Consider the following 72,089-nt stretch of genomic DNA (forward strand, 5'->3'; position numbering starts at 1 on the left):
CTGGGACCAACCTTGTATGAAAGCAGGTGACTCCCACGGGTCAGAAGGCAGGGACTGACCGGTACAGCAGATGAGCACAGCAAGTAGGCTAACGGGAGATCCAGGCAGTCGGACTGGCAGACACGGCAGGTAACAAGCAGTAGCCTCCAGGTAGGCTGGATGGTAGGCACGGCAGGTAACAGGCAGGTGCTTCTAGGTAAGCAGGCTGGCAGGCACGGCAGGTAACAGGCAGGAGCCTCCAGGTAGGCTGGCTGGTAGGCACGGCAGGTAACAGGCAGGAGCCTCCAGGTAGGCTGGCTGGTAGGCACGGCAGGTAACAGGCAGGAGCCTCCAGGTAGGCTGGCTGGTAGGCACGGCAGGTAACAGGCAGGAGACTCCAGGTAGGCTACCTGGTAGGCACGGCAGGCAACAGACAGGAGCCTCCAGGTAGGCTGGCTGGTAGGCACGGCAGGTAACGGACAGGTGCTTCCAGGTAAGCAGGCGGGCAGAGCCCATAGACAGACTGGCGGACTGACTGTAGACAGACTGTTGGTCTGGATAGTAGAGGAGTTGGCGGACCGGACATGTAGTAAGGCTGGCGGACTGGACTTGTAGTCAAGCTGGCGGGCTGGAATTATAGTCAGGCTGGCGGGCTGGACTTGTAGTTAGGCTGGCGGGCTGGACTTGTAGTCAGGCTGGCGGGCTGGACTTGTAGTCAGGCTGGTGGGCTGGACTTGTAGGCAGGCTAGCAGCAGGACCTGAGGGCTGTAGCAGAGTATTACACGCAAAGCTACAACCTTGCATGGGTACCTCCATTTTGCAGGAGGTGACTTTTAAATGAGAGGTCCTCCGGCCATTGGTCGGGGACTCCTTAGGACGGCGTGCGTGGCCCCTTTAAGAGGGAGGGAGCACGCGCGCGCCCTAAGCACAGTGCCCGGGGAGCTGCGCGTGCTGGCAGCAACAGAGGCAGGAGCGCCGGAGGACGCCGGGCAGGGACGCGCGGCGGTAAGTGGGACAGCATCTCTGCCTGTCAGGGGGCAGAGACGTCGATACTACAGTACCCCCCCTTTACGCCCCCTCATTTTTAGGCCTGAAAGAAATTTTTTAAGGAGAAGCGGGGCGTGGATGTTCTCCCTGGGTTCCCAAGTTCTCTCCTCTGGGCCAAACCCCTTCCAATCCACCAGAAAAAAGGTGGCCAAACCCCTTCCAATCCACCCTATTGGTGGCCAGAATGTTCTCTACCTCATAGACATCCTCAGCGGAGACCAGAGCTGGGGAGGTACCTGGATTGTCGGAAAAAGGATTAAGCACAACTGGTTTGAGGAGAGATACGTGGAAGGAGTTGGGAATCCGTAAGGTGGCCGGGAGTTTTAACTTGTAGGCTACTGGGTTGATTTGCTTGAGGACTTCAAATGGACCGATGAACCGTGGAGGCGTGGACCCAACTTATAGGAGGGTATTTTGAGACGAACATGTTTGGAGGAGAGCCAAACCTTGTCTCCTGGATGGATTTGAGGTGGATCCAGACGTCTCTTATCAGCATGTTTCTTCATACGCTCGGAGGATTGAAGAAGTGCGGATCTAGTGTTCTCCCAAATGGTAGAAAATTCGCTGACCAGAGACTCCGAAGCAGGGTTGTCCACAGCAGCGGAAATGGGAAATGGAATCCGGGGATGTTGACCGTAGACCACAAAGAACGGGGACTTGGAAGACGATTCGCTCTCATGGTTATTGTAGGAGAACTCGGCCCATGGTAGGAGCTCCACCCAATCGGTATGGTGAGCGTTGACAAAGTGCCGGAGGTAGCTGGTAAGGATCTGATTGATACGTTCCACTTGGCCATTGGACTGCGGATGGTAAGCAGAGGAGAAATCCAGGGTGACACCCAGCAGTTTACACGTAGCTTTCCAGAAGCGCGAAGTGAACTGGACCCCTCGATCAGACACTTTGTGGAGGGGTAGGCCATGGAGACGAAAGATGTGATGGATGAAATCCTTAGCCAGCACAGATGCAGATGGGAGACCAGGCAGAGGGATGAAGTGTGCCATTTTGGAAAAGCGGTCTGCGACCACCCAAATGACCGTACAACCGGCAGAAACAGGGAGATCAGTAATAAAGTCCATAGCAATGTGTTGCCACGGGGCAGCAGGTACGGGGAGAGGCAGGAGATGGCTGGCTGGAAGATGTCTGGGAACTTTATTGCGAGCACAGGACGAACAAGCTGTGACGAAGTCTACCACATCCAGGCGCAGGGTAGGCCACAAGTAATGCCGGGTAATGAGCAGGAAGGTCTTCTTCTGGCCAGCATGGCCGGCTAGTTTGGATGAATGACCCCAGTGAAGAGCCTTCTTACGATCCGGAACCGCTACAAACGTCTTACCGGGTGGGAGACGAGAAAGGTCCAAGGGAGCCACATTCATCACTTTGGAGGGATCGATGATATGCATAGGCTCCTCCTCTTGATCGGATGACAGGATAGATCGGGACAAGGCGTCGGCTTTAATGTTCTTATCCACCAGGTGGTAATGTAGGGTTAAGTTGAAGCGGGCAAAGAACAAAGACCACCGGGCCTGACGGGGATTGAGTCTTTGGGCATTCTGTAGATAAAACAGGTTTTTGTGGTCAGTATAGATGACCACCGGGTGCAGAGTCCCCTCGAGCAGGTAACGCCACTCCTCCAGCACCAATTTGATGGCTAGCAGTTCTTGGTCGATTATGGAGTAGTTGCACTCAGATGAGGAGTAGAGCTTGGGGAAGAAGCCGCAGGTTACCATTCTCCCGGATGGAGATTTCTGGGTGAGCACCGCTCCGGCTCCGGAAGAGAAAGCATCAACCTCCAGAAAGTACTGTTTGTTGCTACCTGGACGGTGCAGCACAGGGGCGGAAGAGAAGGCTTGTTTTAAGGAAAGGAAGGCCTCCTCCACTTCGGACGGCCATTCCTTAGGATTTGCTCCCTTTCGGGTGAGCGCAGAGATGGGAGCAGTCCGGGAAGAGAAATGTGGCATGAAGAGACGGTAATAGTTGGCGAAGCCCAGGAATTGCAGAATCGCCTTCAACCCCTCCGGACGAGGCCACTTTAAGACGGCAGAGACCTTCTCGAGGTCCATCCGTAGACCAGTCTTAGAGATAATATAGCCCAGGAACGGAAGAGAGGTCGGCTCGAAGAGGCACTTCTCAAATTTCGCATAAAGGTGATTCTGTCTGAGCCTAAGCAGGACCTGATGAACAACCCTCTGGTGTGTGGGAAGATCCGGAGAGAAGACCAAGATGTCGTCCAGGTACACCACCACGCAAGAATATAAGAGGTCACGGAAGATGTCGTTAACTAATTCTTGGAAGACGGCGGGGGCATTACAGAGGCTGAAGGGCATCACACGGTATTCATAGTGACCGTCCCGGGTATTGAATGCCATCTCTTACTCGTCTCCTTGGCGGATTCGGACCAAGTTATACACCCCACGAAGATCGAGCTTGGTGAAGATCTTCGCACCTTTAAGGCGGTCGAACAGCTCATAGATGAGCGGCAGGAGGTATTTGTTTTTGATAGTGATTTGGTTGAGACCTCTATAATCGATACATGGGCGTAGTGAACCGTCTTTCTTTTTTACAAAGAAAAATCCGGCTCCAGCAGGGGAGGAAGATTTCCGGATGAATCCCCTAGCCAGATTTTCTTCGATGTACTCCGACATGGCCCGGGTCTCGGCCAACGACAATGGGTAAATATGCCCACGGGCTGGAGTGGCACAGGGTATCAGGTCGATAGGGCAGTCATATGGGCTATGAGGTGGCAGTGTCTCTGCCTCCATCTTGTCGAAGACATCAGCATAGGACCAGTATGGTGCCGATAGACCGGGTAAATTAGTCGGAGTAGATGGAGGTCGAGCCGGGTGAACCGGAACCAGGCAGGTCTTATAGCAATCCTGCCCCCAATGGAGCACCTCACTGGATTGCCAGTTCAGAACGGGTTCATGTCTCTGATGCCAGGGTAGACCTAGCAAAGAGGGTGATAGAGTCCGGAAAGCACATGGAAGGAGATCCTTTCTGAGTGCAGCATACCCACCTGCAGGTTTACGGGCTCTGTGACAAGCAAGATGGTCACCAGAAGGAGTCTTCCATCCATGGAAGTGACTGCCAATAGTTCAGCCAGAGATTTGGTAGGAATCTGAAATTTCTGTACAAGGGACTGGGAAATGAGATTCCCAGCGGCTTCGGAGTCCAGATGGGCGGTCTCAAAGAAGCGGTTCTGTCCACAGAAGATAGAGATGGACAAACTCAAGAATGGAGAGGATTTACTCTTCCCCAGGACTACCTCTCCGAGTGGTCCTAGACACTGGAGTTTCCTGGTTCACCGGGCAGGAACGGATCAGGTGCTCCTTACTACCACAGTAAAAGCAGCTCCCCTCGGCTCGGCATGTTTCTTGGCGAGACTTGACCATCTTGGTCTGGTTGATCTGCATAGGTTCAGGCAAGCATGCCCGGGGAGTTGCTGATTGGGAAGCCAGTTTCTGGAAAACAGGAGCAAGATGAGGAAATTTTCTCTCCAGGGTAGTCTCCTTAGCACGTTCTAGGAATCGGATGTCAATCCGAGTTGCTAGTGACACCAGGTCATCCAGGGTGGTAGGAATGTCCCGGCCGGCTAACTCGTCCTTAATCCGACTGGAAAGGCCCTCCCAGAAGGTGGACACCTGGGCCTCGTTGTCCCAGGCAAGCTCAGAAGCGAAGGTACGGAACCGTATGGCATACTGGGCCACGGTGAGACTCCCTTGGCGGAGTAATGAGGAGACAGTAGAAATCCTTCGTCCGGGTTCATCAAAGACCTTCCGGAAGGCAGTGAGGAAAGCTGGAAGATCGGATACCAGTGAATCCCCTCTCTCCTGTAGATGGTTAAGCCATGCCAATGCTTCCCCGGTGAGGTGAGACATGACGAACGCCACTTTGGTCCGGTCGGAGGGAAACTGATGTGGTAGAAGTTCAAAGTGCAGCGTGCACTGGTTCAGAAAGCCCCGACATAGGACGGGGTCACCTCCAAAACGAGGAGGCGCAGAAAGCCGTGGTCCTAGGCTGGATGCCATGGTATTGATAGGCAGCGGCGCTGCCGGAGCAGGTGTCGTTCGACTTGAGGCAGAATCAGGTGGAGCAGACAGCGTGTCCAGGCGAGAGTTGACAGACCGCAGGTAAGTCAGGATGGTTTACTGTTGGGATCTCTGATGAGAAACCTCCTGGTACAGGTCAGCAAGCGAAGGGGCCTGGGGGCCACCGGGTTCCATGGCCCGTGCAAACTGTTACGGATCCGGGTGGTGGAACCTCTGTGCTGCGGTGCAAGGAGGGACCAGAGGGGCGTAACTAGTTATCAACTCAGACCGACCAAGGTCGTACGGTGGCTCAATCGACTCTGTGACCAGGGAAGGACCGAGCAGAGGGACCAGGTGCTACTCTGGGACCGACCTTGTATGAGAACAGGAGACTCCCACGGGTCAGAAGGCAGGGACTGACCGGTACAGCAGATGAGCACGGCAAGTAGGCTGACGGGAGATCCGGGCAGTCGGACTGCCAGACACGGCAGGTAACAAGCTGGAGCCTCCAGGTAGGCTGACTGGTAGGCACGGCAGGTAACAGGCAGGTGCTTCTAGGTAAGCTGGCTGGCAGGCATGGCAGGTAACGGGCAGGAGCCTCCAGGTAGGCTGGCTGGTAGGCACGGCAGGTAACAGGCAGGAGCCTCCAGGTAGGCTGGCTGGTAGGCACGGCAGGTAACAGGCAGGAGCCTCCAGATAGGCTGGCTGGTAGGCACGGCAGGTAACAGGCAGGAGCCTCCAGGTAGGCTGGCTGATAGGCACGGCAGGTAACGGACAGGTGCTTCCAGGTAAGCAGGCGGGCAGAGCCCATAGACAGACTGGCGGACTGACTGTAGACAGACTGTTGGGCTGGATAGTAGACGAGCTGGCAGACCGGACTTGTAGTAAGGCTGTCGGACTGGACTTGTAGTAAGGCTGGCAGGCTGGACTTACAGTCAGGCTGGCGGGCTGGACTTGTAGTTCGGCTGGCGGGCTGGACTTGTAGTCAGACTGGCAGGCTGGACTTGTAGTCAGGCTGGTGGGCTGGACTTGTAGTCAGGCTAGCAGCGGGACCTGAGGGCTGTAGCAGAGTATAACACACAAAGCTACAACCTTGCACGGGTACCTCCATTTTGGAGGAGGTGCCTTTTATATGAGAGGTTCTCCGGCCATTGGCCGGGGACTCCTTAGAACAGCGCACGGGGCCCCTTTAAGAGGGAGGGAGCACGCGTGCGCCCTAAGCACAGTGCCCGGGGAGCTGCGCATGCTGGCAGCAACAGAGGCAGGAGCGCTGGAGGAAACCGGGCAGGGAGAGCGGCGGTAAGTGGGACGGCATCTCTGCCTGTCAGGGGGCAGAGACGAAGATACTACAGTACCCCCCCTTTACGCCCCCTCTTTTTTAGGCCTGAAAGAATTTTTTTAAGGAGAAGCGGGGCGTGGATGTTCTCACTGGGTTCCCAAGTTCTCTCCTCTGGGCGAAACCCCTTCCAATCCACCAGAAAAAAGGTTTTCCCTCTTACCCTATTGGTGGCCAGAATGTTCTCTACCTCATAGATGTCCTCAGCGGAGACCAGAGCTGGGGAGGTACCTGGATTGTCGGAAAAAGGATTAAGCACAACTGGTTTGAGGAGAGATACGTGGAAGGAGTTGAGAATCCGTAAGGTGGCCGAGAGTTTTAACTTGTAGGATACTGGGTTGATTTGCTTGAGGACTTCAAATGGACCGATGAACCGTGGACCCAACTTATAGGAAGGTATTTTGAGATGAACATGTTTGGAGGAGAGCCAAACCTTGTCTCCCGGACGGAATTGAGGCGGATCCAGACGTCTCTTATCAGCATGTTTCTTCATGCGCTCGGAAGATTGAAGAAGTGCAGATCTAGTGTCCTCCCAAATGGTAGAAAATTCGCTGACCAGAGACTCCGCGGCAGGGCTGTCCACAGCGGTGGAAATGGGAATCGGAATCCGGGGATGTTGACCGTAGACTACAAAGAACGGGGACTTGGAAGACGATTCGCTCTCATGGTTGCTGTAGGAGAACTCGGCCCATGGTAGGAGCTCCACCCAATCGGTATGGTGAGCGTTGACGAAGTGCCGGAGGTAGCTGGTAAGGATCTGATTGATACGTTCCACTTGGCCATTGGACTGCGGATGGTAAGCAGAGGAGAAATGCAGGGTGACACCCAGCAGTTTACACGTAGCTTTCCAGAAGCGCGAAGTGAACTGGACCCCTCGATCAGACACTTTGTGGAGGGGTAGGCCATGGAGACGAAAGATGTGATGAATGAAATCCTTAGCCAGCACAGATGCAGACGGGAGACCAGGCAGAGGGATGAAGTGTGCCATTTTGGAAAAGCGGTCTGCGACCACCCAAATAACCGTACAACCGGCAGAAACAGGGAGATCAGTAATAAAGTCCATAGCAATGTGTTGCCACGGGGCAGCAGGTACGGGGAGAGGCAGGAGATGGCTGGCTGGATGATGTCTGGGAACTTTATTGCGAGCACAGGACGAACAAGCTGTGACGAAGTCTACCACATCCAGGCGCAGGGTAGGCCACAAGTAATGCCGGGTAATGAGCAGGAAGGTCTTCTTCTGGCTAGCATGGCCGGCTAGTTTGGATGAATGACCCCAGTGAAGAACCTTCTTACGATCCGGAACCGCTACAAACGTCTTACCGGGTGGGAGACGAGAAAGGTCCAAGGGAGCCACATTCATCACTTTGGAGGGATCGATGATATGCATAGGCTCCTCCTCTTGATCGGACGACAGGAAGGATCGGGACAAGGCGTCGGCTTTAACGTTCTTATCCGCCGGGCGGTAATGTACGGTTAAGTTGAAGCGGGCAAAGAACAAAGACCACCGGGCCTGACGGGGATTGAGTCTTTGGGCATTCTGTAGATAAGACAGGTTTTTGTGGTCAGTATAGATGACCACCGGGTGCAGAGTCCCCTCGAGCAGGTAACGCCACTCCTCCAGCACCAATTTGATGGCTAGCAGTTCTCGGTCTCCTATGGAGTAGTTGCACTCAGACGAGGAGTAGAGCTTGGGGAAGAAGCCGCAGGTTACCATTCTCCCAGATGGAGATTTCTGGGTGAGCACCGCTCCGGCTCCGGAAGAGAAAGCATCAACCTCCAGAAAGTACTGTTTGCTGCTACCTGGACGGTGCAGCACAGGGGCGGAAGAGAAGGCTTGTTTTAAGGTTAGGAAGGCCTCCTCCACTTCGGACGGCCATTCCTTAGGATTTGCTCCCTTTCGGGTGAGCGCAGAGATGGGAGCAGTCCGGGAAGAGAAATGTGGAATGAAGAGACGGTAATAGTTGGCGAAGCCCAGGAATCGCTGAATTGCTTTCAACCCCTCCGGACGGGGCCACTTTAAGATGGCAGAGACCTTCTCGGGGTCCATCCGTAGACCAGTCTTAGAGATAATATAGCCCAGGATCGGAAGAGAGGTCTGCTCTTAATGGCACTTCTCAAATTTCGCATAAAGGTGATTCTGTCTGAGCCTAAGCAGGACCTGATGAACATCCCTCTGGTGTGTGGGAAGATCTGGAGAGAAGACCAAGATGTCGTCCAGTTACACCACCACGCAAGAATATAAGAGGTCACGGAAGATGTTGTTAACTAATTCTTGGAAGATGGCGGGGGCATTACAGAGGCCGAATGGCATCACACGGTATTCATAGTGACCGTCCCGGGTATTGAATGCCATCTACCACTCGACTCCTTGGCGGATTCGGACCAAGTTATACGCCCCACGAACATCAAGCTTGGTGAAGATCTTCGCTCCTTTAAGGTGGTCGAACAGCTCAGAGATAAGCAGCAGGGGGTATTTGCTTTTGATAGTGATTTGTTTGAGACCTGTATGATCGATACATGGGCGTAGTGAACCGTCTTTCTTTTTTACAAAGAAAAATCCGGCTCCAGCAGGGGAGGAAGATTTCCGGATGAATCCCCTAGCCAGATTTTCTTCGATGTACTCCGACATGGCCCGGTTCTCGGCCAACGACAATGGGTAAATGCGCCCACGCGGTGGACTGGCACCGGGTATCAGGTCGATAGGGCAGTCATATGGGCTATGAGGTGGCAGTGTCTCTGCCTCCATCTTGTCGAAGACATCAGCATAGGACCAGTATGGTGCCGATAGACCGGGTAAATTAGTCGGAGTAGATGGAGGTCGAGCCGGGCGAACCGGAACCAGGCAGGTCTTATAGCAATCCTGCCCCCAACGGAGCACCTCACCGGATTGCCAGTTCAGAACGGGTTCATGTCTCTGCAGCCAGGGTAGACCTAGCAAAGAGGGTGATAGAGTCCGGAAAGCACATGGAAGGATATCCTTTCTGAGTGCAGCATACCCACCTGCAGGGTTACGGGCTCTGTGACGAGCAAGATGGTCACCAGAAGGAGTCTTCCATCCATGGAAGCGACTGCCAATAGTTCAGCCAGAGATTTGGTAGGAATCTGATATTTCTGTACAAGGGACTGGGAAATGAGATTCCCAGCGGCTCCAGATGGGCGGTCTCAAAGAAGCAGTTCTGTCCACAGAAGATAGAGATGGACAAAGTCAAGAACGGAGAGGATTTACTCTTGCCCAGGATGACCTTTCCGAGTGGTCCTAGACACTGGAGTTTCCCGGCTTCACCGAGCAGGAACGGATCAGGTGCTCCTTACTACCACAGTAGAAGCAGCTCCCCTCGGCTCGGCGTGTTTCTTGGCGAGACTTGACCATCTTGGTCTGGTTGATCTGCATAGGTTCGGGCAAGCATGCCCGGGGTGTTGCTGATTGGGAAGCCGGTTTCTGGAAAACAGGAGCAAGACGAGGAAATCTTCTCTTCCGGGTAGTCTCCTTAGCACGTTCTAGGAAACGGATGTCAATTCGGGTTGCTCGTGACACCAGGTCATCCAGGGTGGTAGAAATGTCCCGGCCGGCTAACTCGTCCTTAATCCGACTGGAAAGGCCCTCCCAGAAGGTTGACATCAGGGCCTCGTTGTCCCAGGCAAGCTCAGAAGCGAGGGTACGGAACCATATGGCATACTGGGCCACGGTGAGACTCCCTTGGCGGAAACGGAGCAATGAGGAGGCAGTAGAAATCCTTCGTCCGGGTTCATCGAAGACCTTCCGGAAGGCAGTGAGAAAAGCCAGAAGATCGGATACCAGTGAATCCCCTCTCTCCCGTAGAGGGTTAAGCCATGCCAATGCTTCCCCGGTGAGGTGAGACATGACGAACGCCACCTTGGCCCGGTCGGAGGTAAACTGATGTGGCAGAAGTTCTAAGTGCAGCGTGCTCTGGTTCAGAAAGCCCCGATATAGGACGGGGTCACCTCAAAAACGAGGAGGCGCAGAAAGCCGGGGTCCTAGGTTGGATGCTGTGGTATTGATAGGCAGCGGCGCTGCCGGAGCGGGTGTCGTTCGACTTGAGGCAGAATCAGGTGGAGCAGACAGCGTGTCCAGGCGAGAGTTGACAGACCACAGGTAAGTCAGGATGGTTTTCTATTGGGATCTCTGACAAGAAACCTCCTGGTACAGGTCAGCAAGCGAAGGGGCCTGGGGGCCACCGGGTTCCATGGCCCGTGCAAACTGTTACGGATCCGGGTGGTGGAACCTCTGTGCTGCGGTGCAAGGAGGGACCAGAGGGGCATAACTAGGTATCAACATGGACCGACCAAGTTAGCATGGCGGCTCAATCGACTCTGTGACCAGGGAAGGACCGAGCAGAGGGACCAGGTGCTACTCTGGGACCGACCTTGTATGAGAGCAGGTGACTCCCATGGGTCAGAAGGCAGGGACTGACCGGTACAGCAGATGAGCACGGCAAGCAGGCTTATGGGAGATCCGGGCAAACGGTCTGGCAGAAATGGCAGGTAACAAGCAGGAGCCTCCAGGTAGGCTGGCTGGTAGGCACGGCAGGTAACAGGCAGGTGCTTCTATGTAAGCGGGCTGGCAGGCATGGCAGTTAACGGACAGGAGCCTCCAGGTTAGCTGGCTGGTAGGCACGGCAGGTAACGGACAGGTGCTTCCTGGTAAGCAGGCGGGCAGAGCCCATAGACAGACTGGCGGGCTGGATAGTAGACAAGCTGGTGGACCGGACTTGTATTAAGGCTGGCGGGCTGGACTTGTAGTCAGGCTAGCAGCGGGACCTGAGGGCTGAAGCAGAGTATAACACACAAAGCTACAACCTTGCACGGGCACCTCCATTTTGGAGAAGGTTCCTTTTATATGAGAGGTCCTCCAGCCATTGGCTGGGGACTCCTTAGGTCGGCGCGCGCGGCCCCTTTAAGAGGGAGGGAGCGCGCGCACGCCCTAAGCACAGTGCCCGGGGAGCTGCGCATGCCGGCAGCAACAGAGGCAGGAGCGCCGGAGGACACTGGGCAGGGAGCGCGGCGGTAAGTGGGACGGCATCTCTGCCTGTCTGGGGGCAGAGACGCCGATGCTACAGGTTCAATAGTGGTGTGCTAGCAATTGGCACAGGAAGGTCAGACGACAAGATGTGGGTGTTTGTTGTGGCACAATTTCAGCTTGCCTCAGCCTTTGCATGCATCATCACCATCACGTCCACTTCCCCGTCCCTTGCCACGTGCCTTGCCCATTTTAAATGGAGGACAATATTTTCCACGTTCACTACAAATGCCTGGATTTGAACCGCAGTTATATGTGATACATCTGACGGACACCCACGGTTATAAATAGCAGCCCTGCAGTTTACTATTGTTCACAGCGATCATGTGTGAATAGCTTCACTGACACATTGATGCAAAACTCTAAATGCAGGACAATATTTTCCACGTTCACTACAAATGCCTGGATTTGAACCGCCGTTATAAGTGATACGTCTGACGGACACCCATGGTTTTAAATAGCGGCCCTGTAGTTTACTATTCTTCACAGTGATCACATGTGAATTGCTTCACTGACACACTGATGCAAAACTCTAAATGGAGGACAATATTTTCCATGTTCAGGTCCCGATCCAAGGTAAGAGGGGTGCTCTTATCGCTGCCTGCCCCGGAAATGCTGTGATCGACTTTGATCACAGCATTTCAGGGGTTAATATGCCGGGAGTGGTGCGGGACCGCTTTTGGCACATAGTACCGGGTGTCATCTGTGAGAATCAGCTGACACCCTGCAGCGATCGCCCCACACAGCTTCTGTGCGGGCACAATAGCATTGTGCGTAATAGTACGCCCATGCATGAAATGATCTCGATGGTCCAGATGGATGGAGTGGAGGATGGCTGATTGATGGACACCCCATGCAAACACGGCTACGGCGCTAACAAGGAGGAGGTGGAGTAATGTTTTGGGCTGGAATCATGGAGAGAGAGATTGTTGGCCCTTTTAGGATCCCTGAAGGGGTAAAGATGAACTCCATAATGTATGTTGAGTTTCTCAAACAGCACTTCCTTCCATGGTTCAAGAAGAAGAACCGTGCATTCCGCAGCAAGATCATTTTCATGCATGATAATGCCCCATCTCATGCTGCACATAACACATCTGCATCTCTGGCTGCTATGGGCATAAAAGGGGACAAACTTATGGGGTGGCCCCCATGCTCCCCTGACCTCAACCCCATTGAGAACCTCTGGAGCATCATCAAAAGGAGAGTCTATGATGGCGGGAGGCAGTTCACATCTAAGCAACAGCTCTAGGAGGGTATTCTGTCCTCATGCAAAACAATTCAAGCAGAAACCATCCAAAACCTGACAAATTCAATGGACGAGAGAGTTCAGAAGCTCCTTTCGAACAAGCGGTCCTATGTGCAAATGTAAGATCACCTAGAATAAAGTTTTGAGTTGAAAACTGTTTGATTTCAGTTTGTAATAACCTGCTAATGCTTATAATTTCAAAAATGACCATTTTTTTGTTCTTTATTAAAATGAAAAGGTTGAAAACTCTGCTGTGCATAATAATTTGGAACATGCATTTTGAGTGCAGTTTGAGTTTTTATTTTTTTAAAAATATACTGTTATCATAGGCAGTTTGTACAAAAACCTTTCAGTTGTACTCTAATAGTTATTTGACTGGAAAATTACAATGACTGCAATTCATATAGGTAATTTGGGAAAATCTGAGAAAATATTATTTGCATAATAATTTGGAGCACAGTGTATTAGGTGTGGCCTAAACATCAATTTGGTACATGCTGCAAAAAAAAGAGCGCACTGATGACCTTGGGAACTCAAAAAGGCCTGGCTGTCCACTGAAGACAACTGTGCTGGATGATCGCAAAATCTTTCCATGGTGAAGAAAAACTCCTTCACAACATCTACCCCAGTGCAGAACATTCTTTATGAAGTAGATGTTTCATTATCTAAGTCTACCATTAAAAGAAGAATTTGTGAGAGCAAAAACAGAGGGTTCACCACAAGATGCAAACTATTATTCAGCCATGAAAATAGAGAGGCCAGATTAGATGAAACTAAGATCAACCTGTACCAGAATGATGGGAAGAGAAAAGTATGGAGAAGGCTTTACTATAAAACAAAATAGAATAGGGGCGCGGACATTTAGACACCTTTCTTCTTCTACATCGGTTTGTTGATACATTATGGAGAAGGCTTGGAACAGTTCATGATCCAAAGCACTCCATATCCTCTGTAAAACTTGGTGGAGGCAGTGCAATGACAAGGGCTTGCATGGCTTCCAATGGCACTGGGTCACTAGTGTTTATTGATGATGTGATTGAAGATAGAAGCAACTGGACCTTACAAAAGGACAATGATCTCAAGTATACCTCAAATTCCACCAGGGCTTGGTTTCATAAAAAGTCCTAAAAGGTTTTAGGTGGCTGTAACAGTTGCCTGACTTGAATATCAAAGAAAATCATAGATGGGATTTGAACAAAGGTGTTGCAGCACACAAACTCAAAAATATTAGTGAACATGAGGCCATTGCCCATGAAGTATGGGCTAAGATTCCTCAGGAATGCTGTCAGAAGCTGTTGTTCAGCTATGCATCACATTTTCAGCAGTTCATAATTGCCAAAGGGTGATCTACTAAGTAGAGATGAGCGGTGTTCGACTAGAACTGTTCGCCAATCTCAAATTCAAGCTCTTTTGGGCGGTGTTCGAGTTGTTCGACGAACCCGAACGATTTGCAAAAAATTCGGCTGTTCGAGGTTATGTTCGATAACTGTTCGTGCATCAAAAGCGTGTCCTGCATGTCTGGCGCTATTTAGAGCACCAATCATGCAGGGATTGTCTGCCACTCACTGTAATGCCACAGCCATGGTGGTTGTGGCATTAGAGTGATTGCCCAAATCGATGGGAACTGTGATCACAGTGAAACATGAAAAGCCGGCAATTCATCAGCGCATACACCGGTACCCGACAATTTAGAACCGAAAGAATAGAGCTTCACACATAGATTAGATAGATAGAAACATGTCAGTCACATATATATGAAGTACAGTGACAGTGTTGCTTACTGTACTTGTCATTTAGTGTAAAGGATTTATTTAAAAAAATAATAGTGTTTTCATGCACTGTCTCTTTAAAAAAGCCGGCCGGCAATTCAGCAGCGGTACCCGACAATTTAGAATGGAAGGAATAGAGCATCACACATAGATTAGATAGATAGAAACATGTCAGTCACATATATAATAAGTACAGTGATAGTGTTGATTACTGTACTTGTCATTTAGTGTTAAAATAAAGGATTTATTAAAAAAAAAATTGGCGTGGGGTTCCCCTTAATTTTAGGCTCTAGCGGAGGTTAAGCAGACGGCTGGGGCAGATGTTTGAAGCCTGGGAAGGGGGTAATACCCACGGAGCTTCCCAGGCTACTAATATCAGCCCCCAGCTGAATACCTAGCCTTTACTAGCTATTAAAATGGGGGACCCCCCAAAACAATGACGTGTTGTCCCCCCTATTTTATTAGCTAGCAAAGGCTAGGCAGACAGCTGGGGGCTGATATTAATAGCCCAGGAAGGGTGCCATGAATATTGGCCCCCTCCCAGGCTAGAAACACCAGCCGTCAGCCGCCCCAGAAATGGCGCATCCATAGGATGCGCCAATTCTGTCACTTAGCCTCGCTCTTCCCACTGCCCTGTAGCGGTGGCAGTGGGGTAATAGGGCTGGGGTTGATGTCAGCTTATAATGCCAGCTGACATCAAGCCCAGGTTAGTAATGGAGAGGCGTCTATAAGACACCCCCATTACTAACCCCGTAGTCAAAGTTAAAAAAAAACACAAACACCCAGAATAAAGTCCTTTAATTGAAATAAAGACACAATTCTTTATTGTTCTAAATTAAACCATACTTACAATCACGCCCATTCCAGCTGAAGCCAACGATCCCCTGCAATAAAAGAAAAATAATAAAGCAACATAATCCTTACATTTCCATGGTTCCCACGACAGCTTCAGCTCTGCTACATCGAGATGACAGGCTGGACCACAGCAGAAAGCTGCCATCCAGCCTGTCATCCCGCAAACACTGAGAAGCGCAGGCTTGCTTGCGCTCCTCAGCGTCTCTCTGTGACGGCATCCAGATGAGCTGAGTTCATGTCCAATGAACTCGGCACACCTCATGCACGTCACTGACAGTGTGGGAAAATTCTCACGCTTAAGCGCTGAGTGCAGGAGAATTCTCCCACGCTGTCAGTGACGTGCATGAGGTGAGCTCATGTCCAATGAACTCAGTTCACCTCATGCACGTCACTGACAGCGTGGGAAAATTCTCCTGCACTCAGCGCTTCAGCGTGAGAATTCTCCCACGCTGAAGCGCTGAGTGCAGGAGAATTTTCCCACGCTGTCAGTGACGTGCATGAGGTGAGCCGAGTTCATTGGACATTAACTCGGCTCATCTGGATGCCCTCACAGAGAGACACTGTGGAGCGCAAGCAAGCCTGCGCTTCTCAGTGTCTTCGGGATGACAGGCTGGATGGCAGCGTTCTGCTGCGGTACAGCCTGTCATCTCGATGTAGCAGAGCTGAAGCTGTCATGGGAACCATGGAAAGGTAAGGATGATGTTGGTTTATTATTTTTCTTTTATTTCAGGAGATCGTTGGCTTCAGCTGGAATGGGCGTGACGGTAAGTATGGTTTAATTTAGAACAATAAAAAATTGTGTGTTTATTTCAATTAAAGGACTTTATTCTGGGTGTTGTGTTTTTTTTAAATACTTTACTAGAAATTCATGGTGGTCATGTCTAATATTGGCGTGACCCCATGAATTTCGGGCTTAGGGCCAGCTGATAATGCCAAGCTGGCCCTAACCCCTTTATTACCCAGTGAGCCACCGCACCAGGGCCCTGGATGAGTTGGGTACAGCGCCAGAAGATGGCGCTTCTATGAACGCGCCATTTTCCGGGGTGGCTGCGGACTGCAATTTGCAGCGGGGGTGGCCCAGAAAGCTTGGTCCTCCCTGCGCTGCGGATTCCAGCCCCCAGCTGCCTAGTTGTACCTGGCTGGACACAAAAACAGGGCGAAGCCCCACGTCAATTTTCTTTAAATTATTTCATGAAATAATTAAGAAAAAAAGGGCTTCCCTACATTGTTGTGTCCGGCCAGGTACAAATAGGCAGCTGTTGGTTAGGGGCAGCCCGGTCCTGCCTGCTGTACCTGGCTGGACCCAAATATAGTGCGAAGCCCCACCTCAATTTCTTTTTAATTATTTCATGAAACGGGCTGCCCCCAACCACCGGCTGCCTATTTGTACCTGGCCGGACACAACAATATAGGGAAGACCTTTTTTTTTTAATTATTTCATGAATTTCCTTAAATAATTAAAAAAAATTGACGTGGGGCTTCGCACTATATTTGTGTCCAGCCAGGTACAGCAGGCAGGAACGGGCTGCCCCCAACCACCAGCTGCCTATTTGTACCTGGCCGGACACAACAATATAGAGAAGGCCTTTTTTTCTTAATTATTTCATGAATTTCATGAAATAATTAAAAAAAAAATACGTGGGGCTTCGCCCTATTTTTGTGTCCAGCCAGGTACAACTAGGCAGCTGGGGGCTGGAATTTGCAGCGCAGGGAGGCCCAAGCTTTCTGGGCCCCCCCCCCCCCCCGCTGCAAATTGCAGTCCGCAGCCACCCCGGAAAATGGCGCGTTCATAGAATCGCCATCTTCTGGCGCTGTACCCAACTCATCCAGGGCCCTGGTGCGGTGGCTCACTGGGTAATAAAGGGGTTAGGGCCAGCTTGGTATTATCAGCTGGCCCTAAGCCCAAAATTCATGGGGTCACGCCAGTATTAGACATGACCGCCATGAATTTCTAGTAAAGTATTTAAAAAAAACACAACACCCAGAATAAAGTCCTTTAATTGAAATAAACACACAATTCTTTATTGTTCTAAATTAAACCATACTTACCATCACGCCCATTCCAGCTGAAGCCAACGATCTCCTGAAATAAAAGAAAAATAATAAACCAACATCATCCTTACCTTTCCATGGTTCCCATGACAGCTTCAGCTCTGCTACATCGAGATGACTGGCTGGACCGCAGCAGAATGCTGCCATCCAGCCTGTCATCCCGCAGGCATTGAGAAGCGCTGGCATGCTTGCGCTCCTCAGTGTCTCGCTGTGACGGCATCCAGATGAGCCGAGGGCATGTCCAATGAACTCGGCTCACCTCATGCACGTCACTGACAGCGTGTGAAAATTCTCACGCTGAAGCGCTGAGTGCAGGAGAATTCTCCCACGCTGTCAGTGACGTGCATGAGGTGAGCTCATGTCCAATGAACTCAGCTCACCTCATGCACGTCACTGACAGCGTGGGAAAATTCTCCTGCACTCAGCGCTTCAGCGTGAGAATTCTCCCACGCTGTAAGTGACGTGCATGAGGTGAGCTGAGATCATTGGACATGAACTCACCTCATGCACGTCACTGACAGCGTGGAAAATTCTCACGCTGAAGCGCTGAGTGCAGGAGAATTTTCCCACGCTGTCAGTGACGTGCATGAGGTGAGCTGAGTTCATTGGACATGAGCTCACCTCATGCACGTCACTGACAGCGTGGGAGAAATCTCCTGCACTCAGGGCTTCAGCGTGAGAATTTTCCCACGCTGTCAGTGACGTGCATGAGGTGAGTTCATGTCCAATGATCTCAGCTCACCTCATGCACGTCACTGACAGCGTGGGAAAATTCTCCTGCACTCAGCGCTTCAGCGTGAGAATTCTCCCATGCTGAAGCGCTGAGTGCAGGAGAATTTTCCCACGCTGTCAGTGACGTGCATGAGGTGAGCCGAGTTCATTGGACATGACCTCGGCTCATCTGGATGCCGTCACAGCGAGACACTGAGGAGCGAAGCAAGCCTGCTCTTCTCAGTGTCTGCGCGTTGACAGGCTGGATGGCAGCGTTCTGCTGCGGTCCAGCCTGTCATCTCGATGTAGCAGAGCTGGAGCTGTCCTGGGAACCATCGAAAGGTAAGGATGAGGTTGCTTTATTATTTTTCTTTTATTGCAGGAGATCGTTGGCTTCAGCTGGAATGGGCGTGATGGTAAGTATGGTTTAATTTAGAACAATAAAGAATTGTGTGTTTATTTCAATTAAAGGACTTTATTCTGGGTGTTGTGTTTTCTTTTAACTTTCACTATGGGGTTAGTAATGGGGGTGTCTTATAGACGCCTCTCCATTACTAACCTGGGCTTGATGTCAGCTGGCATTATAAGCTGACATCAACCCCAACCCTATTACCCCACTGCCACCGCTACAGGGCAGTGGGAAGAGCGAGGCTAAGTGCCAGAATTGGCGCATCCTATGGATGCGCCATTTCTGGGGCGGCTGACGGCAGGTGTTTCTAGCCTGGGAGGAGGCCAATATTCATGGCACCCTTCCTGGGCTATTAATATCAGCCCCCAGCTGTCTGCCTAGCCTTTGCTAGCTATTAAAATAGGGGGGACCCCACGTCATTTTTTTGGGGGGTCCCCCATTTTAATAGCTAGTAAAGGCTAGGTATTCAGCTGGGGGCTGATATTAGTAGCCTGGGAAGCTCCGTGGGTATTACCCCCTTCCCAGGCTTCAAACATCTGCCCCAGCCGTCTGCTTAACCTCCGCTAGAGACTAAAATTACGGGAAACCCCACGCTAATTTTTTTTTTAATAAATCCTTTATTTTAACACTAAATGACAAGTACAGTAACCAACACTATCACTGTACTTATTATATATCTGACTGACATGTTTCTATCTATCTAATCTATGTGTGATTCTCTATTCTTTCTGTTCTAAATTGTCGAGTACAGATGCTGAATTGCCGGCCGGCTTTTTTAAAGAGACAGTGCATGAAAACACTATTATTTTTTTAAATAAATCCTTTACACTAAATGACAAGTACAGTAAGCAACACTGTCACTGTACTTATTATATATGTGACTGACATGTTTCTATCTATCTAATCTATGTGTGATTCTCTATTCTTTCTGTTCTAAATTGTCGAGTACAGATGCTGAATTGCCGGCCGGCTTTTTTAAAGAGACAGTGCATGAAAACACTAATATTTTTTTTAATAAATCCTTTACACTAAATGACAAGTGCAGTAACCAACACTGTCACTGTGCTTCTTATATGTGTGACTGACATGTTTCTATCTATCTAATCTATGTGTGATGCTCTATTCCTTCTTGTCTAAATTGTCGGGTACCTGTGTATGCCGCTGCTGAATTGCCGGCCGGCTTTTTTAAAGAGAGTGTCTTCTGAGCAGTTTGTCAGCTTTTGGACACCTTTGAAGGTGTTTTCTATGTGTTTTTGTTTGCCTGCCATTGGTTTTAACGGTGTTCGACGGTGTTCTAAGGTGTTCGACGAACAGTTCGACGAACAGTTCCTCGAACATCCCGGTGTTCGACGAACCGAACCCGAACACTATGGGGGTGGCTCAACACTACTACTAAGTGCTAAAGATGCTTGACATGAAGGGGTTTGATACTCTTCTGTCATGGCTACAGCACTGGGCCTTGCTGCCTTCTCCTATGGCCACCTCCCTTTACTGTAGTCCATGAGGAGGTTTCTCATTTGGAAAACTCCTATCATCACCCTAGGCCTTTTGAGGCTGGCTCAAGCAGAGGTAAGGTGATTTTGCTTCACTTGACTCAGCTACAGCGATGTGTGTTAACATCCACTTCTGCTACTCCTGTCTTTCAGACTACAGCTAGCATTATTTCCAAGCTCACACACTTTGTCAACACCTACTTTTAAGCATGCACATTACCAACTCCTTACAACTGTTTTTGGCCTTGTTCTCACCTGGCCTCTGCAAATAAATTAATGTCTCTCTTCAACAAGTCTCCAGTTTGTCTATACTTCACTGCTGCTCTGTGGTTAACCTTTACCTTGCTACAAATCCCAGTAGGGTGCTCTCAAATAGTAACATGGGAAATTATGCAGCCGTAGACATCAAAGACATCACCTACAAGAGATGATAGAAAAATTATTTTACTGTTTCTGCCATACAGATCTATCTATAATACATGAGTGCTTTTAACCATTGCCCTGACTGAAGGTCTTCTTCACAGGTCCCTTCTGGTGTTCACCACTTTCTGTAATAACTAGGCATCGCAACGTCATGACATCACAGCATGGCACACATTAAGACATCACGTGAGGTTGCACTGCAATGTTAAAACATTGCAAGGCATAGTCAGTGCTAGAGGCACCAAAGACCAGACAGGACCTTTTTTGTTTTTTGTTGTTTATTTTCCCCCTGTTTTTTTTATAAATAAATTTGGACAAATTCAAGTAAATCCACAAATTAGAATGTTTGCAGATTCACTTATCCTTAGCCAGTATCAATATTATTGTCAATTTTGTCAATTCTGTTTTGTATTTTTTCTCTTTATGGGGTTTACCATACAAGTTAATTACGTTTATATTTTGATTGATCAGACTTTTAAAGATGGCAGATGTTTTTTTTTCTTTATTGCCAAATCAATAAAAGGAGGGTGATTTGAGTTTTATATTCATTGTGCTCTAGTGAATATTTATTCCCTCTCATTTAGACACCAATTGAATGAATAACAAGAGCATGGACTGGGAAAGCATGACATATAAGTATTAAATATGTGGAAGCATTTGTTGCAAACGCTTGTAATTATGAATGCATAATAAATTTATCTAATATTTTTTTGACTCAAACATGAGTCCACCATGAACATTTGGTCAATTTGATTACTTACTGTACATAAATTTAACCTTTTCACCTCCGAGCTTGTTTTCTCCTTACCAACCAGGCCAAATTTTACAATTCTGGGCAGTGTAACTTTATGTGGTAAATGGTAATAACTCTGGAATGCTTCAATGTATTCCAATTATTGTGAGACTGTTTTATCATAACACATTATAATTCATGTTAGTGGTAATTTTAGGCCAATATTTTTTGCGTTTATTTGTGAAAATACCGGAATTTTGGAGAAAATTTTGTAATTTTCAAAACTTTTATTTTTAAGCCCTTAAACCAGATAGTTATATCACACAAAATAGTTAATAAATAACATTTACCACATGTCTGATGTACGTCATCATTATTTTTGAAGCATAATTTTTTTTTTGTTAGGGAGTAAGAAGGGTTAAAAGTTGATCAGCAATTTCTCAAATTTCCAACAAAATTTTCAAAACCAATTTTTTTAGGGACCGCATCACATTTGAAGTGACTTTGAGGGACCTATATGACCCCAAAATGATGTTATTTTTAAAACTGCAGCCCTCAAAGTGCTCAAAACCACATTCAAGAAGTTAATTAACTCTTCAGGAGCTTCACAGGAATTAAAGTAATGTGGAAGGAAAAATTTTGAATTTTACTTTATCCAACAAAAATGTTGATTTAGCCCCAAATTCTATATTTTCACAAGGGTAAAATGAGAAAATTGACCATATAATTTGTTGTGCAATTTCTCCTGAGTACGTCGATAACCCATATGTGGTGGAAAACTACTGTTTGGGCACGCAGCAGGGCTTGAAAGGGAAGAGGCACCATTTGACTTTCGAAGTGCAAAGTTGACTGGAATAGATAGTGGACACCATGTTGCATTTGCAGAGTCCTTGATGTGCCTAAACGGAGGAAACACCCCACAAGTGACCCCGCTTTGGAAACTACATCACTCAAGGAACTTATCTAGAGATGTGGTGAGCACCTTGAACCCACAGGTGTTTCACAGAATTTTATAACGTTGAGCTGTGAAAATGAAAAAAATACCCTTTTCCTGCAAAAATGTTGGTTTTGCCCCAAATTTAAATTTTCACAAGGGTAAGAGGAGAAAATGGACCATATTTTTTTTGTGCAATTTCTCCTGAGCACGATACCCCATATGTGATGGAAAACTACTGTTTGGGCACAGGGCAGGGCTTGGAAGGTAAGGAGAAAAATTTGACTTTTGGAGTGCAAAATTGGCTGGAATAGATTGCGGATGCCATGTCATTTTTGAAGCGTCCCTGACATGCCATAGCAGCAAAAAGAAAAACACAAGTGACCCCATTTTGGAAACTACATCTCTTAAGAAATTCATCTAGGGATGTAGTGAGCATTTTTAACCTTCAGAAAATTCACATATACCATTAGGCTGAGTAAATGGAAAATTACCTTTTTTCCACTATACTGTTGTTTTGGCCCAAAGTTTTCAATTTTCAAAAGGGATAACAGGAGAAAATGAATATTACACTTTGTTACGCAATTTCTGAGTATGCCAATACCCAATATGTAGTCAAAAACTACTTTTGAGGCATAGTGCAAAGTTCAGAAGGGAAGAAGCGCCATATTGTAGTTCAGATTTGGAACGGTTTGAGGGTACCATGTCACTTTGGCAGAGTTCCTGAGGTGCCAGAACAACAGACCCCCCCATAAGTGATTATATTTTACAAACTACACTCCCCAATGACTTCATCTAGGGGTGCAGTGAGGATGTTGACACCACATGTGCCTCACAGAATTTTATACTATTGTGCAGTGAAGAAAGAATAGTTAAATTTTTACCACTAAAATGTTGTTTTAGCCGCAAGTTTTTCATTTTTATAAGTACTAATGGGAAAAAATGAAAATGCAATTTCTCATGAGTGGGCCTATACCCTATATATAATCGGGAAATACTTTTCAGGCACAGTGGAAAGCTTAGAAGGCAAGACTCGCCACATTATGGTGCAGATCTTGTTGTAATGGTTTGTGGGTGCCATGACCCACTGGAAGAAAAGAATAACCCCCTATAAGTGACCCCATTTTACAAATTACATCTCTCAATGAATTCATCTAAGGATGCAGTGATCACGAATGTGTCACAGAATTCGGCAGTGAAGAAAAAATAATTACATTTTTAACACAAACATTTTCTTTTAACCCCAAATTTTGCATTTTCACATGTAAAAATGGCGCCAAAATTTGTCACACAATTTCTGCTGAACATGGCAATTCCCCACATGTACATTACTGCTTAGTCACATCATGAGACTTGGGAGGAAAGGGGTGTTATTTGACTCTTGGAGAACAAATTATCTTAGAATAGTTTTTGAACTCCATATATAGAGTCCTTAAGTGCCACAAGAGCAGAAGCCCCTCTCTAGTGACCCAATTTTGAAGATTACACCCCTTTAAGAATTTATCTACAGGTGTAGTAACAATTTTGAATCCATGGATGTTTTCCAGAAATAAGCAGCAGTGTATGTTGCTGAGTGAAAGTTGCAAATCTGCTAGTATAGTGCCTAGTACATTGTAGTGCCCATACATTATGCCCAGCTCATGCTTCTGTAGACATGCACCCTTAAATTAAATGAACTGTCATTACTACAGAAATGCCAATTATGTGGATGCTAAATGTGGGGTAGGCCTCACTGTGAGGCTCAGAAGGGAGAGGGGAATTTGAATTTAAGAGCGCAGAAATTCCCTGGATTTCTTTTAGGGGGTGAAGAGACATAGCGCTTTCCCAGAACCTTTGTACTACCATTAACATGGAAACCCTCTATATCTCTATTAACAGAACATGGACCTGATTGGGGACTTGCTTTTTTTTTGTCGAGTGAGTTGAAGCTTTTATTGGGAACATTTTACATAACATTTTGGATCACATTTATCCTTTGCTCTATGCTGAGCACTTGCACTTGGGGTTTCCATCTAAATCTCTGAATGACATGAATCAGATGAAACCCAGAGGGATCCATTCACTATAGTGAAGCATCAGCATTACTCTGGACTCCGTCTGGCCTCTGTTCAGCAGTGTCCTTCTTTTCAGATGTGCACAAAACTGTGGCTCACTGTGCTTTTATGCACGCTTAAAAAGAGGGACGCCGTTGGATGATAGACAAAGTCCACAGTATCTACATCTCCCTCAGTATAGGGAATCTTCCACAGGGGTTCTGTCTGAATCACGTATTTTTACATGGAATGATTACATGGAGATTTACATGGAAATCCCGGGTATGCACTTAGTGTAGAACGCAGGATAAATGTGAGCCGAGCCTTACTGCGATCTTTGGAAGGCAGAATGAACAAATCAACAGCAGGTGAAGAATTGGTTCTATTTATTTTTTACACCGTTTCTCATGTGGTATAAGTGATTAGATGACTTTATTAGACTGATCGGTGCGATTACAGCACTACCAGATTAATATCTTTTTTTTTTGTTTGGCTGCTATCACACACTTTTTTGGCAAAATAAAGTTTTTGCATTACGATATTTTGAGAGCTATAATTTTTCTATATTTCAGCCAACAGAATCATGTGAGGGTTGGTTTTTGCAGGACAAATTGACATTTTTATTGGTACCATTTTCGGGCACATAACATTTTTTAATCGCTTTCTATTACGATTTTTAGAGGCAAAATGAACAAAAACCAGCATGTCAGGAATTGCTTTTTTTTTTTTTTTTATGCCGTTCAACATATTGTAAAAGTGATAAGACAGCTTTATTCTTTGGTTTAGTACAATTACAGCGATACAACATTTACATAATTTTTTTAGGTTTTGCCGCATTTAAACAATAAAAACTATTTTAGAGAAAAAAAGAAATGTTTTGCATCACTATATTCTGAGACCTATAACTTTTTTATTTCTATGCTGACAGAGCTTGCTTTCTGTGGGACAAGATTATGTTTTCAGATATACCATTTTTGTTTACATTTGACTTTTTGATTGCCTTTTATTACACTTTTTTTTGGGCGGTATGATGAAAAAAGTATATTTTTTTGCCATGATTTTTATTTATTTATTTTTGTGGATTTCATTAAAGGGTTTCAATCATGTGACAGTTTTATAGGATGGGTCTTTCCGGATGCGGCAATTTCAAATATGTGTATTTTTTTTGTTTAGTTTTTTTCACAAAAATAGTTATTTATTGGTTTAATATTTTTTTTCTTTTTTTTTGTTTATTTTATGATTTCTTTTACATATTTTTTAAAAAAAAATCATTATTTCTTTTTAACTAAGCCCCTGTATGGGACTTTAACTTTTATTACTCTGACTGCTGGTATAATGCATTGAGCATGGTCTAAGAGGCTTGCCATAACTGTCTGACCCAGAAGTCATCATGACGACCTCGGGTTGCCATGGCAATGATCGGGCCTTTGCAATGATGTCGCAGGGGCGCCGATATTAAGGGAAAGGGAGCCCCTTTCCTCTACCTGCCTTCTAAATGCTGCGATCATAATCGATCGGGGCATTTAGGGGGTTCAATTGCCCTGGGCAGTTAGGGCACTGCTCTTGGCAGTGACAACTGAGGCTCAGCTTTCACTCAAGTCGAGCTCTTGGTGGCGATCATACGGGCACTGTTCCTGTGCCTGCATGATCGCCATTACATAAGCTTACGTCATTTTGCGGGAAACCCTTCCCGATCTTGAAGTAAAATTAAGTCAAATGTCATGAAAGGGTTAAAGGGTAACTGTCATTTTTATTTTTATTTTATAAATCAATAGTACATGTAAAAATAAGCAACTTTGTAATATATCGTATCAGGGAAATCTGCTTTTTTCTGTTCCAGGACTGATCATCCATTCTCAAAATTCTCAATTTACATGTCAAATCTGTATTCAGTGAAGACAGATTGTCCCATTACTGAGATAGGAGATGACAGCTGCTGCTGATAAGATTCTATGTATAAGGGAGGAGGGTGGAGCTCTGCCTCTAGTTCCTCCCCTGCTATTTCCACATAGAATCTTATCAGCAGCAACTGTCATCTCCTATCTCAGTAATATAACAATCTGTCCTCAATGAACACAGATTTTACCCATAAATTGAGAATTTTGAGAATGACTGATCAATCCTGGAAGAGAAAGAAACAGATTTCTCTAATAAGATATATTACAAAGTTTCTTATTATTACGTTACATGTACTATTTATTTATGACATAAATATTAAAATGATGGTTACACTTTAAGTAAGTTGATGTAATGAGTAAAAATAAAATCTTTATTAAAAAATCTGAAATGGAACACTGAAATCTTTAATCTCTATTATAGAAATAGTGTCCCTAGAATTTATCAGGTTAATTGTCAAAATAAGGTCTGCAGCCCACAAATTTTAAAAATAATATTACGTCTAACCACAACAGAAATGTTATGATTTAATTCAATTGGTTTCAAATTTACGTTACTGACAGGGTCCAATATTATGAAATGGCACATGTTAATTTGTAATAATACAGCCTCATCGTACAGGCTACAATCTACTACTTGCAGGGGAAAGGAAACTTTGTTAAATAACCCACTCACTCTGAAAATGGCTCCAAAACACCATTTGTTCTTCAGAAAACTAAATCCTGTCCTAACTGCTCATAAAAAGTTCCCTATAAGTGTTTATAATAGCTAGTAAAAAGAACAGCAATGTGTTTCTATGTAAACAAATCCAAATGGTAAAAAAATCCCATAGTTTATCATAAAATCAAAGGTATGTATGAAAAAACTTCAGACCCTGGCTAACAAAGCAAATTAATTAAAAAACCATGATAACCACATATTGACTTTTCCCAGTAAAAACATGATTTTTATTTTATGGCTGTGGAAAGAAATGTTCTCAGTCCAAGCAAATGTCAAGCCTTGCTTTAAAATATGGATATTTAAAGAGGGTATAATACCTAAGAGTCTCAAACTATTACTGTTTCTTGGTGAGACCGTACAGGGCTGTTTTATGTAGCTTTTGACAGAGGATTTAAATGAGTCTTGTAACATGTATGGTGTGACTACTGCCTGTTTAAGGAGAGCGAGAAATGCTGCAAAAAGTTTGACTTATAGTGAAGACACTTAGTAGCGGATTAAACAAAGTTCGAGACTGCGGCTGTTTCAACATTCTTGTTTCTTTAAGAGAAGCATTGAACTTTTAAAACATTGTTCTGAAATTTTACTGTCAACCTATTAAAGGGAAATATTTTCTTTCTGGATAATTTTTACTGGCTAATTCAGTCATCTAAAGTCATGATATGGCACACTCAAGAAGTGAGATTGACCAATCAACTATACTTATATTTTATCATCACAATGAAAAATTACGACTACAGTTCATTTTTTAGGTTACTCCTAACAAAAGCTCCTAGTTTATGTCCAGGGTTTTTTTTTTCTCCAGACTGATGTGTTTCTCTGCCACACTGTTAACCATCAAAGTAGACCTGTCCTTCCCAACTCTCTATTTTCACAACAGGATATCTGGTTTCTTTTATGAGGATACAGTTATGTTAATTTGGTTTAGTGGTTTGTTGGAGGTAAGCAGCCTCTTCACAACACAAACACCAAAATCCCCTTAAAGCAGTTGCCTGTTAATAGCTGCGGTCTGATTGGCAGATTTGTATTGTAAAATGTGATTTTTGGTTGGATAAATATGTTTAGTCTGGTAAGCACTTTAGTGATTGAGTGTCTGTTAATGGATAACGGTGGATTATGGTGGAACCTCTACATGCTGTCACTAAGCACTTAGAGAAGTGAGAGGTAAAAGCAAAATTAAAAACAACCTGGCACCATGGACACAAAGAGGATTTAGATGTTCAGGGATCATTTTTAAAAGTGTTAATTTAAATTCCGTGGAGCATTGGAGAAAATGAAAACAGGGTATGATACATATATGGAGAGAGTTACACATGCCTAAATCTAAACAACCAAATAATCGAGTCTAAATATATCCTTGTCTCTAACATTGATTGTAATGGGTACTGGTATAACAAAAAATATAATTATGTCCATATAAGATTATGCTATGTAGGCACAAACTACTAATTTTCAATAAATAAAGTAGTGGTAGACATCTCCTTTCAAGACCTTCTGTCACTCCACTACACATGTGGTGGAGACTTGAAGCCATTCTATAGAGAAGCTGATCCTGCTTTACACAAAGTAGATATCAACTGTATACCAGACACTAACCAGCAAATGCAAAGATCAGAGATAACTCTAAACTCTAAGTGTTTACGCCATTAGAAGCCATGGTCAATAGTGTTGAAGTTGTTAATGAAGTGTACTGTCACCCCATCAGCTCCTCATAGCTTGTGGAGTGGTAATGGACTGTCATAGCAGCCAAGGGCCTATTGAAGGCATCTGTTTCTTTCTTGTTAGTACTTCTTTTAAGTCTTTCTATAAATTATTGCTCTTTCAATTGCACAAAACATTAGAAAAAAGAAAAAAAATGAATGCAATATGTAATCAAAAATTAAATGTATGAGAAAATGGTTGAATAAATTAATGTCTTTCTTATTTCACGGTGACCAGCATTAAAAAAAGCCTAAAAAAAAGTTGTTTTTTTTACCTATCTCATTGCACAAAGAATTCATGAGAAAAAAACAAACGTTAAAGAACAGTGTGAAGGAATTCATCATTTGTTAGTCATTTTTCTATTTAGATATTTGTCACATCTGGACATCCCCATTCTCTAACTGAAGGCTTATTAATGAATATCTGATTCTTTGGGGTGGGCGGCAACGATATATGACATTCACATAAATGGGCAATCACATCTTATAATATATAATGCTGGATGCGTCCTTCTATTCAAAGCCGGGATGAGCGAAGTTGCGCAGGGTGGTGCCGGAGTCAGCGCGTGCACACATTGCACTATGGTGCCATTTTATTGAAAACACTATGCATGCAAATTTGCAGACAGTGTCTTCAACAAAATGGTGCCAGAGCTCACGGTATGCTCACACGTTGACACCAGCACCATTTTATTGAAGTATTCTTATACAATGTCAACATAGCAGTGAGCACGCTCCGGCCATTGCCATTATCCCTATATTCCGGGCGCGTGCACACTGCTATGTTGACATTGTAGTACATTACTTCAATAAAATGGGGACGGAGTCAGTGCGTGCGAATACCATGATATCTGGCGCCATTTTATTGAAGACACTGTATATGTGAATTCGATGGGAATTCGCAGACACAGTGTCTTAAAAAAAATGGTGCCGGAGAGCGCGGTGTGCACGCGTTGACTTCGGTGCCATTTTATTGAAGCATTGTGCTAAAGATTAACAACTCCAGCACCAACAACCCAATGTAAAGAAATACCACACAGTAAAAAAAAGTGCTTTAAAGATAAAATAATAAAAAAAATTGTTTTCAGCTAATACTTTAATAAAATTAAAAATGCATCAATTAAAATGTTCGGCACCCGGGTTTAGAACGGGTTCAATAACTAATTGTATATAATTGCACTGAGTCCTCCAGAATGGCAGCTGCGGTTTGTAGCCAGAAAGAAGTGAGTCTCCTGTTTTATATTATTAATGTAGGAAACCATCAAAATAAGGTTTTCTTGCTGTTGTATGAGAGCTTAAACAGTTTTATCAAGATGTAGGTGTTATTCCATTTAAAATAAATTACATAACCACTTCACGACATATATATACGCCATATGTCTTGCCCCTGACCTTGATGCGGGCTCCAACGCTGAATCCGCATCTTTCTTCGCACATGGCAGCTGACCTAGTTATCTGTCATGTGCTTTTAACATCCGCGGGTGGAGGTGGTGCTTTACCTGTGGCTGTTAACCAGTTAAATTCTGAAAGCACTTGATTAATCCCACCCATCAGCGCCCCTGTCATGTGATCGAGGGCGCTGATGGGTTCTCATGACAGCTGATGCACTGCTATGTCTATCACAGGCGATTGGATGATCACAGCTTCAAGTCTCCTAAGGGGACTATTAAATAAATTAAAAAAGTAAAAAAAAAGTTTTAAAAAATATGAAAAATTAACAAAAACACAAAAGTTCAAATCATCCCCCTTTTGCCCCATTAAAAATACACATATTTTGCATTGCTGGGTTTAGAAAAGTCCGATCTATCAAAATATAAATAAATTAATTTGATTGGTGAATGGCGTAATGAGAAAAAAATCAAAATAGCACAATTATATATTTTTTGCCACCACAACATTGCAATAAAATGCAATAAGAGGTGATCAAAACATTGCATCTACCGCAAAATGGTATCAGTAAAAATGCCAGCTCAGGACGCAAAAAATAAGCCCTCAACTAACCCCAGATCCATAAAAATGGAGGCGCTACAAGTCTTGGAAAATAGTGACAAATGCAAAAACTTTTTGTCATACAAATTTTGGAAAAAAAATTTCACCACTTAAATAATAAAAAACCTTTACATGCTTGATATCAGTGTAATTGTACTTACCTGGGGAATCATAATGCCAGTTCAGTTTTACTATATAGTGAGCATGGTAAAAAAAATTGGAATTGCACTTTTTTTGCAATTTCACCGCACTCAGAATTTTTTTTGTCTTCCAGTATAGTGATAAAATCAATGCCTTTCAAAATTAAAACTTATCCCGCAAAAAAACAAGCCCTCATACAGCCATAATGACAGAAAAAAAAAGTTATGGCTTTTTGAAGAAGGGGAGGAAAAAACGAAAATGAAAGAAAGGAAAATGGCCTGGGGGTGAAGGGGTTAGTGTTTACATATATCTAAGCACCTGCAAAATACTGCTGCATTCTTGTGCTTTTTTATATATTGCAGTTACACATGAGTTTTGCACCCCATTACTTTCTTAGGAAGTGGTGGCTAACTTTGTTTAATTGTAGTCTACTTTTGGACGGTACCTGCCTCAATTATTAATTAAAGCAGAATAAAGTTGATTTTACAGATCCTGAGCTAAAAAAGGACTAAGATCCTTAGGGGTTGTCCCTTTTCAATATTTTTTGACAGACAGGTGTGCACAGTATAAAACTACAGGGAAATACCCTCCCCAGGTCCAGTGTTGCTTCTCTGCCGCTGTTATAGTGTATTTTGATTGGCTTGCAGCGGTCATGTGAAGTATAAAGTTCTCATCACTACTTCAGCCTATCTCTGAACTTGGTGATTGGCTGCAGTGGTGATGTGTGCTGTAGACATGACATCAATGCTACAGCCTGTCAACAAAATCCAGAGCAGTAGTGGAGAGGCAGCGCTGCACCTAGGAAGGGTAAGTATATAACTGCTATTTTACATCTGTTTACAGCTATGGGTTGAAAAAAGGTTCAAAGGAACAATCTTTAACATGACAAATCACATGTGCAAGGCAAATGGTGTTTAGATGTCACTTCATGTCACACATGTAGCATGTATATTAGTTTTTAAATATCTCTTGAACTAAAAAGAACAAGTCTTGATAGACATGCTGCACTACTGTTGTTTACAGTTGTGCAGCCACTAATCAGCAAATATATAATATTATCCTCCCCTAAATATTTTGTGCTTCTTGTATAAACAGCAATTTGCATAAATAACACTAGTTTTAATTCACCTTAAAGTACTTTTTATAGGAATAAAAAATCAGAACTCTACATTATTATTATTTATTTGTAGATCACCATTGATCCCATGGTGCTGTACATGAGAAAGGGTTACATACAAAATACAAATGTAAATTACAGTGAACAAACTAGCAATGACAGATTGGTACAGACAAGAGAGGGCCGTGCCCTTGCAGTCTTACATTGTGCAGGATAGATATAGAATAGATAGATTCTATATAATAGATAGATTCTACATAAATATGTATGAAATGGTTTGTGTATGTATGTGTATATGTGTGTATGTGTATGTCTGTGTATGTATGTGTACATGTGTATATGTGTACATACAGTATATGTGTGAGTATGTTTATGTGTGTGTCTGTGTATATGAGTGTGCATGTGTAAGTATGTGTGTGAATGTGAATATCTGTGTCTGTGAATATGTTTGGGTGTTTGTGTATATGTGTGTCTGTCAGTGTGTGTATGTATATGTGTGTATGTATAAATATATATGTGTGTGTGTATGTTTATGTGTGTGTACATGTATGTGTGTATGTGTTTCTGTATATGGGTGTGCATGTGTAAGTATGTGTGCATATCTGAATGTATATGTCTGTGAATGTGTTTTTGTGTTTCTCTGTATGTGTGTGTATGTTTATGTGTGTGTACATGTATTTATGCGTGTGTGTATGTACAGTACAGACCAAAAGTTTGGACACACCTTCTCATTTATAGATTTTTCTGTATTTTCATGACTATGAAAATTGTACATTCACACTGAAGGCATCAAAACTATGAATTAACACGTGGAATTATATACTTAACAAAAAAGTGTGAAACAACTGAAAATATGTCTTATATTCTAGGTTCTTCAAAGTAGCCACCTTTTGCTTTGATGACTGCTTTGCCCACTCTGGGCATTCTCTTGATGAGCTTCAAGAGGTAGTCACCGGAAATGGTCTTCCAACAATCTTGAAGGAGTTCCCAGAGATGCTTAGCACTTGTTGGCCCTTTTGCCTTCACTCTGCGGTCCAGCTCACCCCAAACCATCTCGATTGGGTTCAGGTCTGGTGACTGTGGAGGCCAGGTCATCTGGTGTAGCACCCCATCACTCTCCTTCTTGGTTAAATAGCCCTTACACATCCTGCAGGTGTGTTTTGGGTCATTGTCCTGTTGAAAAATAAATGATGGTGAAACTAAACGCAAACCGGATGAAATAGCATGCCGCTGCATGATGCTGTGGTAGCCATGCTGGTTCAGTATGCCTTCAATTTTGAATAAATCCCCAACAGTGTCACCAACAAAGTACCCCCACACCATCACACCTCCTCCTCCATGCTTCACGGTGGGAACCAGGCATGTAGAGTCCATCCGTTCACCTTTTCTCCGTCGCACAAAAACACTGTGGTTGGAACCAAAGATCTCAAATTTTGACTCATCAGACCAAAGCACAGATTTCCACTGGTCTAATGTCCATTCCTTGTGTTCTTTAGCCCAAACAAGTCTCTTCTGCTTGTTGTCTGTCCTTAGCAGTGGTTTCCTAGCAGCTATTTTACCATGAAGGCCTGCTGCACAAAGTCTCCTCTTAACAGTTGTTGAACAGATGTGTCTGCTGCTAGAACTCTGTGTGGCATTGACCTGGTCTCTAATCTGAGCTGCTGTTAACCTGCGATTTCTGAGGCTGGTGACTCGGATAAACTTATCCTCAGAAGCAGAGGTGACTCTTGGTCTTCCTTTCCTGGGGCGGTCCTCATGTGAGCCAGTTTCTTTGTAGCGCTTGATGGTTTTTGCAACTGCACTTGGGGACAATTTCAAAGTTTGGCCAATTTTTTGGACAGACTGACCTTCATTTCTTAAAGTAATGATGGCCACTCGTTTTTCTTTGCTTAGCTGCTTTTTTCCTGCCATAATACAAATTCTAACAGTCTACTCAGTAGGACTATCAGCTGTGTATCCACCTGACTTCTGCACAACACAACTGATGGTCCCAACCCCATTTATAAGGCAAGAAATCCCACTTATTAAACCTGACAGGGCACACCTGTGAAGTGAAAACCATTTCCGGTGACTACCTCTTGAAGCTCATCAAGAGAATGCCAAGAGTGTGCAAAGCAGTCATCAAAGCAAAAGGTGGCTACTTTGAAGAACCTAGAATATAAGACATATTTTCAGTTGTTTCACACTTTTTTGTTAAGTATATAATTCCACATGTGTTAATTCATAGTTTTGATGCCTTCAGTGTGAATGTACAATTTTCATAGTCATGAAAATACAGAAAAATCTTTAAATGAGAAGGTGTGTCCAAACTTTTGGTCTGTACTGTATTTGTGTCTGTGTATATGAGTGTGCATGTTTAAGTATGTGTGTCTGAGTGTGTGTGTGTATGCATGTGTATATATATGTGTGTCTGTTTATGCGTGTGTGTACATGTGTGTATGTATGTGTAAGTATGTGTGTGAATGTGTTTGTGTGTTTCTATGTATGTGTGTGTGTCTGTGTATGTGAGTGTGTATGTATGTTTATAAATACTAATAAAGAAGCTATTTCCAAAGAAAAGTTTCTAAAAATAATAATGTAAAATAAATAATCAGTACTTGCGAAGAAATATATCTAAACCGGTACAATAACAAAGAAAAAAACACGTTCTGAGAAGTCTGATTCTTCTATCAAGAGGAAGCAGCTGCAACAAGGATATTGAATTCAGCCTGACTCTCAAAGAGAACCAACCAATCTCAGCACAGACAAATATTAGATTTGCTGAGGTCTGCTGACATCATTGAAAGAGATAAACATATTAGAAGGAGTGGAACAGCTTGTTGTTTGAGAGGTTGCCAAATAAGATAAGTGAGTGTCAAAGTGGAAAAAGTACATTGGTCGGCAATGCTGAGCAGCACTGACGTGGCTGAGGGCTGTGACTCACAGAAGTGTCATTCTAAACATAACTTGTCTGCAGCAAGTGGATTTAAACCCTTTCTACTTCCAAACGGCCGAGTCTAACAGCTGCTTACAGCTGGAAACCGTGTGAAAGTTTTTAAAGTTTTCCAACTATAAATAGCCATGATCTTCATAATCCACCACTTGATTTACATCCATTTCTTACTCTCTTTACACTGACGGCCAATGTTTAATTCTATTTTATCAAGCAATTGTTGAGAAAGTTTACATGAACTGCAGCCAAATACAGATAAAACTTTAATTAGAAGTTCATTGGATTCTGACACCTAAAACAAGTGCATCAGTGTTTGACCCTTGGGCCAAGAAAAGCATTTATTTTGTGGCACAATTTTGGCAGCAAAAGCATTTTTGACTGTGTGGTATAATTTACCAGCTTAAGGGCTCCGGCAGCTACAATCCCATAAACAAATGAAGTGACAACATCAATGAATCAAACATCACTGTGTACATAGAATTGCATACTGTTTATCAAAGCTCCCTTCCAATAAATAAAAGAATCACCTTTTTAGCCAAAACATATATAAGAAAATGACAGAAATTACAAACAAAAATGAAAAATTAGAGCAAGGAAATTCTTAAAAGACCTTTGTTCATGAAATCACACGAGGAACGGATTTTAAGGTGAGAATAAAAGTGTAATTGTTCAGAGGACTGAGAAGTATACATCGTATCCCAATGTGTAGTAGGTGTAAAAATAATAATAATATTAGCAAATACCTCCAATTAGAAATGTAGTAGAGTTCTTCTGATTCGCTATGTTGCTTACCCCATGTGCAGGGCATTTCAGTAGCTTATGTATCCATGGTTACGACCACGCATATATTAACAATTAATTAGTTAACTGTTAGTGGTTGCAACCATGGATAACTAAGCTATTGCAAGGACTTGCATGGGGTAAGCAAGATAGCAAGTCAGAACAACTATATTAAATTTCTAATTGGAGGTATTTGATAGCCCTTTAGCAACCATCTAACCTACAAAGAATGAAGAGGTCTGTAATTTTTATCATAGGTACACTTCAACTGTGAGTGACAGAATCTAAAAAAAATCCAGAAAATCACATTGTACGATTTTTACATAATTAATTTGCATTTTATTACATGAAATAAGTATTTGATACAATAGAAACGCAGGACTTAATATTTGGTACAGAATCCTTTGTTTGCAATTACAGAGGTCAGACGTTTCCTGTAGTTCTTGACCAAGTTTGCACACACTGCAGCAGGGATTTTGTCCCACTCCTCCATACAGATCTCCTGATCTTACAGGTTTTGGGGCTGTAGCTGGGCAACATTGAGTTTCATCTCCCTTCAAAGATTTTCTAAAGAGTTTCTATTGGGTTCAGGTCTAGAGACTGGCTAGGCCATTCCAGGACCTTGAAATGCTTCTTACGGAGCCATTCCTTAGTTGCTCTGACTGTGTGTATTTGATCATTGTCATGCTCGAAGACCCAGCCATGGCCCATCTTCAATACTCTTACTGAGGGAAGGAGGTTGCTGGCTAAAATCTCACGATACATGACCCCATCCATCCTCCCTACAATACAGTGCAGTCGTCCTGTCCACTTTGCAGAAAAGCACCCCCAAAGTATGATGTTTCTCCCACCATGCTTCACGGTTGGGATAGTGTTCTTGGGGTTGTATTCATCCTTCTTCTTTCTCCAAACACGGTGAGTGAAGTTGATACCAAAAAGTTTAATTTTGGTCTCATCTGATCATCTGACCAGATGGTCATTGGTGAACTTCAAACGGGTGCTGGTATGAGCAGAGGGACCTTGCATGCCCCGCAGGATTTGAATCCATGACGGTGTAGTGTGTTGCTAACAGTAATGTTTGAGTCTGTTGTACCAGCTCTCTTCAGGTCATTGACCAAGTCCTTCCTGTGTAGTTCTGGGCTGATTCCTGACTTTTCTCAGAATTATCTTTACCCCATGAGGAGAGTTCCTACATGGAGCCCCAGACTGAGGAAGATTGACAGTCATCTTGAGTTTGTTCCATTTTCTAATAATTGTGCCAATAGTTGTTGCCTTCTCACCAAACTACCTGCCTATTGTACTGTAGCCCATCACAGCCTTGTGCCGGTCAACAATTTTGTACCTGGTGTCCTTGGATAACTCTTTAGTCTTGGCAATGGTGGAGAGGTTGGAGTGTGACTGATTGAGTGTGTGGACAGTTGTCTTTTCTACAGGTAATGAGTCCACACTGGTGCAATTAATACAGGTAATGAGTAGGAGGGCTTCTTAAAGAAAAACTAACAGGTCTGTGAAAATCAGAAATCTTGCTGGTTGGTAGGTGATCAAATACTTATTTAATGCAATAAAATGCAGTTTAATTATTTAAAAATCATACAATGTGATTTTATTTTTTATTTTTAGATTCTGTTACTCACAGTTGAAGTGTACCTATGATAAAATATAGACCTCTCCATTCTTTGTAGATTTGTAGATGTGAAAACTTGCAAACATGGCAGTGTATCAAATATTTATTTTCCCCACTGTATACAGTATATACACATATATATATATATATATATAGATATATATATATATATAGATATGTATATATATATTTGTATCCTTAAAAATATGTTCCACTTGTTTTCAGCAATATTTCAGTAACTGTTAGGTCATTGTTTTATTACATTTTTTTTTTTATATGCATTTTTATCTAATTTTTAAAGCTGATTTTTGTCTTTTCTTGATATGTCATGTTTTCAAAAAAGCTGCTTTGTTTTTAATACTTCCTGGTATTTGACTTTAACAAAATTTTATTGATACAGTCATGTGTGAATTACATGGATTTTTAGTGCGTTTGTGCAGCAGAAATGCACTTAAAAATGTATATGCGTTATTTAACTGTGGATTTTCTGCATCTAATGTAATTCTATAAGGATAAATCTGCACATAAAACTCAGCGTACTCTCAAGACAAATTGACATGTTGCAGATTTTAAACCTGCACTGTAGTTCAAATTGTGCAGTGTGAAAAAACACAGTAGGTATGAGATTTCTATGAATCCCCTTCTCTTTGCAGGAACTGTAAGAGTCTTAAAATATGCAGCGTCTAAAACTCACCAAAAAGGCATCTTAGGAACTGAACATAACAGTGTCAAATTCCACATAAAACAAAATAAAAAAATAATAGCTAGCCATTAAAGCACCACTCCAGCGTTTTTTATTTCAGCACTGGAGTGGTGCTATTAATCTAAGCTCCCAGAGCCTAGTCTTATACTTACCAGCTGCTGTCTTCAGCTTCTCTTGGCTCTGCTCCATTTCATCGCTGCCATCTTGGAATTGCAACCTCTGAGTGACCAAAAGTATTTAAGTAATGTTCTCAAGCTCTCAATGTAAGTATGTGAGAGCCTTGCATTGAGTTGTGACTTACATTGAGTTGTGACTTCCAGATCGCTCCAGCAAGCATTGAAATGATCTGCAGGTCAGAAACTGCTGGAAACCGACCGGAGTGGCGCCAGGCTCAGCTGAAGACAACAGTTGTTGAGAATAAGACTAGGGACAAGGAACATAAATAAGTAGCACCACTCCAACTCCGCAATAAAAAAAACACTGGAGTAGTGATTTAAGGTCTTTTCAGGTCTGATCATCAAAAGGTTAATTTGAAAAGAGGACATGTCTGTTGTAGTGTTGATCAAGTACTAAAATGCTCGGGTGCTCGAAGCTCGGGCCGAGCTCACCGTGATACTCAGGTGCTCGACTCAAGCAACGAGCCCAATGTTAGGCTAAGGGAGACCCGAGCATTTTTGCGGCGGCACCCCCGGCAGTCTGTAGAAAGCCTAAAAAGTGCCCAAAACGATAGTGAAAGTGCTCAAATGACATGGGGACAGCATGGGGATCGCCCCAGGAAGCATTTCTGACCCCCAGGTCACTGCTGTCAACAACGTGGTCAGAGGTATTAAGCCACTTTTACGGGCTCACAATAAAACATACAAAAACGAAACTGAAACTGTTTTCCTGTGAAATATGTTAAGGAACATCCTTTCCCAGGTAAAGACTTGTGTATAAGGTAAAATAAATAACCAAAAACAAAAATACTCCTCCACACCTTGGGCTATGTTCACAAGTAGCTTTTTTTTTTTGCGTTTTTGCACTTTTGTATTGCTTTCAACCATGACAAATGCATTCACCGGGAAATGTCATTTTAACATTTTACAACCTTATCTGGCCATGTGCTGTGTGACACATGCATACAGTGCTGAAAAGACATGGGAACAGCATGGGGAAGACCCCTGGAAACATCTGTGACACCCAGGTCACTGCCTAAAAGTGTGCCCATCAGAAGTGATCCTTGCCGCATCAGAAGATGCAGACTTGCAGCTATCCCCGTGCAAGTGCTTGTCCCAGGGTAGTGTTCAATTGTACCTCCCCCATTCCTTGCAATGCAAGCGCAAGTATACAGCCTGCCACCCACCCACCCCCAGGCTGCAATACCATACTGCTTGCTTGCTTGCACTTGAAATTGGGCCTTTTAGGCATGTGGAGGCGGAATCTGGCCACCACGTCATGGCTGCATTGGCGACCTGGTATAGAAACTCAGTCCCCAGCTACCCGGCGGCCGGGTGTCCATGCCTGGTCCCCAGCCGCCAGGGGGAGGCCAGGTGTCCATAATCGGTCCCCAGCTGCCCCGCGGCCGGGTGCCCACACACGGTCCCCAGCCACCTGGAGGCGGCCAGGTGTCCATAAACGGTCCCGAGCCGCCCCTATTTGTCCCGGTAAGCCTTATACACAAGCATGCATACCAAAACATTACCTGTGCCCTCCCCAGTGCATTTAGTAGGAGGGACAGCCTAACCACAAACACGTGGACAAGTGAATGTGGCCAGGGATGGTCCATCTCACTGACGCCTTCACACTGGGTTAATATTGTGGAAGCCGGGACACAGTTGGACACTGGGATGCAACACGTCCTCCAGACATAGAGGATTGCGGGTCCTGGGTCAATCAGGCTTCAACACAAAGTTCAGAAGTTAGACAGCAGTAGTGGTCGGCCTCCTACACAACGAGTAAATTATTCATGATCATGAGGCTATCCATCTCCTTAGCTTTCTGTTCCTTGGAATGCAAGCGCATGTATGTAGTAGCGGCTAGGCCTGAGGTGGTCAGCGTTTTGGCGCATACCCTACCTTCTACGAGGATTGCTGGATATTTTCCTGCTACTATCCCAGTTCTATGATTCCCGCTAAAACAAAGCTTCAGGTGATAAATGATGGATGAGGTGGTGGCAAAGGAGAAAGAGCAGGAGGGACAGGGACCATTCACATCAATATCAGGCCAGTCAACCACACATGTCTTGTAGGATATGTTTCTGTACCAAAAGGAGCGGTCCGGCTACACAGTTATAGGGAATACAGTGAGTGCAATGCCTACCAAATATTTAGAGGCACTCCAATGCCCTTTGGAAGTGACATGGAGGTCAGAGGGCCTTAACCATTTATAGCAACTGGGTCTCCTGTACACTGTTGGCCTAAGCAGTGAATGGAAGGCTTTCCAAAAATTATGAGGAACTGCAATGCCCCTTGAAACTGACATGGATTACAGCGTACTAAAAACCTTCTACCCATTATTGGGGAGTGGGTCTCCCTTAGTGTTCGCCTATGCATTGAAAAGCAAAAGCTGACTAAAATTAGGAGGAAATGCAATGCCCGTTGAAAGAGTCATGGAGGTTAGAGGTAATTAAATACAACATTTCAATGCCCCTTGGTAGAGACGTGGAGGTCCCAGTGGAATAAAAAGACAATATCAATGACCCTTGGAAGAGACGTGGAGGTCATAGTAGCTTAACAAGACGGTTTTAATGCCCCTTGGAAGAGACGTGGAGTTCAGAGTGGTTTAACAAGATGGTTTTAATGCCCCTTGGAAGAGACGTGGAGGTCACAGTAGCTTAACAAGACAGTTTTAATGCTCCTTAGAAGAGACGTGGAGTTCAGAGTGGTTTAACAAGATGGCTTTAATGCCCTTTGGAAGAGACGTGGAGGTCACAGTAGCATAACAAGACGGTTTTAATGCCCCTTGGAAAAGACGTGGAGTTCAGAGTGGTTTAACAAGATGGTTTTAATGCCCCTTGGAAGAGACATGGAGGTCACAGTGGAATAAAATGACAATATCAATGCCCCTTGGAAGAGCGGTGGAGGTCCCAGTGGAATAAAAATGCCAGTTCAGAGTGGTTTATCAAGACAGTTTTAATGCCCCTTGGAAGAGACGTGGAGGTCACAGTAGCTTAGCTAGACGATTTTAATGACCCTTGGAAAAGACGTGGAGTTCAGAGTGGTTTAACAAGACAGTTTTATTGCTTCTTGGAAGAGACGTGGAGGTCACAGTAGCTTAACAAGATGGTTTTATTGCCCCTTGGAAGAGACGTGGAGGTCCCAGTGGAATAAAAAGACAATATCAATGCCCCTTGGAAGAGACGTGGAGGTCCCAGTGGAATAAAAAGACAATATCAATGCCCCTTGGAAGAGACGTGTAGGTCAAAGTATTTTAACAAGACGATTTAAATGAACCCTTGGAAGAGACGTGGAGTTCAAAGTGGTTTAACAAGACGGTTTTAATGCCCCTTGGCAGAGACGTGGAGGTCCCAGTGGAAAAAAAAGACAATATCAATGCCCCTTGGAAGAGTGGTGGAGGTCGCAGTGGAATAAAAAGACAATATCAATGCCCCTTGGAAGAGACGTGGAAGTCACAGTAGCTTAACAAAACGATTTTAATGCCCCTTGGAAGAGACGTGAAGTTCAGAGTGGTTTAACAAGACGGTTTTAATGCCCCTTGGAAGAGACGTGGAGGTCACAGTAGCTTAACAAGACGGTTTTAATGCCCCTTGGAAGAGATGTGGAGTTCAGAGTGGTTTAACAAGACGGTTTTAATGCTCCGTGGAAGAGACATGGAGGACACAGTAGCATAACAAGATGGTTTTAATGCCCCTTGGAAGAGATGTGGAGGTCAGAGTGGTTTAACAAGACGGTTTTAATGCCCCTTGGAAGAGACGTGGAGGTCCCTGTGGAATGAAAAGACAATATCAATGCACCTTGGAAGAGTGGTGTAGGTCCCAGTGGAATAAACAGACAATATCAATGCCCCTTGGAAGAGTGGTGGAGGTTATAGTGGAATAAAAAGACAATATCAATGCCCCTTGGAAGAGTGGTGGAGGTCGCAGTGGAATAAAAAAACAATATCAATGCCCCTTGGAAGAGACATAGAGGTCACAGTAGCTTAACAAGACGATTTTAATGCCCCTTCGAAGAGACGTGAAGTTCAGAGTGGTATAACAAGGCGATTTTAATGCCCCTTGGAAGAGACTTGGAGTTCAGAGTGGTTTAACAAGACGGTTTTAATGCTCCTTGGAAGAGACATGGAGGACACAGTAGCATAACAAGATGGTTTTAATGCCCCTTGAAAGAGATGTGGAGGTCAGAGTGGTTTAACAAGACAGTTTTAATGCCCCTTGGAAGAAACGTGGAGGTAACAGTGGAATTAAAAGACAATATCAATGCACCTTGGAAGAGTGGTGTAGGTCCCAGTGGAATAAAAAGACAATATCAATGCCCCTTGGAAGAGTGGTGGAGGTAATAGTGGAATAAAAAGACAATATCAATGCCGCTTGGAAGAGTGGTGGAGGTCGCAGTGGAATAAAAAAACAATATCAATGCCCCTTGGAAAAGACATAGAGGTCACAGTAGCTTAACAAGATGATTTTATTGCCCCTTGGAAGAGACGTGAAGTTCAGAGTGGTATAGCAAGACGATTTTAATGCCCCTTGGAAGAGACTTGGAGTTCAGAGTGGTTTAACAAGACTGTTTTAATGCCCCTTGGAAGAGACGTGGAGGTCACAGTAGCTTAACAAGACAGTTTTAATGCCCCTTGTAAGAGACGTGGAGTTCAGAGTGGTTTAACAAGACAGTTTTAATGCCCCTGGGAAGAGACGTGGAAGTCCAGTGGATTAAAAAGACAATATCAATGCCCCTTGGAAGAGTGGTGGAGGTTACAGTGGAATAAAAAGACAATATCAATGACCCTTGGAATGTTGGCATATACAACAGATTAGGACTTATTATAAGTGAAAGGAGGACTTTATACTAACCAGACAGCAGATGGCGATAGTGTGTAAAGTTATATGCTTGCTGTAATGAGGGGAGAAAAACTCTCAATTGTTGGTTGTTCTTACTTCCTGTGTTTTTTCTTTCCTTTCTTGAATGTGTTATGTCAGCAGCACACGGACTGTGTGACACTGAATTGTATCTCATGTCTAACCAGTATGAAGCAAATACTGTTTACTCAAGATATCTTGCTGATTGAAGCTCTCGTAAGTACAGCGGTGACTGTAAGAAGATGCAAGCTGCGACATGGAAGAGACGTGGAGGTCACAATAGCTTAACAAGACGATTTTAATGCCCCTTACAAGAGCCATGCAGTACAACATATTAAAAACATTATTCCCATTATTGGGGAGTGGGTCTCCCATAGTCTTTGCCTATTCTTTCCAAGCAAAAGCTATCAAAAATTAGGACGGAGGAACTTGCAATGCCCCTTACAAGAGCCATGCAGTACAGCATATTAAAAACATTATTCCCATTATAGGGGAGTGGGTCTCCTATAGTCTTTGCCTATGCCTTCCAAGCAAAAGCTGCCAAAAATTAGGATGGAGGAACTTGCACTGCCCTTACAAGAGCCATGCAGTACAGCATACTAAAAATATTATTCCCATTATTGGGGAGTGGGTCTCCCATAGTCTTTTCCTATGCCTTCCAAGCAAAAGCTGCCAAAAATTAGGAGGGAGGAACTTGCAATGCTCCTTACAAGTGCCATGCAGTACAGCATATTAAAAACATTATTTCCATTATTGGGGAGTGGGTCTCCCATAGTCTTTTCCTATGCCTTCCAAGCAAAAGCTGCCAAAAATTAGGATGGAGGAACTTGCAATGCCTCTTACAAGAGCCATGCATTACAGCATATTAAAAATATTATTCCCATTATTGGGGAGTGGGTCTCCCATAGTCTTTGCCTATGCCTTCCAAGCAAAAGCTGCCAAAAATTAGGACGGAGGAACTTGAAATGCCCCTTAGAAGAGCCATGCAGTACAGCATATTAAAAACATTATTCCCATTATTGTGGAGTGGGTCTCCCATAGTCTTTTCCTATGCCTTCCAAGCAAAAGCTGCCAAAAATTAGGATGGAGGAAATTGCAATGCTGGCAACACGGGCCACGGTCACCCTGGTGGTATAGTGATGGAGGAGGCTGAGGATAAGGAGAAGAGCAAAAAACAGCCGAAATGAGGAAGCGTATACCCATGTGTGGGTGTGAAGCGGTGCATGTGAATACACCTCCCGAAATAACACAGTGGATTTGACTTTATGTTACTCTGCTGGCATTTGGTGGTGATGAGAAGTCTGGCCCAATCCAGCCCTTGTTCCTTTTGATAAGGGTCAGCTTGACAGCATTGTCAGTTGACCGGAAAGTGCTCTTATCAGTTATAATTCCCCCAGCGGCACTAAAAACACGCTCCGATAACATGCTAGCAGCAGGGCAAGCCAGGACCTCCAAGGCGTACAGAGCGAGTTTATTGCAAGTGTCCAGCTTGGATACCCAATCATTAAAAGGCACAGAAGAATCACGGAGGACGCTGGTACGGTCGGCAAGGTACTCCCTCACCATTTTTTGAAACTTTCCACTCCTTGTGAGAGTACCCCGCGCCTCAGGGCCTGTAAGCTGGGCGGGTCTCAGAAAACTGTCCCAGAACGTTGACAGTGATCGCCTGCCTCTGCTGGATTGGAGTTGCGTCTCTCTCGCCTGTACGCCTTGGTTGGGCAGCGAACTGTGTTCAGATGGGAATTTTTTTAACAGTTCTGCAGCAAGGGCCTTCTGGTACTGCCCCATTTTTGTAGACCTCTCAACCTCAGGAATAAGAGAGAGAAAGTTCTCCTTGTAGAGGGGGTCTAAAAGTGTCTCCAACCAGTAATGACTGTCACCCAACATTTTGACAACGCGAGGGTCACGGTTAAGGCAGTGTAACATAAAGTCAGCCATGCGTGCCAGATTGGTAACGGGCAAGACTTCCGTGTCCTCACCAAGATGACGACTGACCATGCTCTCCTCCTCCTCCTCCTCCTCCTCCCCCCCCTGTCCTCAGTCCACCCATGCTGAACCGACGGTATGACAGTTGTACAGGTACTACCATCTACAGCGCATGATACCAGCTCCTGCTCTTCCTCCTCCTCCTCCTCTCCCTCATTGTCCATCAATGCACGTTGGGATGAGATGAGGTTGGGCTGTGTGTAATCGCCCGCTATGGCTTCTTGATCCATCTCATCATACTCTGGCTGCAATGCCTCCTCTTTAATTCTCTGCAGAGAGGGTTGCAAAAGACAGACAAGTGGGATGGCAAGTCATCGCCACTCACCATCTTTGTGGACTCATCTAAGTTTGTAAGGATGGTACATATGTCAGACATCCAGGTCCACTCCTGAGGTCTTATGTGTGGAGTCTGACCTGAATATCGACGGCCTTGTTGCAGCTGGTACTCCACAACTGCTCTCTTCTGCTCACAAATCCTTTGCAACATGTGGAGGGTAGAGTTCCAACGTGTGGGGACATCACACACCAGTTGGTGTGACGGAAGCTGCAAACTCTGCTGCAACACAGCAAGGGCGGCAGAAGCTGTAGCCGACTTCTGAAAATGAGCTGACAGGCGGCGTAGTTTGATGAGCAGATCTGGCAACTCGGGGTACGATTTAAGAAACCGCTGAACCACGAGGTTAAGCACATGAGCCAGGCATGGTACGTGTGTGATCTCGCCTCGCCTCAGAGCCGCCACCAGGTTACAGCCATTGTCACACCCGACCATGCCTGGATGTAGGTTCAGCGGTCTCAGCCACAGATCTGCCTGCTCTTTCACAGCTGTCCACAACTCACAAGCAGTGTGAGGTTTATCACCTAAGCTTATGAGGTTCAGCACAGCCTGTTGCCGCTAGGCTGAGGCAGTACTGCAGTGCTTCCAGCTTGTAGCTGATGTGGTGTTATCTGAGATGGAGGCTGAACATGAGGAGGAGGAGGAGGATGATGCGCAGGAGCTGTACACTGTGGGGGCAACTCTGACTGACATAGGGCCCGCAATCCTTTGTGTGGGGAGGATGTGTTCCGTCCCAAGGTCCGACTGGGTCCCGGCTTCCACTATGTTTACCCAGTGTGCCGTCAGGCAGATGTACCGTCCCTGGCCACAAGCACTTGTCCACGTATCCGTTGTCAGGTGGACTCTCCCAGTAACTGTGTTGTTGAGGGCACGGCAGATGTTTTGGGACACATGCTTGTGTAGTGCGGGAATGGCACACCGGGCAAAATAGTGTCGGCTGGGGACCAAGTACCGAGGGACAGCCACCGCCATAAGGTTGCGGAAGGATTCCGTCTCCACCAGCCTAAAAAGCAGCATTTCCAATGCAAGCAGTTGTAAAATGTGCAAATTTAGGACTGTGGCCAGTGGGGCGCTGGCTGCAAATTTGCGCTTTCATTCAAAGGTCTGGGCTATGGACAATTGAAAGCTGCGGTGGGACCTGGAAGTGGACGTTGATGCTGTTTCTTGAGAAACTGCCATAACAAGTGTAGACTGAGAGGAGGGGGCATCTTTACATGCAGAATGGACAGGGGATTGCCTTGCACGCACAACAGGGGGTTCTCTTACATGCACAACAGCGGAAGAAGCAGTGGTGACACCCGCTGACACTGGTCGTGGACCCTGGGGTTCGCCCCAGAAAGTCGGGTGCTTTGCTGACATGTGCCTGATCATGCTTGTGGTGGTCAGACTGGTAGTTTTGTCACCCCTGCTGATGCTGGCCTGGCAGGTGGTACAAATGGCCTTTTTGGGGTTATCAGCAGAGTCTTTAAAATAATTCCAGACTCTGGAAGACCTACCGGTTGTACTGGCAACGTCCCTCATGTTGGGGTTACAGGGAACGGTTGACTGCTTTCTGTCTGAGGCCACCACACTGCTTGTTCCTTCCTGTTGGGGTACTCTGCCTCCCTCACCCTGTGTGCTGCTGGCCTCACTCTGCGTGTCCTCCTGCCACGTTGGGTCAGTTACTAGATCATCCACCACCTCCTCCTCTTCCACTTCCACACCACAGTCCTCCTCCTCACTTCGTGGCAATTGTGTCTCATCATCGTCCACCTCTTGTGACAAATTGCAAGCGTCGCCTTCCTGTGGCCGTGGCTGTTCAAATATTTGGCCATCGCTTTATGGGATCTCCTATTCCACCACTTCAAGCGGAGCAGGCAAGGGGCCCAAATATGGAAATGGACCAGTGATCAGCTCTTCAGAGTATCCAACTGTGGGATCAGTTGCTGTCTGATGACACTCGGCATGGTGGGAGGAAGGAGCATCAGGGTGAGGAGGAGTATGCGGTTGAGACTCACGGCTACTAACACTTGACCGTGCGGAAGAAACACCGGAGGTGGTGTTGCCCAGGTGACTGGAAGTATTGTCTGCTATCCACTTAATAACCTGTTTACACTGATCAGTTCGCAATACTGGTGCTGTTGTTGTAACGGGTCTGGGAGGTGGAACCTCTGAGCAACTATACAAGGGGGGGTCCTTGTAAGGAAGCGGGTGGCTCCCAGGGAAGACGGGCAGGTAGACACGGCAAGTGACAGGGACAGTCTCTGGGTAGAAGGGCAGGTAGTCACGGCAAGTGACAGGGACAGTCTCTGGGTAGAAGGGCAGGTAGTCACGGCAAGTGACAGGGACAGTCTCTGGGTAGAAGGACAGCAGGCAGGTGGCTGGTGAGCGCTCCCAGGTGAGCGGGCGAAAGTCTCTGGACAGGCACGTGGTCACGGCAAGTGACGGCAGAACCTCCAGGTAGACTAGCAGACAGGTAGCAGGTGGACGCTCCCAGGTGAGCGGGCAAGAGTCTCTGGACAGGCAGGTGGTCACGGCAAGTGACGGCAGAGCCTCCAGGTAGGCTAGCAGGCAGGTAGCAGGTGAGCGCTCCCAGGTGAGCGGGCAAGAGTCTCTGGACAGGCAGGTGGTCACGGCAAGTGACGGCAGAGCCTCCAGGTAGGCTAGCAGGCAGGTAGCAGGTGAGCGCTCCCAGGTGAGCGGGCAAGAGTCTCTGGACAGGCAGGTGGTCATGGCAAGTGACGGCAGAGCCTCCAGGTAGGCTAGCAGGCAGGTAGCAGGTGAGCGCTCCCAGCTAAGTGAGCAGACTGGTCCATAGACAGACTGACAGGTGTCGGAAGGCAGACCGTCGGACCGCAGGCTTGCATGCAGGTAAGCGGATATCAGGCAGGTATCAAGCAGGAATCTGGCAGGTGACTGGCAGGTAACAGGCAGGAATCTGGCAGGTGACTGGCAGGTAACAAGCAGGAATCTGGCAGGTGACTGGCAGGTAACAAGCAGGAATCTGGCAGGTGACTGGCAGGTAACTGGTAACGGGACCTGAGGGCTGAAGCAGAGTGAAGGCTTTGCAACAACATTGCTCGGGCACCTCCATTTTGGAGGAGGCGCCTTATATATGGTGAAGTACTCCGGCCACTGGCCGGGGACTCCTTAGGACGGCGCGTGCGGCCCCTTTAAGAGAGGGGGAGCGCCCTAAGCACCGTGGCCGGGAAGCAGCGCGTGCTGCCAGCAGAGCGGGACGAAGACGCCGGGCACGGAGCGGAGAGGTGAGGGGAACAGCGTCCCTGCCTAGCACGAGGCAGGGACGCCGACGCTACAGTACCCCCCCTTTAGGCCCCCCCTTTTTTAGGCCAGACAGAAATTTATCAAGGATGAGAGGGGCATGGATGTTCTCCCGGGGCTCCCACGTTCTCTCCTCAGGACCAAACCCCTTCCAATCTACCAGAATAAAGGTTTTTCCTCTTACCCTTTTGGTGGCCAGAATGTTCTCTACCTCAAACTCGTTCTCAGCGGAAACCGGAGGAGGGGGCGTACCTGTAGACTTGGAAAAAGAGTTAAGTACCACGAGTTTGAGGAGAGATACATTGAAGGAGTTAGGGATCCGTAAGTTGGCTGGGAGTTTCAATTTATAGGCCACCGGATTGATTTGTTTGATAACTTCCAGTGGGCCGATGAACTGAGGCCCTAACTTGTAGGAGGGAATCTTGAGCCGGACATACTTGGACGAGAGCCAGACTTTATCTCCAGGACGGAATTGTGGAGGATCCAGGCGTTTTTTGTCAGCGTGTTTTTTCATCCGCTCGGACGACTGAAGGAGTGCGGATCGGGTACTCTCCCAAATGGAGGAGAATTCGCTAATGAGAGATTCCGCAGCCGGATTGTCCACCGAGGTGGAGACGGGAAATGGGATCCGAGGATGCTGACCGAAGACTACAAAAAACGGGGATTTGGAGGAAGATTCGCTCTCGTGATTATTGCAAGAGAATTCGGCCCATGGTAGGAGATCCACCCAGTCCGAATGGTGGGCATTAACGAAGTGCCGGAGGTAACTGGTCAGGATCTGATTGATCCGCTCCACTTGACCATTGGACCGTGGGTGGTAAGCGGAGGAGAACTCCAGGGTGACGTCAAGCAGCTTACATGTGGCTCTCCAGAAGCGTGAGGTGAACTGAACCCCATGATCCGACACGATGTGGAGGGGCAGGCCATGGAGACGGAAGATGTGGCGGATAAAGTCTTTAGCCAGTTCGGGTGCAGACGGGAGACCCGGCAGGGGAATGAAGTGCGCCATCTTGGAAAAGCGGTCAGCGACCACCCAAATGACAGTACAACCGGCAGAGACAGGGAGATCCGTTATAAAGTCCATAGCTATATGCTGCCACGGGGCAGCAGGTACTGGAAGGAGGCGACCGGCTGGCAGGTGTCTCGGAACTTTGTTGCGGGCGCAGGACACACAGGCTGAAACAAAGTCTATTACATCCTTGTGCAGGGTAGGCCACCAGTAATGCCGGGTAATAAGCTGGAGGGTCTTTTTCTGACCGGCGTGGCCAGCTAGCTTAGACGAGTGACCCCAGAGTAGGACCTTCTTCCGATCAGGTACCGTTACGAACGTCTTACCGGGAGGGAGACGATTTAGATTCACGGGAGCCACCTGCATTACTCTGGCGGGATCAATGATGTGCTTCGGTTCCTCCTCTAGATCAGACACCAGGAAGGATCGGGACAAGGCGTCAGCTTTGATGTTTTTGTCTGCCGGGCGAAAATGAAGAACGAAATCAAAGCGGGCAAAAAACAAGGACCACCGGGCTTGGCGCGGGTTAAGTCTCTGGGCGCTCTGGAGGTAAGCCAAGTTCTTGTGGTCCGTGTAAATAATTACCGGGTGAAGAGCCTCCTCGAGCAGGTAACGCCACTCCTCCAGTGCCAGCTTAATGGCCAATAACTCTCGATCTCCTATAGAATAATTGCGCTCAGAAGAGGAGAAGAGTTTGGAGAAGAAGCCGCAAGTTACCATTCTTCCGGAAGGCGACTTTTGGGTAAGTACCGCTCCGGCTCCAGAGGAGGAGGCGTCAACTTCCAGGAAGAATTGTTTGTTGCCGTCTGGACGATGCAGCACCGGGGCGGAAGAGAAAGCCTGTTTTAAGGAAAGAAAGGCTTCCTCTGCTTCGGGCGGCCATTCTCTGGGATTAGTGCCCTTACGGGTGAGCGCAGAGATTGGGGCAGTCCGGGAAGAGAAGTGCGGTATGAAGAGGCGGTAGTAGTTGGCGAAACCCAGGAACCGCTGAATAGCTTTCAACCCCTCTGGTCGGGGCCACTTCTGGATGGCAGACAGTTTCTCAGGATCCATTCGTAGGCCGGTCTGAGAGATTATGTAGCCCAGAAACGGAAGCGAGGTCTGCTCAAAGAGGCACTTCTCATATTTAGCGTAGAGGTGGTTCTGCCTGAGCCTGAGCAGAACGTGACGAACATCCCTCCGGTGTGTGGGGAGATCCGGAGAGAAGACCAAGATGTCATCCAGGTACACCACTACGCAGGAGTAGAGAAGGTCCCGGAAGATGTCATTGACCAACTCTTGAAAGACGGCGGGAGCATTACAGAGACCGAAGGGCATTACCAGGTATTCATAGTGGCCGTCCCGGGTGTTGAATGCCGTCTTCCATTCATCCCCCTGACGGATACGGACCAGGTTATACGCCCCACGGAGGTCCAGCTTGGTGAAGATTCTAGCCCCCCTCAGACGGTCAAATAATTCCGGAATGAGCGGAAGGGGGTATTTATCCTTCATCGTGATCTGGTTAAGGCCTCTATAGTCTATACAGGGACGGAGTGAGCCGTCCTTCTTTTTGACGAAGAAGAAGCCTGCTCCCGACGGGGAAGTAGATTTCCGGATGAATCCCCGGGCCAGATTCTCCTCAATATATTCTGACATGGATCGGGTCTCAGCAGCGGACAAAGGGTAAATGCGCCCACGGGGAGGAGTAGCGCCGGGCATCAGGTCGATTGGGCAGTCGTATGGTCTATGAGGGGGTAATGTCTCTGCCTCCTTTTTGTTAAAGACGTCCGCATACGACCAATAAGGAGCCGGAAGACCAGGTAGATTGGCTGGAGTAGGACAAGGACGGACAGGAAGGATGGGAACTAAACAAGTCTTATGGCAGTCCTGTCCCAAGCGAAGGACTTCTCCGGTCTGCCAATCAAGCACGGGTGCATGTCTCTGAAGCCAAGGTAGGCCTAGTAAGAGGGCGTGAGAGAGTCCAGGCAGAACATGAAAGAAGATGCTCTCAGAGTGCAGCATTCCCACCTGCAGGGTTATGGATTCGGTGATGAGTTGGATGGGATGTGGTAAGAGGCCCCCATCCACGGCAGTGACAGATAAGGGTGCAGCTAGAGGTTTGGTGGGAATGCAGTATTTCTCTACCAGAGACTGAGAAATGAGATTTCCGGCAGCTCCAGAGTCAAGTTGGGCTAGTTCAAAATAACGGTTCTCCCCGAAGATGATAGAGACCGACAGCAACAGAGATGGAGAGGGTTTACTCTTGTCTTGGACGACCTCTCTGAGCGATCCTAGACACAGGCGTTTCCCGACCTCTCCGGGCAGGAACGGATCCGGTGCTCCTTACTGCCACAGTAGAAGCAGCTCCCCTCGGCTTGGCGTAACTCTTGATGGGTTTTGACCATCTTGGTCTGGTCGACCTGCATAGGCTCAGGTGAGTGCGCCTGGGTAGTAACGGGAGAAGTGACAGGTTTCTGGAAGGTAGGGGCTAGACGTGGAAACCTCCTCTCACGGGTGGCCTCTTTGGCGCGCTCCTGGAACCGGATGTCAATCCGGGTGGCAAGTGTTATTAAGTCATCGAGAGTGGTAGGAATGTCCCGACCGGCGAGTTCATCATTAATATGGCCGGACAGACCCTCCCAAAAGACAGACACCAGGGCGTCGTTATCCCAGGCCAGCTCCGAAGCAAGGGTACGGAACCGTATGGCGTATTGGCCCACGGAGAGATTTCCTTGACGGAGGCGTAGCAGAGATGATGCGGATGAGGTCTTCCGTCCTGGTTCGTCGAAGACTTTCCGGAAGGCCGTGAGAAAGGCTGGCAGGTTGGACACCAGGGGGTCTCCTCTCTCCCATAGAGGATTTAGCCAAGCCAGTGCCTCTCCCGTGAGATGGGACATGATGAAGGCTACTCTGGCTCGGTCGCTGGAAAACTGGTGTGTCAACAGTTCGAAGTGCAGAGTGCACTGGTTAATGAAGCCCCGTGCCTGGCTGGGATCTCCGCCAAAACGAGGAGGGGCAGAGAGGCGGGGACCGGGAAGAGATGCCATGGTGTTGATGGGCTGCGGCGGTGCCGGGGTAGTAAGTGTACGAGTGGAGGCAGCTCCCGAAGAGGTAGTCAATATGTCCAGGCGGGAGATAACACCACGCAGGTGACTCAGGATGGACTCCTGTTGGGACCTCTGACGGGAAAGTTCATGACATAGGTCCGAGAGCGAGGGAGCTTGGATGCCACCGAGTTCCATGGCCCGAGCGAACTGTAATGGGTCTGGGAGGTGGAACCTCTGAGCAACTATACAAGGGGTGGTCCTTGTAAGGAAGCGGGTGGCTCCCAGGGAAGAAGGGCAGGTAGACACGGCAAGTGACAGGGACAGTCTCTGGGTAGAAGGGCAGGTAGTCACGGCAAATGACAGGGACAGTCTCTGGGTAGAAGGGCAGGTAGTCACAGCAAGTGACAGGGACAGTCTCTGGGTAGAAGGACAGCAGGCAGGTGGCTGGTGAGCGCTCCCAGGTGAGCGGGCGAAAGTCTCTGGACAGGCACGTGGTCACGGCAAGTGACGTCAGAACCTCCAGGTAGACTAGCAGACAGGTAGCAGGTGGACGCTCCCAGGTGAGCGGGCAAGAGTCTCTGGACAGGCAGGTGGTCACGGCAAGTGACGGCAGAGCCTCCAGGTAGGCTAGCAGGCAGGTAGCAGGTGAGCGCTCCCAGGTGAGCGGGCAAGAGTCTCTGGACAGGCAGGTGGTCACGGCAAGTGACCGCAGAGCCTCCAGGTAGGCTAGCAGGCAGGTAGCAGGTGAGCGCTCCCAGGTGAGCGGGCAAGAGTCTCTGGACAGGCAGGTGGTCACGGCAAGTGACGGCAGAGCCTCCAGGTAGGCTAGCAGGCAGGTAGCAGGTGAGCGCTCCCAGGTGAGCGAGCAGGCTGGTCCATAGACAGACTGACAGGTGTCGGAAGGCAGACCGTCGGACCGCAGGCTTGCAAGCAGGTAAGCGGATATCAGGCAGGTATCAAGCAGGAATCTGGCAGGTGACTGGCAGGTAACAGACAGGAATCTGGCAGGTGACTGGCAGGTAACAAGCAGGAATCTGGCAGGTGACTGGCAGGTAACAAGCAGGAATCTGGCAGGTGACTGGCAGGTAACTGGTAACGGGACCTGAGGGCTGAAGCAGAGTGAAGGCTTTGCAACAACATTGCTCGGGCACCTCCATTTTGGAGGAGGTGCCATATATATGGTGAAGTCCTCCGGCCATTGGCCGGGGACTCCTTAGGACGGCGCGCGCGGCCCCTTTAAGAGAGGGGGAGCGCGCCCGCGCCCTAAGCACCGTGTCCGGGAAGTAGCGCGCGCTGCCAGAAGAGCGGGAGGAAGACGCCGGGCACGGAGCGGAGAGGTGAGGGGAACAGCGTCCCTGCCTAGCAGGAGGCAGGGACGCCGACGCTACAGTTGTGTGCTTCCCTAGTAATTCGGTCAAGAACTGGGAGCGAGAAGATGTGGCTGTTGGTTGTGGCACATTTTCACCTTGGCCACGGCCCCATCCTCTGCACGCACCATCACCAGAACGTCCAGTTCCACGTCCCTTGCCACGCGCCTTCCCCATTGTAAATGAAATAAAATAACTTACACTCGCACTATCAATGGCAAAAGGGTAATAAAAAGGAGCTTTGAACCGTGGAAGAGGAAAACCACAGTTCTAGTTCTCTGGCCTATACCAGAATCTTTTAAACATATATTTGGGTCTGAACAGTCAGCGAGACACTGAAACTGCTTTTTTTATGCAAAAAGGTGGATTACACCCAGATTTGAACCGTGGAAGAGGAAAACCACAGTTCTAGTTCTCTGGCCTACACCAGAATCTTTTACACAGATATATTTCTGTCTGAACAGTCAGCGAGACAGTGAAACTGTTTTTTTTATGCAAAAAGGTGGATTACACCCAGATTTGAACCATGGAATGGGAAAACCACAGTTCTAGCTATCTGGCCTGCAGCAGAATATTTTAAACATATATTTGTGTCTGAACTGTCAGCGAGACACTCAAACTGTTTTTTTTTTAAGCAAAAAGGTGGATTACACGCAGATTTGAACCGTGGAAGAGGAAAACCACAGTTCTAGTTCTCTGGCCTACACCAGAATCTTTTAAACAGATATATTTGTGTCTGAACAGTCAACGAGACACTCAAACTGTTTTTTTTATGCAAAAAGGTGAATTACACCAAGATTTGAACCGTGGAAGAGGAAAACCACAATTCTAGTTCTGTGGCCTACACCAGAATCTTTTAAACAAATATATTTGTGTCTGAACAGTCAGCGAGACACTCAAACTGTATTTTTTTATGCAAAAAGGTGGATTACACCCACATTTGAACTGTGGAAGAGGAAAACCACAGTTCTAGTTCTCTGGCCTACACCAGAATGTTTTCAACAGATATACTTGTGTCTGAACAGTCAGCGAGACACGGAAACTGTATTTTTTTTTGTAATAAAAGCAAAGAGGTGGATTACACACAGATTTGAACCATGGACGAGGAAAACCACAGTTCTATTTCTCTGGCCTACACAAGAATCTTTTAAACAGATATATTTGTGTCTGAACAGTCAGCGACACACGGAAACTGTATTTTTTTATGCAAAAAGGTGGATTACACCCAGATTTGGAGCGTGGAAGAGGAAAACCACAGTTGTAGTTCTCTGGCCTACACCAGAAACTTTTAAACAGATACATTTGTGTCTGAACAGTCAGCAAGTTAATCAAACTGTTTTTTTTTATGTAATAAAAGCAAAAAGGTGGATTACACCCAGATTTGAACCGTAGAAGGGGAAAACCACAGTTCTAGTTCTCTGGCCTACACCAGAATCTTTTAAACATATATTTGTGTCTGAACAGTCAACGAGACACTCAAACTGTTTTTTTTATGCAAAATGGTGCATTACACCAGATTTTAACCGTGGAAGAGGAAAACCACAGTTCTAGTTCTCTGGCCTACACCAGAATCTTTTAAACAGATATATTTGTGTCTGAACAGTCAGAGAGACACTCAAACTGTTTTTTTTTATGCAAAATGGTGGATTACACCCAGATTTGAACCGTGGAAGAGGAAAACCACAGTTCTAGTTCTCTGGCCTACACCAGAATCTTTTAAACAGATATATTTGTGTCTGAACAGTCAGCGAGACACTGAAACTGTTTTTTTTTTATGCAAAAAGGTGGATTACACCAAAATTTGAACCGTGGAAGAGGAAAACCATAGTTCTGGTTCTCTGGCCTACACCAGAATCTTTTAAACAGATATATTTTTGTCTGAACAGTCAGTGAGACACTGAAACTGTTTGCTTTTTTGTAAAAAAGGCAAAAAGGTGGATTACACTCAAATTTAAACCGTGGAAGTGGAAAACCACAGTTCTAGTCCACTGGCCTATACCAGAATCTTTTAAACAGATATATTTGTATCTGAATAGTCAGCGAGACACAGAAACTGTATTTTTTTTATGTAATAATAGCAAAAAGGTGGATTACACCCAGATTTGAAACGTGGAAGAGGAAAACAACAGTTCTATTTCTCTGGCCTACACCAGATTCTTTTAAACAGATATATTTGTGTCTGAACAGTCAGCAAGACATTGAAACTGTTTTTTTTTATGCAAAAAAAAAAAAGGCAAAAAGGTGGATTACACCCAGGTTTGAACCGTGAAAGAGGAAAACAACAATTCTAGTTCTCTGGCCTACACCAGAATCTTTTAAATAGATATATTTGTGTCTGAACAGACAGCGAGACACTGAAACAGATTTTTTTCATGCAAAAAGGTGGATTACACCAAGATTTCAACCGTGGTAGAGTAAAACCACAGTTTTCGTTTTCAGGCCCACACCAGAATCTTTTAAACAGATATATTTGTGTCTGAACAGTCAGCGAGACACTCAAACTGTTTTTTTGTATGCAAAAAGGTTGATTACACCCAGATTTGAACCGTGGAAGAGGAAATCCACAGTTCTATTTCTCTGGCCTACACCAGAATTTTTTAAACAGATATATTTGTGTCTGAACGGTCAGCAAGACACTGAAACGGGTTTTTTTTATGCAAAAAGGTGGATTACACCCAGATTTGAACCGTGGAAGAGGAAAACCACAGTTCTAGTTCTCTGGTCTGCACCAGAATATTTTAAACAGATATATTTGCGTCTGAACAGTCAGCGAGACACTCAAACTGTTTTTTTTTTTAAGCAAAAAGGTGGATTACACGCAGATTTGAACCGTGGAAGAGGAAAACCACAGTTCTAGTTCTCTGGCCTACACCAGAATCTTTTAAACAGATATATTTGTGTCTGAACAGTCAGCGAGACACTCAAACTGTTTTTTTTCTGAAAAAGGGTGAATTACACCAAGATTTGAACCGTGGAAGAGGAAAACCACAATTCTAGTTCTGTGGCCTACACCAGAATCTTTTAAACAGATATATTTGTGTCTGAACAGTCAGTGAGACACTCAAACTGTTTTTTTTTATGCAAAAAGGTGGATTACACCCAGATTTGAACCGTGGAAGAGGAAAACCACAGTTCAAGTTCTCTGGCCTTCACCAGAATCTTTTCAACAGATATATTTGTGTCTGAACAGTCAGCGAGACACGGAAACTGTTTTTTTTTATGCAAAAAAAAGGCAAAAAGGTGGATTACACCCAGGTTTGAACCGTGAAAGAGGAAAACAACAATTCTAGTTCTCTGGCCAACACCAGAATCTTTTAAATAGATGTATTTGTGTCTGAACAGTCAGCGAGACACTGAAACAGTTTTTTTTTTATGCAAAAAGGTGGGTTACACCCAGATTTGAACCGTGGAAGATTAAAACCACAGTTTTAGTTTTCTGGCCTACACCAGAATCTTTTAAACAGATATATTTGTGTCTGAACAGTCAGCGAGACATTCAAACTGTTTTTTTTTATGCAAAAAGGTTGATTACACCCCGATTTGAACCGTGGAAGAGGAAATCCACAGTTCTATTTCTCTGGCCTACACCAGAATTTTTTAAACAGATATATTTGTGTCTGAACAGTCAGCGAGACACTCAAACTGTTTTTTTTTATGCAAAAAGGTGGATTACACCCACATTTGAACCGTGGAAGAGGAAAACCACAGTTCAAGTTCTCTGGCCTACACCAGAATCTTTTAAACAGATATATTTGTGTCTGAACAGTCAGCGAGACATGGAAACTGTATTTTTTTTGTAATAAAAGCAAAGAGGTGGATTACACACAGATTTGAGCCATGGACGAGGAAAACCACAGTTCTATTTCTCTGGCCTACACAAGAATCTTTTAAACAGATATATTTGTGTCTGAACAGTCAGCGACACACGGAAACTGAATTTTTTTACGCAAAAAGGTGGATTACACCCAGATTTGGAGCGTGGAAGAGGAAAACCACAGTTGTAGTTCTCTGGCCTACCCCAGAAACTTTTAAACAGATACATTTGTGTCTGAACAGTCAGCAAGTTAATCAAACTGTTTTTTTTTATGTAATAAAAGCAAAAAGGTGGATTACACACAGATTTGAACCGTAGAAGGGGAAAACCACAGCTCTAGTTCTCTGGCCTACACCAGAATATTTTAAACATATATTTGTGTCTGAATAGTCAGCGAGACACTCAAACTGTTTTTTTATGCAAAATGGTGGATTACAGCCAGATTTTAACCGTGGAAGAGGAAAACCACAGTTCTAGTTCTCTGGCCTACACCAGAATCTTTTAAACAGATATATTTGTGTCTGAACAGTCAGCGAGACACTGAAACTGTTTTTTTTTATGCAAAAAGGTGGATTACACCCAAATTTGAACCGTGGAAGAGGAAAACCATAATTCTGGTTCTCTGGCCCACACCAGAATCTTTTAAACAGATATATTTATGTCTGAACAGTCAGTGAGACACTGAAAGTGGTTTTTTTTTATGCAAAAAGGTGGATTACACCCAGATTTGAACAGTGGAAGAGGAAAACCACAGTTCTAGTTCTCTGGCCTACACCAGAATCTCTTAAATAGATATATTTGTGTCTGAACAGTCAGCGAGACACTGAAACAGTTTTTTTTTATGCAAAAAGGTGGATTACACCCAGATTTCAACCGTGGTAGAGTAAAACCACAGTTTTCGTTTTCAGGCCCACACCAGAATCTTTTAAACAGATATATTTGTGTCTGAACAGTCAGCGAGACACTCAAACTGTTTTTTTTGTATGCAAAAAGGTTGATTACACCCAGATTTGAACCGTGGAAGAGGAAATCCACAGTTCTATTTCTCTGGCCTACACCAGAATTTTTTAAACAGATATATTTGTGTCTGAACAGTCAGCAAGACACTGAAACGGGTTTTTTTTATGCAAAAAGGTGGATTACACCCAGATTTGAACCGTGGAAGTGGAAAACCACAGTTCTAGTTCTCTGGTCTGCACCAGAATATTTTAAACAGATATATTTGTGTCTGAACAGTCAGCGAGACACTCAAACTGTTTTTTTTTTAAGCAAAAAGGTGGATTACACGCAGATTTGAACGGTGGAAGAGGAAAACCACAGTTCTAGTTCTCTGGCCTACACCAGAATCTTTTAAACAGATATATTTGTGTCTGAACAGTCAACGAGACACTCAAACTGTTTTTTTTATGCAAAAAGGTGAATTACACCAAGATTTGAACCGTGGAAGAGGAAAACCACAATTCTAGTTCTGTGGCCTACACCAGAATCTTTTAAACAAATATATTTGTGTCTGAACAGTCAGCGAGACACTCAAACTGTATTTTTTTATGCAAAAAGGTGGATTACACCCACATTTGAACTGTGGAAGAGGAAAACCACAGTTCTAGTTCTCTGGCCTACACCAGAATGTTTTCAACAGATATATTTGTGTCTGAACAGTCAGCGAGACACGGAAACTGTATTTTTTTTTGTAATAAAAGCAAAGAGGTGGATTACACACAGATTTGAACCATGGACGAGGAAAACCACAGTTCTATTTCTCTGGCCTACACAAGAATCTTTTAAACAGATATATTTGTGTCTGAACAGTCAGCGACACACGGAAACTGTATTTTTTTATGCAAAAAGGTGGATTACACCCAGATTTGGAGCGTGGAAGAGGAAAACCACAGTTGTAGTTCTCTGGCCTACACCAGAAACTTTTAAACAGATACATTTGTGTCTGAACAGTCAGCAAGTTAATCAAACTGTTTTTTTTTATGTAATAAAAGCAAAAAGGTGGATTACACCCAGATTTGAACCGTAGAAGGGGAAAACCACAGTTCTAGTTCTCTGGCCTACACCAGAATCTTTTAAACATATATTTGTGTCTGAACAGTCAACGAGACACTCAAACTGTTTTTTTTATGCAAAATGGTGCATTACACCAGATTTTAACCGTGGAAGAGGAAAACCACAGTTCTAGTTCTCTGGCCTACACCAGAATCTTTTAAACAGATATATTTGTGTCTGAACAGTCAGAGAGACACTCAAACTGTTTTTTTTTATGCAAAATGGTGGATTACACCCAGATTTGAACCGTGGAAGAGGAAAACCACAGTTCTAGTTCTCTGGCCTACACCAGAATCTTTTAAACAGATATATTTGTGTCTGAACAGTCAGCGAGACACTGAAACTGTTTTTTTTTATGCAAAAAGGTGGATTACACCAAAATTTGAACCGTGGAAGAGGAAAACCATAGTTCTGGTTCTCTGGCCTACACCAGAATCTTTTAAACAGATATATTTTTGTCTGAACAGTCAGTGAGACACTGAAACTGTTTGCTTTTTTGTAAAAAAGGCAAAAAGGTGGATTACACTCAAATTTAAACCGTGGAAGTGGAAAACCACAGTTCTAGTCCACTGGCCTATACCAGAATCTTTTAAACAGATATATTTGTATCTGAATAGTCAGCGAGACACAGAAACTGTATTTTTTTTATGTAATAATAGCAAAAAGGTGGATTACACCCAGATTTGAAACGTGGAAGAGGAAAACAACAGTTCTATTTCTCTGGCCTACACCAGATTCTTTTAAACAGATATATTTGTGTCTGAACAGTCAGCAAGACATTGAAACTGTTTTTTTTTATGCAAAAAAAAAAAAGGCAAAAAGGTGGATTACACCCAGGTTTGAACCGTGAAAGAGGAAAACAACAATTCTAGTTCTCTGGCCTACACCAGAATCTTTTAAATAGATATATTTGTGTCTGAACAGACAGCGAGACACTGAAACAGATTTTTTTCATGCAAAAAGGTGGATTACACCCAGATTTCAACCGTGGTAGAGTAAAACCACAGTTTTCGTTTTCAGGCCCACACCAGAATCTTTTAAACAGATATATTTGTGTCTGAGCGGTCAGCAAGACACTGAAACGGGTTTTTTTTATGCAAAAAGGTGGATTACACCCAGATTTGAACCGTGGAAGAGGAAAACCACAGTTCTAGTTCTCTGGTCTGCACCAGAATATTTTAAACAGATATATTTGTGTCTGAACAGTCAGCGAGACACTCAAACTGTTTTTTTTTTAAGCAAAAAGGTGGATTACACGCAGATTTGAACCGTGGAAGAGGAAAACCACAGTTCTAGTTCTCTGGCCTACACCAGAATCTTTTAAACAGATATATTTGTGTCTGAACAGTCAGCGAGACACTCAAACTGTTTTTTTTCTGAAAAAGGGTGAATTACACCAAGATTTGAACCGTGGAAGAGGAAAACCACAATTCTAGTTCTGTGGCCTACACCAGAATCTTTTAAACAGATATATTTGTGTCTGAACAGTCAGTGAGACACTCAAACTGTTTTTTTTTATGCAAAAAGGTGGATTACACCCACATTTGAACCGTGGAAGAGGAAAACCACAGTTCAAGTTCTCTGGCCTTCACCAGAATCTTTTCAACAGATATATTTGTGTCTGAACAGTCAGCGAGACACGGAAACTGTTTTTTTTTATGCAAAAAAAAGGCAAAAAGGTGGATTACACCCAGGTTTGAACCGTGAAAGAGGAAAACAACAATTCTAGTTCTCTGGCCAACACCAGAATCTTTTAAATAGATGTATTTGTGTCTGAACAGTCAGCGAGACACTGAAACAGTTTTTTTTTTATGCAAAAAGGTGGATTACACCCAGATTTGAACCGTGGAAGATTAAAACCACAGTTTTAGTTTTCTGGCCTACACCAGAATCTTTTAAACAGATATATTTGTGTCTGAACAGTCAGCGAGACATTCAAACTGTTTTTTTTTATGCAAAAAGGTTGATTACACCCCGATTTGAACCGTGGAAGAGGAAATCCACAGTTCTATTTCTCTAGCCTACACCAGAATTTTTTAAACAGATATATTTGTGTCTGAACAGTCAGCGAGACACTCAAACTGTTTTTTTTTATGCAAAAAGGTGGATTACACCCACATTTGAACCGTGGAAGAGGAAAACCACAGTTCAAGTTCTCTGGCCTACACCAGAATCTTTTCAACAGATATATTTGTGTCTGAACAGTCAGCGAGACATGGAAACTGTATTTTTTTTGTAATAAAAGCAAAGAGGTGGATTACACACAGATTTGAGCCATGGACGAGGAAAACCACAGTTGTAGTTCTCTGGCCTACCCCAGAAACTTTTAAACAGATACATTTGTGTCTGAACAGTCAGCAAGTTAATCAAACTGTTTTTTTTTATGTAATAAAAGCAAAAAGGTGGATTACACACAGATTTGAACCGTAGAAGGGGAAAACCACAGCTCTAGTTCTCTGGCCTACACCAGAATATTTTAAACATATATTTGTGTCTGAATAGTCAGCGAGACACTCAAACTGTTTTTTTATGCAAAATGGTGGATTACAGCCAGATTTTAACCGTGGAAGAGGAAAACCACAGTTCTAGTTCTCTGGCCTACACCAGAATCTTTTAAACAGATATATTTGTGTCTGAACAGTCAGCGAGACACTGAAACTGTTTTTTTTTATGCAAAAAGGTGGATTACACCCAAGTTTGAACCGTGGAAGAGGAAAACCATAATTCTGGTTCTCTGGCCCACACCAGAATCTTTTAAACAGATATATTTATGTCTGAACAGTCAGTGAGACACTGAAAGTGGTTTTTTTTTATGCAAAAAGGTGGATTACACCCAGATTTGAACAGTGGAAGAGGAAAACCACAGTTCTAGTTCTCTGGCCTACACCAGAATCTCTTAAATAGATATATTTGTGTCTGAACAGTCAGCGAGACACTGAAACAGTTTTTTTTTATGCAAAAAGGTGGATTACACCCAGATTTCAACCGTGGTAGAGTAAAACCACAGTTTTCGTTTTCAGGCCCACACCAGAATCTTTTAAACAGATATATTTGTGTCTGAACAGTCAGCGAGACACTCAAACTGTTTTTTTTGTATGCAAAAAGGTTGATTACACCCAGATTTGAACCGTGGAAGAGGAAATCCACAGTTCTATTTCTCTGGCCTACACCAGAATTTTTTAAACAGATATATTTGTGTCTGAACAGTCAGCAAGACACTGAAACGGGTTTTTTTTATGCAAAAAGGTGGATTACACCCAGATTTGAACCGTGGAAGTGGAAAACCACAGTTCTAGTTCTCTGGTCTGCACCAGAATATTTTAAACAGATATATTTGTGTCTGAACAGTCAGCGAGACACTCAAACTGTTTTTTTTTTAAGCAAAAAGGTGGATTACACGCAGATTTGAACGGTGGAAGAGGAAAACCACAGTTCTAGTTCTCTGGCCTACACCAGAATCTTTTAAACAGATATATTTGTGTCTGAACAGTCAGCGAGACACTCAAACTGTTTTTTTTCTGAAAAAGGGTGAATTACACCAAGATTTGAACCGTGGAAGAGGAAAACCACAATTCTAGTTCTGTGGCCTACACCAGAATCTTTTAAACAGATATATTTGTGTCTGAACAGTCAGTGAGACACTCAAACTGTTTTTTTTTATGCAAAAAGGTGGATTACACCCACATTTGAACCGTGGAAGAGGAAAACCACAGTTCAAGTTCTCTGGCCTTCACCAGAATCTTTTCAACAGATATATTTGTGTCTGAACAGTCAGCGAGACACGGAAACTGTTTTTTTTTATGCAAAAAAAAGGCAAAAAGGTGGATTACACCCAGGTTTGAACCGTGAAAGAGGAAAACAACAATTCTAGTTCTCTGGCCAACACCAGAATCTTTTAAATAGATGTATTTGTGTCTGAACAGTCAGCGAGACACTGAAACAGTTTTTTTTTTATGCAAAAAGGTGGATTACACCCAGATTTGAACCGTGGAAGATTAAAACCACAGTTTTAGTTTTCTGGCCTACACCAGAATCTTTTAAACAGATATATTTGTGTCTGAACAGTCAGCGAGACACTCAAACTGTTTTTTTTTATGCAAAAAGGTTGATTACACCCCGATTTGAACCGTGGAAGAGGAAATCCACAGTTCTATTTCTCTGGCCTACACCAGAATTTTTTAAACAGATATATTTGTGTCTGAACAGTCAGCGAGACACTCAAACTGTTTTTTTTTATGCAAAAAGGTGGATTACACCCACATTTGAACCGTGGAAGAGGAAAACCACAGTTCAAGTTCTCTGGCCTACACCAGAATATTTTCAACAGATATATTTGTGTCTGAACAGTCAGCGAGACATGGAAACTGTATTTTTTTTGTAATAAAAGCAAAGAGGTGGATTACACACAGATTTGAGCCATGGACGAGGAAAACCACAGTTCTATTTCTCTGGCCTACACAAGAATCTTTTAAACAGATATATTTGTGTCTGAACAGTCAGCGACACACGGAAACTGTATTTTTTTACGCAAAAAGGTGGATTACACCCAGATTTGAAGCGTGGAAGTGGAAAACCACAGTTGTAGTTCTCTGGCCTACCCCAGAAACTTTTAAACAGATACATTTGTGTCTGAACAGTCAGCAAGTTAATCAAACTGGTTTTTTTTATGTAATAAAAGCAAAAAGGTGGATTACACACAGATTTGAACCGTAGAAGGGGAAAACCACAGTTCTAGTTCTCTGGCCTACACCAGAATATTTTAAACATATATTTGTGTCTGAATAGTCAGCGAGACACTCAAACTGTTTTTTTATGCAAAATGGTGGATTACAGCCAGATTTTAACCGTGGAAGAGGAAAACCACAGTTCTAGTTCTCTGGCCTACACCAGAATCTTTTAAACAGATATATTTGTGTCTGAACAGTCAGCGAGACACTGAAACTGTTTTTTTTTATGCAAAAAGGTGGATTACACCCAAATTTGAACCGTGGAAGAGGAAAACCATAGTTCTGGTTCTCTGGCCCACACCAGAATCTTTTAAACAGATATATTTATGTCTGAACAGTCAGTGAGACACTGAAAGTGTTTTTTTTTTATGCAAAAAGGTGGATTACACCCAGATTTGAACAGTGGAAGAGGAAAACCACAGTTCTAGTTCTTTGGCCTACACCAGAATCTTTTAAACAGATATATTTGTGTCTGAATAGTCAGCGAGACACGGAAACTGTATTTTTTTTATGTAATAATAGCAAAAAGGTGGATTACACCCAGATTTGAACCGTGGAAGAGGAAAACCACAGTTCTAGTTCTCTGGCCTACACCAGAATCTTTTGAACAGATATATTTGTATCTGAACAGTCAGCGAGACACTGAAAGTGTTTTTTTTATGCAAAAAGGTGGATTACACCCACATTTGAACCATGGTAGAGGAAAACAACAGTTCTATTTGTCTGGCCTACACCAGATTCTTTTAAACAGATATATTTGTGTCTGAACAGTCAGCATGACACTGAAACTGTTTTTTTTTATGCAAAAAAAAGGCAAAAAGGTGGATTACACCCAGGTTTGAACCGTGAAAGAGGAAAACAACAATTCTAGTTCTCTGGCCAACACCAGAATCTTTTAAATAGATGTATTTGTGTCTGAACAGTCAGCGAGACACTGAAACAGTTTTTTTTTTATGCAAAAAGGTGGATTACACCCAGATTTGAACCGTGGAAGATTAAAACCACAGTTTTAGTTTTCTGGCCTACACCAGAATCTTTTAAACAGATATATTTGTGTCTGAACAGTCAGCGAGACACTCAAACTGTTTTTTTTTTATGCAAAAAGGTTGATTACACCCCGATTTGAACCGTGGAAGAGGAAATCCACAGTTCTATTTCTCTGGCCTACACCAGAATTTTTTAAACAGATATATTTGTGTCTGAACAGTCAGCGAGACACTCAAACTGTTTTTTTTTATGCAAAAAGGTGGATTACACCCACATTTGAACCATGGAAGAGGAAAACCACAGTTCAAGTTCTCTGGCCTACACCAGAATATTTTCAACAGATATATTTGTGTCTGAACAGTCAGCGAGACATGGAAACTGTATTTTTTTTGTAATAAAAGCAAAGAGGTGGATTACACACAGATTTGAGCCATGGACGAGGAAAACCACAGTTCTATTTCTCTGGCCTACACAAGAATCTTTTAAACAGATATATTTGTGTCTGAACAGTCAGCGACACACGGAAACTGTATTTTTTTACGCAAAAAGGTGGATTACACCCAGATTTGGAGCGTGGAAGAGGAAAACCACAGTTGTAGTTCTCTGGCCTACCCCAGAAACTTTTAAACAGATACATTTGTGTCTGAACAGTCAGCAAGTTAATCAAACTGGTTTTTTTTATGTAATAAAAGCAAAAAGGTGGATTACACACAGATTTGAACCGTAGAAGGGGAAAACCACAGTTCTAGTTCTCTGGCCTACACCAGAATATTTTAAACATATATTTGTGTCTGAATAGTCAGCGAGACACTCAAACTGTTTTTTTATGCAAAATGGTGGATTACAGCCAGATTTTAACCGTGGAAGAGGAAAACCACAGTTCTAGTTCTCTGGCCTACACCAGAATCTTTTAAACAGATATATTTGTGTCTGAACAGTCAGCGAGACACTGAAACTGTTTTTTTTTATGCAAAAAGGTGGATTACACCCAAATTTGAACCGTGAAAGAGGAAAACCATAGTTCTGGTTCTCTGGCCCACACCAGAATCTTTTAAACAGATATATTTATGTCTGAACAGTCAGTGAGACACTGAAAGTGGTTTTTTTTTTATGCAAAAAGGTGGATTACACCCAGATTTGAACAGTGGAAGAGGAAAACCACAGTTCTAGTTCTTTGGCCTACGCCAGAATCTTTTAAACAGATATATTTGTGTCTGAATAGTCAGCGAGACACGGAAACTGTATTTTTTTTATGTAATAATAGCAAAAAGGTGGATTACACCCAGATTTGAACCGTGGAAGAGGAAAACCACAGTTCTAGTTCTCTGGCCTACAACAGAATCTTTTGAACAGATATATTTGTATCTGAACAGTCAGCGAGACACTGAAAGTGTTTTTTTTATGCAAAAAGGTGGATTACACCCACATTTGAACCATGGTAGAGGAAAACAACAGTTCTATTTGTCTGGCCTACACCAGATTCTTTTAAACAGATATATTTGTGTCTGAACAGTCAGCATGACACTGAAACTGTTTTTTTTTATGCAAAAAAAAGGCAAAAAGGTGGATTACACCCAGGTTTGAACCGTGAAAGAGGAAAACAACAATTCTAGTTCTCTGGCCAACACCAGAATCTTTTAAATAGATGTATTTGTGTCTGAACAGTCAGCGAGACACTGAAACAGTTTTTTTTTTATGCAAAAAGGTGGATTACACCCAGATTTGAACCGTGGAAGATTAAAACCACAGTTTTAGTTTTCTGGCCTACACCAGAATCTTTTAAACAGATATATTTGTGTCTGAACAGTCAGCGAGACACTCAAACTGTTTTTTTTTATGCAAAAAGGTTGATTACACCCCGATTTGAACCGTGGAAGAGGAAATCCACAGTTCTATTTCTCTGGCCTACACCAGAATTTTTTAAACAGATATATTTGTGTCTGAACAGTCAGCGAGACACTCAAACTGTTTTTTTTTATGCAAAAAGGTGGATTACACCCACATTTGAACCGTGGAAGAGGAAAACCACAGTTCAAGTTCTCTGGCCTACACCAGAATATTTTCAACAGATATATTTGTGTCTGAACAGTCAGCGAGACATGGAAACTGTATTTTTTTTGTAATAAAAGCAAAGAGGTGGATTACACACAGATTTGAGCCATGGACGAGGAAAACCACAGTTCTATTTCTCTGGCCTACACAAGAATCTTTTAAACAGATATATTTGTGTCTGAACAGTCAGCGACACACGGAAACTGTATTTTTTTACGCAAAAAGGTGGATTACACCCAGATTTGGAGCGTGGAAGAGGAAAACCACAGTTGTAGTTCTCTGGCCTACCCCAGAAACTTTTAAACAGATACATTTGTGTCTGAACAGTCAGCAAGTTAATCAAACTGGTTTTTTTTATGTAATAAAAGCAAAAAGGTGGATTACACACAGATTTGAACCGTAGAAGGGGAAAACCACAGTTCTAGTTCTCTGGCCTACACCAGAATATTTTAAACATATATTTGTGTCTGAATAGTCAGCGAGACACTCAAACTGTTTTTTTATGCAAAATGGTGGATTACAGCCAGATTTTAACCGTGGAAGAGGAAAACCACAGTTCTAGTTCTCTGGCCTACACCAGAATCTTTTAAACAGATATATTTGTGTCTGAACAGTCAGCGAGACACTGAAACTGTTTTTTTTTATGCAAAAAGGTGGATTACACCCAAATTTGAACCGTGGAAGAGGAAAACCATAGTTCTGGTTCTCTGGCCCACACCAGAATCTTTTAAACAGATATATTTATGTCTGAACAGTCAGTGAGACACTGAAAGTGGTTTTTTTTTATGCAAAAAGGTGGATTACACCCAGATTTGAACAGTGGAAGAGGAAAACCACAGTTCTAGTTCTTTGGCCTACACCAGAATCTTTTAAACAGATATATTTGTGTCTGAATAGTCAGCGAGACACGGAAACTGTATTTTTTTTATGTAATAATAGCAAAAAGGTGGATTACACCCAGATTTGAACCGTGGAAGAGGAAAACCACAGTTCTAGTTCTCTGGCCTACACCAGAATCTTTTGAACAGATATATTTGTATCTGAACAGTCAGCGAGACACTGAAAGTGTTTTTTTTATGCAAAAAGGTGGATTACACCCACATTTGAACCATGGTAGAGGAAAACAACAGTTCTATTTGTCTGGCCTACACCAGATTCTTTTAAACAGATATATTTGTGTCTGAACAGTCAGCATGACACTGAAACTATTTTTTTTTATGCAAAAAAAAGGCAAAAAGGTGGATTACACCCAGGTTTGAACCGTGAAAGAGGAAACCAACAATTCTAGTTCTCTGGCCTACACCAGAATCTTTTAAATAGATATATTTGTGTCTGAACAGTCAGCGAGACACTAAAACTGTTTTTTTTTATGCAAAAAGGTTGATTACACCCCGATTTGAACCGTGGAAGAGGATATCCACAGTTCTATTTCTCTGGCCTACACCAGAATTTTTTAATCAGATATATTTGTGTCTGAACAGTCAGCAAGACACTGAAACGGGTTTTTTTTATGCAAAAAGGTGGATTACACCCAGATTTGAACCGTGGAAGAGGAAAACCACAGTTCTAGTTCTCTGGCCTGCACCAGAATATTTTAAACAGATATATTTGTGTCTGAACAGTCAGCGAGACACTCAAACTGTTTTTTTTTAAGCATAAAGGTGGATTACACGCAGATTTGAACCGTGGAAGAGGAAAACCACAGTTCTAGTTCTGTGGCCTACACCAGAATCTTTTAAACAGATATATTTGTGTCTGAACAGTCAGCGAGACACTCAAACTGTTTTTTTTATGCAAAAAGGTGAATTACACCAAGATTTGAACCGTGGAAGAGGAAAACCACAATTCTAGTTCTGTGGCCTACACCAGAATTTATTAAACAGATATATTTGTGTCTGAACAGTCAGCGAGACACTCAAACTGTTTTTTTTTATGCAAAAAGGTGGATTACACCCACATTTGAACTGTGGAAGAGGAAAACCACAGTTCTAGTTCTCTGGCCTACACCAGAATCTTTTCAACAGATATATTTGTGTCTGAACAGTCAGCGAGACACGGAAACTGTATTTTATTTAGTAATCCAAGCAAAGAGGTGGATTACACACAGATTTGAACCATGGACAAGGAAAACCACAGTTCTATTTCTCTGGCCTACACAACAATCTTTTAAACAGATATATTTGTGTCTGAACAGTCAGCGACACACGGAAACTGTATTTTTTTATGCAAAAAGGTGGATTACACCCAGATTTTGAGCGTGGAAGAGGAAAACCACAGTTGTAGTTCTCTGGCCTACACCAGAAACTTTTAAACAGATACATTTGTGTCTGAACAGTCAGCAAGTTAATCAAACAGTTTTTTTTTTATGTAATAAAAGCAAAAAGGTGGATTACACCCAGATTTGAACCGTAGAAGGGGAAAACCACAGTTCTAGTTCTCTGGCCTACACCAGATTATTTTAAACATATATTTGTGTCTGAACAGTCAGCGAGACACTCAAACTGTTTTTTTATGCAAAATGGTGGATTACACCCAGATTTTAACCGTGGAAGAGGAAAACCACAGTTCTAGTTCTCTGGCCTACACCAGAATCTTTTAAACAGATATATTTGTGTCTCAACAGCCAGAGAGACACTCAAACTGTTTTTTTTTATGCAAAATGGTGGATTACACCCAGATTTGAACCGTGGAAGAGGAAAACCACAGTTCTAGTTCTCTGGCCTACACCAGAATCTTTTAAACATATATATTTGTGTCTGAACAGTCAGCGAGACACTGTAACTGTTTTTTTTTTATGCAAAAAGGTGGATTACACCTAAATTTGAACCGTGGAAGAGGAAAACCATAGTTCTGGTTCTCTGGCCTACACCAGAATCTTTTAAACAGATATATTTGTGTCTGAACAGTCAGTGAGACACTGAAACTGTTTGCTTTTTTGTAAAAAAGGCAAAAAGGTGGATTACACTCAAATTTAAACCGTGGAAGAGGAAAACCACAGTTCTAGTCCTCTGGCCTACACCAGAATCTTTTAAACAGATATATTTGTATCTGAACTGTCAGCGAGACACTGAAACTGTTTTTTTTCATGCAAAAAGGTGGATTACACCCAGATATGAACAGTGGAAGAGGAAAACCACAGTTCTAGTTCTCTGGCCTACACCAGAATCTTTTAAACAGATATATTTGTGTCTGAATAGTCAGCGAGACACGGAAACTGTATTTTTTTTATGTAATAATAGCAAAAAGGTGGATTACACCCAGATTTGAACCGTGGAAGAGGAAAACGACAATTCTATTTCTCTGGCCTACACCAGAATCTTTTGAACAGATATATTTGTATCTGAACAGTCAGCGAGAAACTGAAACTGTTTTTTTATGCAGAAAGGTGGATTACACCCACATTTGAACCGTGGAAGAGGAAAAGAACAGTTCTATTTCTCTGGCCTACACCAGATTCTTTTAAACAGATATATTTGTGTCTGAACAGTCAGCAAGACACTGAAACTGTTTTTTTTTATGCAAAAAAAAAGGCAAAAAGGTGGACTACACCCAGGTTTGAACCGTGAAAGAGGAAAACAACAATTCTTGTTCTATGGCCTACACCAGAATCTTTTAAATAGATATATTTGTGTCTGAACAGTCAGAGAGACACTGAAACAGTTTTTTTTTAATGCAAAAAGGTGGATTACACCCAGATTTGAACCGTGGAAGAGTAAAACCAAGTTTTAGTTTTCTGGCCTACACCAGAATTTTTTAAACAGATATATTTGTGTCTGAACAGTCAGCGAGACACTCAAACTGTTTTTTTTATGCAAAAAGGTTGATTACACCCAGATTTGAACCGTGGAAGAGGAAATCCACAGTTCTATTTCTCTGGCCTACACCAGAATCTTTTAAACAGATATATTTGTATCTGAACTGTCAGCGAGACACTGAAACTGTTTTTTTTCATGCAAAAAGGTGGATTACACCCAGATATGAACAGTGGAAGAGGAAAACCACAGTTCTAGTTCTCTGGCCTACACCAGAATCTTTTAAACAGATATATTTGTGTCTGAATAGTCAGCGAGACACGGAAACTGTATTTTTTTTTATGTAATAATAGCAAAAAGGTGGATTACACCCAGATTTGAACCGTGGAAGAGGAAAACGACAATTCTATTTCTCTGGCCTACACCAGAATCTTTTGAACAGATATATTTGTATCTGAACAGTCAGCGAGAAACTGAAACTGTTTTTTTTATGCAGAAAGGTGGATTACACCCACATTTGAACCGTGGAAAAGGAAAAGAACAGTTCTATTTCTCTGGCCTACACCAGATTCTTTTAAAGAGATATTTTTTGTGTCTGATCAGTCAGCAAGACACTGAAACTGTTTTTTTTTATGCAAAAAAAAAGGCAAAAAGGTGGACTACACCCAGGTTTGAACCGTGAAAGAGGAAAACAACAATTCTAGTTCTCTGGCCTACACCAGAATCTTTTAAATAGATATATTTGTGTCTGAACAGTCAGAGAGACACTGAAACAGTTTTTTTTTAATGCAAAAAGGTGGATTACACCCAGATTTGAACCGTGGAAGAGTAAAACCAAGTTTTAGTTTTCTGGCCTACACCAGAATTTTTTAAACAGATATATTTGTGTCTGAACAGTCAGCGAGACACTCAAACTGTTTTTTTTATGCAAAAAGGTTGATTACACCCAGATTTGAACCGTGGAAGAGAAAATCCACAGTTCTATTTCTCTGGCCTACACCAGAATTTTTTAAACAGATATATTTGTGT

Source organism: Phyllobates terribilis, unplaced genomic scaffold, assembly GCF_046119375.1.
Source record: "Phyllobates terribilis strain yellow unplaced genomic scaffold, ASM4611937v1 Scaffold_1__5_contigs__length_1240528914, whole genome shotgun sequence".
NCBI classification, from domain to species: Eukaryota; Metazoa; Chordata; class Amphibia; order Anura; family Dendrobatidae; genus Phyllobates; species Phyllobates terribilis.